Raw genomic sequence first — 72089 nt, 5'->3', positions numbered from 1 at the left:
AAACAAAAACCACCCAGGCAACTTAGGAAGGATCACTCTAAGCCTCAAAGACCAGGCACAAAATAGCAGCAGTTGGGCATAAAAATTAAAATGAGTGAAAGACAGTCCCAGGGAGGATTTTTTTTTTTAAAAGCTACAAAATATCCATTGCACATAATTATTGTAGCAACACCCCCCCGCCACCCCCCACATCTGTTTCTCACACTCACCCACCCCCGTTGGTGGGTTGCTCTTTTTCAGTTCTTCGAAGGTACAAGCCCTTCCCCCCACCCCCACTTTCCCAGCCCCCCTCCCTTGTCACAGGGGCACACGAGCGAGCCCCCCCCCCAGCCCCACGCGCCCCCGCCGGCTGCCCACAACCCCCCCCCTCCCCCAGCCCGCCTGCCGCACAAAGCTTCACCCCCGCCCCCAACCCCCACAGCGAAGGGCCGCCTGAGGGGGCGGTTGGGGGCGCGGGGAGCAGCAACAGGGCAGCCCCTTCGCCCAGCCCCACGCGCCCCCGCCGCCAGCGCCCCGGGACGCCCGTGCGCGGGGTATTTACCTCCTCGGGGCCCCTCAGAGGCGGGGGCCAGCCCCCCGGCCCCCCGCCAGCCGCTCCATTGTGGGCTTCCTCCCGCGGCTGTTGTCTCTTTAAGCCTCTTCTCTCCCTTCCCCCCCCCCTTACACTCCACGGGCAGCGGGCACACCGCGACGCCTCTACTCCAGCGGCGTACGGCTCAGCGGCGGCCTATGCAGCGCGCGCCACGCCGGCGGCGCAAAAGCCCTCCATGAATAGGAAGGCTCGGAGTTACAGGGGCTCGGCGCACGCGCGGTGGAAGGGAGGGTGGCGGCGGAGCGCCGCTGGCGTAAAGCGCGTTTGAGAATACAGTAGGTTGCTGAGAAGGGCGGGGGAGAGGGGAAGGAAGGGCTTTGCGACAATGGCGGCGCGCTTTGCGGCTTGTCCTGGTCCCCGCCCCGTAAGCCCGCCCCCTTTTAACTCTTCTTCGCGCGCGGGGCGCGCGCCAGGAGAGCGGTGTGTGTGCTGAGCGTTGTCCCGTCAGCACCCGGGTGGGGCACGGGACCCCCACAGGGCAGCCCCCTCTTCTGCCCCCCAGCGCAGGCAGGCCCCTAGCCCGCCCCCAGGGCACAGTCATCCTAGCACCCGTCTACAGGGCAGCCCCCCCACATGGCTCCCCCCATATCCTCCCCACAGTGCATGCACCCCCACAGTCCCTATTCAGGCCACCGCCACCTTAATACCCATCTACAGGGCAGCCCCCCTCACATGGCTCCCCCCCCCATGCACTTGCCCCTATAATCCTCCCCACAGTGCATGCACCGCCACAGTCCCCATTCAGGCCACTGTCACCTTAGCACCCACATACAGGGCAGTCACCCTCTCATGGCACCCCCCATATCCTCCCCACAGTGCACTCACTGCTGCAGAGTCGTCCCCCACCCAGCACCTCCAGGCCCGCTCAGGCTAACACCTAATAGCCCTGGCGTGAGTGGTGCTGGTTTCAGTGGGGCTGCCCCGGCTGAGCCTGAGCCTTCACCCCACCAGTTTGCCTCCGCCCCCATAATCCCAGTCTGTTTATCCACCCTGCCATCCATTATTTTAGCCATCTATCACCATATGTACCCTGCCGCTAGCCATTTCTCTCTCTTAGGAAGTTGTAAAGCACTTGCCAAAGTGTCTAGGTGTCTGTGTACGCCGGCAGTGAAATACAAGAACCCACAAAAACAACAAGGAGTCTGGTGGCACCTTAAAGACTAACAGATTTATTTGGGCATAAGCTTTCGTGGGTAAAAACCTCACTTCTTCAAATGAAGAAGTGAGGTTTTTACCCACGAAAGCTTATGCCCAAATAAATCTGTTAGTCTTTAAGGTGCCACCAGACTCCTTGTTGTTTTTGTAGATACAGACTAACACGGCTACCCCCTGATACTTAAGAACCCACAAAACCTCTGGGCTCAAACAATCATTGTTTCCCAACCTGCTGTCCCTTTCCCCTGCTGTTATAATAACCAACCCCACAGATTAAATTATCACTAGTCATGTTTATGTAGGGTGACCATTTTTATAGTATTGCCAACCCCAAGTATTCAAAAATCATGATTTAGGCTCCCAAAAGTCATGAGATTGGCTTAAAAATCAGGAGATATTAACAAACAATAAATGGTGGTTTCTTTTTATTTGCCTTTGGGTTTTTGAGCCATTAGGATTTACATTTTCAAGCTTTCTTAGGAACCATGAGGGCTAGAAGCTTACTTTATTTTAAAAATGGAAGCTGGGATGCTCACATAATAACATGACTTTGGGATCCGGGTCTTTAAGAAAAATACCAGGTATCACAACATTGTGAGATTCTGTAGAGCAGTGTTTCCTAAACTTGGGACGCCGCTTGTGTAGGGAAAGCCCCTGGTGGGCCGGGCCGTTTTTTTTACCTGCCGCGTCCGCAGGTTCGGCAGATCGTGGCTCCCAGTGGCCGTGGTCAGGGTCGGCGCAACTCATTAGGTGACCTACGCGGTCGCCTAGGGCACTACAATTTGGGGGGCGGCGACCGTGGCAGTATTTTGGCGGCGGGAACTTCCGCCGCCTCTGTGGGGGGCGGCATTTCGGGGCGGGACCTTCCGCCGCCTAGGACAGCAGAAAAGCTGGCGGCGCTCCTGGCTGTGGTTCGCTACTCCAGGCCAATGGGGGCTGCAGGAAGCGGCGCGGACTGAGGGACGTACTGTCCGCCGCTTCCAGCAGCTCCCATTGGCCTGGAGCAGCGAACCGCGGCCGCCAGTCACTGGGAGCCGCGATCGGCCGGACCTGCGGACGCGGCAGGTAAACAAACCAGCCCGGCCCGCCAGAAGCTTTCCCTGCACAAGCGGCGTCCCAAGTTTGGGAAACACTGCTGTAGAGTGCTATAAGTGCACCAGGCATTTCTCAGGAGAAGCACAAAAGACAGATCTTTAAAAATTTTACCATCAAAGGCCTGATCCTAACTTCAGTAGGGCTCCATGCAGGTGCATTGGTAAACCTGTGTGGATCAGTCTGCAGGATGATGGATTTGGGAGAGGCAGCGTGGTCTAGGATTCTAGTGGATACTGGGTACTGGAGTGGAACTGCAGTGGAGTGAAACCTGAGTTTTGCCACTGAATTGCTGGTACTCCTTCTGGTCTCTGTGCCTGTGTTTTCCTTCCTTCCCTAATCTAGTTTTTTCAAGATTATAAACTTTTCAGGGAAAGGATTGTCTCTCACTATGTGTTTGTACAGCTCCAAGCACAATGGGGCTGCAATCTTGATTAGGGTCTCCAAGCATCAGTGCAACAAATATTTATAATAGCATACACCGAAAGTATGGAATAAGGGGAGGAGATGGATTCCAGAAAGAAGAGTGAGGAGTACTTGTGGCACCTTAGAGACTAACAAATTTATTTGGGCATAAGCTTTCAGCGGAGTGTGCAGTTACTCTTTATAGTGTTTTGATGGTTTCAAATACTCTAGGTTTCATTTCTGTTGCCTAGTGGTTTGTCCTGTGACCCTTCTACAATAAAGTGCTTTTTAAAAGCATTAGATCAAATAAAAAACAAGTTGGCAAGCGGTCCTCATCCAGAGGATCACAAGCTGTGCTACAAATGCAGATTTCATAGTGTGACTTCAAACAAAGTGGGGAAAAATATAAACAAGAAAACACAGTGGGGGGGGGAAAATTGTCCTGGTTGTTTTCATGCAGTTATCTTTTATATTTGTAAGCTTTTGGGGTCAGATTCTGTATATATTATTTGTTTTACAATGTGCCGTATATATGTTTATGGCACCATATTAATAACAACAATTAATAATAAATTGTTTGGTGCTTAGTAAAAATGAAAAAAGCAGAATAAAAGCTGTTGTCTTCTCTGAGCAAACCATTTGCTGACTGTTTTAACCCTCATGGAAGAGTCCTATGGAATTTAATGGAGATTACATTGATAGGATTCTACAGACATTAATCTAAAACCCTACAGAACTTAATAGAGAACAGTATCCTTGCTCTAGCTTTGCAGAACCACCCTATAGAATTCTATAGCAGGGATGGGATTTCCTATCATATTCTATAGGATGATCCAAAAAATCTATAGGAAAGTGATAATTTCCTATGAAATGCCATTGGATTTTTCCAAAAGGAAGTGAGATGGTTGTGCTGTGAGCTGCGAGTGGCTTAAAAGTGGCCTTTTCCAAAGCACTTGGCTTAACTCTGCGTTGGCTTAACTCTGCCCTCACTGTAGTCAATGACCGCTTTACCAGAGACTTCAAAGGGAGCAGAGCGAGGCCACTGCAGAGCGCTTTTGAAAAGGCCACCTTAAATTAAAATGTACTACCTTTATGGCCTGATCCTGCATTCCACGTTCTCCCGTCTGAGTCCATGGGGCAAAGCATCTCTGATGCCTAAATACCTTTGAGTATCTGGGCCAGAGGAACTACTAAACTGTATCAGACCAGTGGTCCATCTACGCCAGCATCCCAGACACTGAGAGTGGCCAGCACCAGCTGCTTCAGAGGAAAGAGGCAGAAGCCTACAGCAATGGGGTCATCTGCCGCATGGGAAGTTCCTTCCTGACCACCATAGTTAGAGGTCATTTTATGCCCTAAAGCTGGAGGGTTTATCTCCATCCCAGACTCCTATTTTATAGTCCTTGCAGTTGTCACTTTGAAAGTTCTCACAATCTATATAAATGTCTAATCTGTTTTTGAATTCTGTTATGCTCTTGTGGCAATGAGTTCCAAAGACTAACTGCTTTTGTATTTCCTTTTGGCAGTTTTAAGTAGAGTGTTTCATGGTGGATGGAGTGGGCAGTCAGAGCAAGACCCTTGTAAATGTTTAGTAATTAACCTAATAGGCAATTGAGGTTAATCTGGAAAGGACAGTTTAAAACTGAGTTAAAAAACAACTAGAGGGCATCCGTACACATTTATTTACATACCCAGTGACACAGCTCAGAAATACATTCTGGATCTATTAACTAGGCTGAGTTATGTTCAATGACCTTAGCCCTCCTGAATCAATGGAAACCTGAGCAGGTTGCAGCAAAATAGGCTATACGAATAAGAATTAGACCGGGGTTTTTTGAGCTGGCGGGTTCATGACTTTGTTGTGTTTTTGTTTAACAAAGCCCTTGTGCCTGTCGGTTACATGGTAGCAACGAAACCTCAGATGAAACCCAACAAAAGCTTCAGAGAAATCAAATGAACCTTCAAACAGGGAACAAAATCAAATGGACCCTTGAGCTATTTTCATCACACCATGAATATGCAACACACTTAACAGACCAGAGGCAGAGAGAAGGATGCTGCCGCCTAGCTCTGGCCCCAGTATGATGGTGTATGAGTGATGCAAACGGCTCACAAAGGGCCAGGAGAGACTACCCTCAGTGCACGTGTTCCAGGAAGCTGCTCCTCATCTGCAAGTCTCAGGGCAGGTCTACACTTAAAATGTTGCAGCTGCACCGATTTTTCACACCCCCGAGCGACGTAGTTATATACCAATGTACGTTTCTAGTGTAGATCTGGCCTGCATAGAGGCTGTGTTCTGGGTAGGGCCAGGGATGGGAGAGGTGGAGCCAGGGATGGAGGAATGGGGCCATAGTGCATCTGCTACCACCAGACTGGCTTGCACCACGAGCCGTAGGAGCATCCGAAGAAGTGGGTTGTAGCCCACGAAAGCTTATGCTCTAATAAATTTGTTAGTCTCTAAGGTGCCACAAGTACTCCTGTTCTTTCCACAGGGTGATGTAACTTGGAGCAACCCCATCTCAGTCTGCCTAAGTTAAAGGAGGGGTCAGGAAGGAGTGATTCGAGATATGGAAAACATGCCATACAGTGAGAGACTTAAGCAGCTCAGGCTGTTGAATTTAGCCAAGACACGGTTGGGAGACGACTTGATCACAGTGTACAAGCACCCACATGGGGAGGAGATTTCTGATAGAAGATGGCTCTTTGGTCTAGCTGAAAAAGGCAAGACACGATTCAGCAGCTGGACGCTAAAGCAAGATGAATTGTGACTAGAAGGAAGGTGCAGCACGTGTTTAACCCGGAGGGAAATTAACCACTGGAATGACTTACCCAAGATCGGGATGGATTCTCCATTCCTTGCAGTCTTTCCATCAAGACTGGGTGTCTTTCTAAGCGATCTGTGGTAGCTCAAACAGAGTGATGGGCTTGAGGCAGGAATCACTGGGTGAGGGTCTCAGGCCTGTGCTATGCAGGAGACCCAACTAGATGATCACAGTGGTCTCTTCTGGCTTTCAGGTCTCTGACTTTAGAAATGTCAGCGTCTGAAGCAGACCAGAATCAGGAGGGCAGAACGGTGGTGTAGAGCCGTCCTTTGCCTCCTTCCTGGACTGCACCTTCTGGAGATTTAACACAGAATCTCAGCCACAGTCTCTGCCCCAAAGAACTTACAATTGAAGGGTATGTCAGCGTTGGAGCTGGAACTGTAATTCCCAGCTCGGGCAGACATACCTGTGCTAGTTTTGATTGAGCCGGTGTGCTAAAAATGGCCCTGTAGCTGCAGCGGTGCAAGCAGTGGGAGAGGCTACTCGCACGCCTAGGGTCTTGGAGGGGACTGTACTCAGGGCAGGTAGCCTGTGCCACCACCCATGCTGCCGTGGTGACACTTCTATTTTTAGTGGCTAGCTTGATCAAACCTGGCACGTGTCAGTCTACCTGAGCTGGAATTGACACCTCAGATCAGGTATAAACATACCCTTAAAGTTTGATACAATGGCCATTGAAGCTAATAGGAGACTTTCCACGGGACCTGGATCAGGCTCTGAAGACCCTATTCTGCAGACATTTGAGTGTATATGTCACATGACTCCCACAAGGAATCCCATTGATTTTGATGGGGCTAATCCTGGCCGGGCCATTGTGTGTCTGCAGGGTCTGGGCCTATGTTAGGGTTAGAGCTGAGCAAATTGACCACAAATCATTGAAGTGACAATTTTTTCCTGTTTGCAGGTTGTTCCTGTTTGCAGCTCCCAATTTTCTGGAATGTATTCATCGGTCCAAGTTACTCACCAGGTCATTTACATGAATAATACTGGGTCTGGGCATTGTTGCCAAGCTGCTTGTGCCAAACATCTGACATCTGGAATTCAGACTTTGGGAGGTGTCAGTTAGTTTTGCTGGGACACTGATGACCCACTTTGTGTCCTGTTTCCTGACTGGTTGAGCAAGACTCTTAGACTCAGGTTTCCTGGGTGAATTTTCACATTATAAGTTAAAAACTCATTTTCTGTGATGACTGGCTCAAACTTAGACTTCCATTTCTACGAGCGAATGCCTTCATTCGAATATTTGTGGGCAGAATAAAAGGCTGGATTGGTGACTGAAACACTGGATTAGGGTTTGTGAGATCCACTCTCAGTTCCCAGCTCTGCCGTGGACTCCTCATCTGAGTCTGGACAAACTGCTAAACCTCCCTGTCCCTCAGCTCCCCATCTACAATATGGGGGTGATAGTATTTCCTTGTCTCTATGGATTATAAATCACTAAACAGGCGGTTTGGAGCAGTGGCTTTCTGAAAGGAGATGTACAATGCCCAGGATAATGAGGCCCTCATCTCAGCTGGAGTGTCTAGGCACTGCTGTAAAACAAATTATCATCATTATAACGACTATTGTATTACTTATGACCCTGAGAGAAGTCACTATGAAAGGTGCTGTGGCAAAATTCAGGCATATGCAACTGACATTGAAAGTCACATGGGTTCGAAGCAGGCACAGCATTGACATGTTGTAGGTAACAGAATACAGGGAAAAGGGGTCAGATCTTCACAATCAGTTGAAGCCTGTCCCCTCGCACGGAGAATAGCACTTTCCCGATCAGCTTGGGCTGCGTTCACTTGAGCTGACACCTGCACAGAGCTATGAGTAGAAGCTTCAGAAAGCAGCCAGGGAGTTTCACTCCCATCTGTGTTCTGTTTATTGAGCAGAGAAATCCAGAAGATACGTTCTGTGCTTAAAGCTCATCTGTCTTTCCCTCCCAACCACGCTGCAGCCCTAGCTGGCACGCGTGCATGCTGCCTTCCTGGGGACAGCCCCAGCTTTAAGGCAGCTGTTGTTCAATGAAATGAGGACGGGGGGTTCCCTTGCAGCCCCAGATCTGGATGTGCAGCTGTCCCACATACTGGAGCAGCAGACGCCGTGGGCGTTGCCTTGTCCAGCATTGTCTAGATTGCAACAGGGCAATTTAAATGCCGGAGGCTAGAGGCACATCCGCTGTATTACTTTCAGTATTCTAACAGGCTTAGCTGCTACGTGCTGATTTTAAAGTTCAGTGGCCCTTTAAGAATGCTAACTCCTTAGGGTTGCAATTTTAGGGGTCCTTTCTTCCCCTAACCCACACACATCACTCCCTTAATGTTAGGAGTTCCACAGTTAAATAGATGCTACATTCCACTCCAGAGGTGGCTGCATTCTGTGGTAGCTGAAGTGATTTTTGTGCATGCAAGACCCGCTGCTTTTTGCCATAGAAGGGTTGACTTGAGTGGCCAACTCATGAGAGAAAGGACGAACTTGTGGTTAAGGCACTGGCTGAGAATTCAGGATTTTGCAGTCAGTTCCTGGCTCTGCCACAGACTCCATGTGTGACCTTGGGCAAGTCCCTTTGCTTGTTCTGTGCCTCAGTTTCCCTGGCTGTAACTTGGGAATCATGATCCTTCTTTCCCACATCCTTTGTCTATATAGGCTGTAAGCTCTTTGGGGCAGGGACTGTCGCTTACTCTGTGTTTGTACAGCGCCTAGCGTAGTGGGGGCCCCAGTCTTGATGCTATTGTAGTTTATCAATAAACAATCATTACAGCGCCCAGAAGGGCAGAATGATCGTGATCACCCCCATTTTACAGATGGGGACGCTGAGGGCCAGAGAAATGAAGTGATTTGACTAGGATTACATCAGCAGGGCTGGGAGGAGTGGCCAATAGCCTACGCTTCCTTGCTGGAACCACTAGACCACAGTGTTAGACTGTGGATCCTCCAATAACAGCCTACAGGCACAAGGCTCCCAACTCCCAGTGAACACCAATGGATGTTGGCACCTAACTCCCTTTGGCCCCTTTGAAAAGGCAAGCCTTCATGGGCAGTGTTTCCAACTTTCATGAGTCTCATGATATTTGGTGTTTTTATTTAAGCACCAGTTCCTGGAGTCATGTGATTATGTCAGACTCTCACCTTTCATTTTCAAATAATAAGAAAGTTTCTGTCCCTTGTGGCTGAGGAGCAAAGCCTGAAAAGGTGACCCCTGAAAGGCTTAGAAACCAGACAGCGAATAAAAAAAGAGCCAAACATTTATTATTTGTTAAAATCTCGTGATTTTTTAAGCCAATCTCATGATTTTGAAGGGGCGACCTCCTGATTTTTGAACACCTGGAGTTGGCAATATTGGTGCGTGCGCGCATTACCTTATAAGATTAAACAGTTCTACGTCTGCTGCAGAGTCAGGGAACTCTTTAAGCACTGTGGGTTGGGAAAAAGGCAGCTTATTTTCACCACCTCAGCAAAAATAACCAACCAACCAAAACAACCCTATTTGTTGACACGGTCTCTCCCCCTGCCCTTTGTCTGATGGGGGTGAAGTCAAAGGCAAAATGGCTTTGCAGAACAACAGGATCTTCCATCCTATTTAGGAAACCACAAAAGCCCTTACTCCTGAGACTTGTCAGTTCTCACGGTTCTTTACCATGGGCCGGAATGACAAGGTTTTAAGCTGGGAGAGGATTTCTGCTGATGCTGCAAAATTCTTTACTGCTCGGGTGTGTGTGTGTGGGGGAGGCGTTGGATTTTTTTGTCTAGTTTGTATGTGTGATAATCTTATCACACAATCCCCAGACGTCAGGCTGCTCCCTGCAACCAACGCAGCGTCAGTAGCACCAAAACGGGAGCTTGGAAAGAATGAATTAATCTGAGTTGTATGAGCCTTCGGTCTCGCAAGGGACACTGGCCCGGATGGACTTTGCAGCTGAGATGTAAAGCCCACAAGTTTCTAGTCATTAAAGATGCCACAGGGTCCTGATGCCAAGCTGGGGGCCCCAACGCCCTCTCCTGCAGAGTGAGACGGATGCTGTGCCAGGACCCTCTTAAGGATCCATCTTTGGGCATGGGTGACAGTTCTGCCCCCAACCCTCACTGATCTTCCACAAAGCCACAGGAGACCAAAGTCATCCCCACCCCCCACCCCAAACCTCCATCCCAGCCCGACCCTTCCCCAGCTATGGAGCAGTGGACCCGGAGGCTCTCCACAGGGTCTGGACTGGTGCTGTGGAGGCAGGTGATCCATCCCTCCTCAGACAGGGTGGTCAATACCGAGGGGATCAGTGTGCTGATGCCCATCTCGGTTTTGACCAGGCATTGAACAGAGGATCTATCTTGTGGCAATGGGTAGAGGCGCAGTCATACCACTGTAGAGTTGGGTGGGAATTCTTTGATGAAAGTGTTTTTTTTTTAGCAAATGCCAAATTTGTGGGGCTGTGTCAGTTTCAACAAAACTTTCATTGGGAAGGTCCAGGAAGGAATTTCTGGTCAAAACCAGTTTTTGGTATCAGCCTCGTCACAGGGAGAAAATACTGGTACAAAGTGGTCTGTAATTTCGTGGAGAAAGGCAGAACCACCCAGTCATGCGTGTACACACACACACACACACACAGAGCACCCAGTCATGCACACAAACACGCTCACACACACACACAGCACCCAGTCACACGTATACACACACACACACACACAGAGCACTCAGTCTCATGCTCATACACAGCACCCAGTCGTGCATACACAAACACACCACCCAGTCATGCGTGTACACACACACCACCCACTCTCTCTCTCACACACACACAGGGCACTCAGTCAAACCCACACACAGCATCCAGATGCACGCGCACACACACACACCATACCCAGTCACGCGCGTGCACACACACACAGAGCCCCAATCTCTCTGACTCTTTCTCTCTCTCACACATACACACACACACACACACGCCTTGTGTTTCCAGCAGCAGACCCTAGCACACACCCCAGCTTAGCCCTACAGAAGCAGAACCAGCCCCTCGCTTTGCAAACTAGTCCCACGATTTACAGCCTCTGAACAAATGTTGCTTTCAATGACCTTTCCGGGTGCCTTGCTTCAGCGCCGGGGCCTGGGGGTTTGTACCGCGGCCGCTCCACAGCCCCCTGCAGTAACGCAGCACCGCGCTGGAGGAAAGCTAGAATGTCAGCTGAGCTGCGCACAGGAAGCCAGTAGGATAGAGTGGCTTTGGGACCAGAAATAGCTGGGAGGGCTGTGCCGACCCCTTTGGACAGCGGGGAATCACCATCACAACTGTACAACTTGAATGGGCTGGTGGGATATTTTTGGTGGGGAAAGGGAAGTGTCAAGGGGCTCAGTGCTCCACCCTCCCCTTCCTACTGTCTTTTATTTATAAAGCTCTTTGCGCTGGGAGGCAGTATGGCCTAGTGGATAGCGCTCTGGCCTGGGACTCTAGAGACCTTGTGCCCTAAGTCCCAGCTCTGATAGGTGACCTTGGGCAACTCCCCTCCCCTCTCTGAGCCTCTTTCCTCTCCCGCCCTTCAGTCGGCCTTGTTTGTTCCAACTGTAAGTTCTGTGCCTCTCACTATGTGTCTGGACAGCATCTACTGTCACAGAGGAGCCTGCCTCCCCAGCCTCCCCACGGTGCATCACTCCTTTAGTAATGAACAACACCTGTGTATATAGTGGTTTTCACCTGTAGAGTCAAAGCACTGTATCACTGTCCTCATTTTACAGTTGGGGAAACTGAGGCACAGAGCAGGGAAAGCAATTTGCCCAAGGGGATACAGTGAGTCAACGGCAGAGGGGAGAAACAGAACCCAGGTCTTGAGTCCCTGTCCCGTGCTTTAATCACTAGGCCATGCTGGCCCTCACGCCCAGGCCAGGCCCAGCGCATACAGAGGTGGCAAAAGTCCCTTAGCTGCCAGGGAAGGATTTCCCTTGGAGTAGGCCCAGTGTAGGACTGCCCTAGGCTGCCTGGCACAGTGCCCCTTACAAACACCAGCACAATGGGAGGGCCGGGGGTGGACGTCCCAGAGGTGAAGCATGGAGTCTTAACCGAAGTCTGCCTCAAAGGTGCTGAGCGCCTGCAGCTCCCACCAACCTTGGTAGGACCCAGGTCTGGAAACACTGTCCTCAGTCGTCCCCTGCTGCCCACGGGCTTTGGAGCAGATTGGTGCGGGCTTTGATCCGTGCTGCGGAGGGCGTTGTGGTGGAAACAAACCACCCAACACCTCTTTCGAGTGCCTGTGAAAGCGGGATTAATCCCATGGTGCAGTCCTCACTATGGCCAGCAGATGAGCTGCAGCCGACAAGAGACGGAGGCTGGGGGAGCGTTTCCTGGGAGGATGGCCAAGGTCCCGACTGGTGTTGTCAGCAACAATCATCATCCATGTTAATAAGCAATCCCAAGGAGAAGTGAGAGGAATGTCTCATTCCCAGGCATGGTGCATAAAGGACTCTGATCCGGCGTAGCCAGTAGAAGAACCTGGGAAGGCAGTGGGTGTACGGATGTCCTGCTCCAAGGAGAGTCAGCACTCCACCTCCCTCTGGGGATGGCTCATTGCGATCCCGGGGGGTAGACACACCTGTTAGCTTTGATCGAGCTAGCTCGGGTACTGGAGCAGTGAAGCGGCAGCAGCGGGGGCTGGACAAGCTTTCCCAGAACTAGCAATTACTCCTAGAGTTGGACTTTGCTGCCACGGCTTCACTGATCCGATACTCCAGCGAGCTCTAAAAAGCTAGCTCGGGTACGCCTACACTAGCTGCAATCACACCCCGAAACTGCAATGTAGAGTCACTCTTTGCGACTGACCCAACGTCACAAAGCAGCCTGGAGACAAGAGCTAGGGCCAGGATACAGGCGCCCCGACTATCTGGGCCCCACTCGGAACGCTCCCACCTGACAGACAGTGGGGACATCCGCGGTGCCCTTGATGCCATAGGGAGCTGCGTGAGGAGGGCAAAGGGAGGGGAACTCTCAGGTGCCAGCTGCCCTGATCTGGCACGCAGGGCCTGATCCCGCTGGCCTTCTACACCTAAAATTCCCCCTGCAGCTAGTGGGAGCTGGAGGCAGAATCAGGCCCCAGATGTAGTGTGACCTGGGGCATTTATTGAAACTGTAAGTTCAGGCTTGTCAAAAATTAAAGGGACTGTGCATCTGTCCCCAATAAATATCCCAGTAAAGCAATCTAGCTAACCCTCTAGACACCCTTCTGTCTGTCTATCTATCCAGCCATCTCCATATACACCAATCTATCTATCTGGTGCCACTCACGGTAGTATCTTGGCATATTTATGCAACATCCAGAAACAACCAGAAATAATCTCAGAACCAGGTGCTTTTCATGCATCTTTTTCTCTTCTTGGATCAGTTGCCTTTAGATCCCAAGGGCCCAAGCCCTGAGGTCCATCCTGAACAAGCCAAGTGTCCCAAGAGAGTCGGGATCTATTCTAGGCCGTGACTTTTCCATTTGCACTAGGCCTGGTTCGATGGGATGGAGTGGTGTCACTTTGCATTACAGACGCTGGTTTCACAGCCTTCCCCGGAGTTTCCTTGTCTGGGCTCCTTTAAGCGGAAAATCCCCCTAGACCCGAGTTCTCTGAAAAAGCCTCCCTGCCTTATTCATTATGAAGTGAATTTGTTAGAGCCCAGCGTTGTGATTGGCTGCCAGCATTGTCACACCAGGGTCAGCGCAGGTAAGGAGTAAGAGGGAGCCCTGCTCTCAGAGCTGCATTGCGGAGATAGGGTTTATAGAGTGCTAGGGGCAGGGGGGATAATCAAGAGTCCACAATGCAGACGGATCATCGGGAATGTAGACGGCCCCTGGCCTAGGGCTGGGGTTTGCCCCGCCATGTGGGAATACAAGCCTCCCCTTACAAGCCCTTCTTTTTATTTTATTTAGAAGTTCCATTTCCCAATCACACTAAATCACTCCATGCTGTGAACATGCCCGGCACTTTAGGAAAGATGTGCATAGACTGGAGAGAGCCCAGAGGAGAGCAAGAAAAAACGATAAAAGGTTTAGAAAAGCTGAACTCCGAGGAACAGTTAAAAAAACTGGGCCTATTTAGTCTTGAGAAAAGCAGACGGGGGGGGGGGGGGGGACACAACACCTGATAGTCTTCCAATATGTTAAGGGCAGTTATAAAGAGGACGGGGGTCAATGCTTCTCCATGTCCATGGAAGGTAGGATAAGAAGTAAAGGGCTTAATCTGTAGCAAGGGGGATTTAGGTTAGATATTAGAAAAAAAATTCTAACACTAGGGGTTTCATAGAATCATAGAATATCAGGGTTGGAAGGGACCTCAGGAGGTCATCTAGTCCAACCCCCTGCTCAAAGCAGGACCAATTCCCAACTAAATCATCCCAGCCAGGGCTTTGTCAAGCCTGACCTTAAAAACCTCTAAGGAAGGAGATTCCACCACCACCCTAGGTAACCCTAGGTAGTTAAGCTCTGGAACAGACTTCCAAGGGAGGTTGTGGAATCCCGGTCGTTGAAGGTTTTTAAGAACAGGTGGAACAACACCTGTCAGGGATGGTCTAGGTGTACTTGGTCCTGCCTCAACGCAGTGGGATTGATGACCTCTTCGAGTCTCTTCCAACTATACATTTCTACGATTCTATAAGTAGGGCACTTCCCATGTGGTAGAAGCTTCACAAAGCCTTCAGCCTCACGTCTCATCACCGCTCCCCTCAAGGCATGCAGCGGTCACCCAGGAATGCACCGACCTGCAGCCGATTGCCAGTCTCGGTGTCCCCAATTTCCACATGGCACAGGCTCCCCAGCCACCCTGGATTCCCAGGCTGAAGAGCTGAGACAGGATGTCATATGCATTATGGGGGAAGGGGGGGGGGGGGTTGTCCAAGAGGATTGCAGTCGGGTACTGGAGCAGTGACGCGGCTCATGGAAATCTGAAGTGGCCAGAGGACGCTTTCCTTTTGGACTCAGACCTACAGCTATCCATGTTACCGTGAAGAAACAGCACGGGCTAGTGGATCAGGCATCGGAGAGCAAATCAGGAGACCTTGGTTTGATTCCTGGTTCTGCTGTGCGACCGTGGACAAGCTGTTTCCAGGCCCACTTTTTGTCTGTCTTGTCCATTTAGACTGTAAGCTCCTAGGAGCTTACTAGGCTCAGCAGTGTGGAGCCTGCATGTGCTACTGTAAAATGACTCTCCCCACACATGGGAGATGAAGCGACTGGCTAGAGCTGGCCAAGAAGTGGTTTTCCTGCCCCATAAAAATTGCTCGGGGTATGTGTTCTGCACTCGTATAGGATGGAGGCTCTCTAAGTCCCACCCCCTGTCTGGTCATCATTCCTGTGGGAATCACGTTGATGGACTCTATCCTAGAGTATTGACAGCAAGGATGCAACAGCAGTGATGGTCGGGAGGAGAATAAAAATGGTCCAGGGGTTAGGGCTCTAGCCTGGTTCAGTTCCCTGCTCTGCTACAGACTTCCTGTGGGACCTTGGGCCAGTCACATAGTCTCTCTGTGACTCAGTTCCCGAGCTGTCCGGTGGGGATAATCGCACTGCCCTGCCACATGGGGAGATTGGGGGAATAAATACATTAAAGATGGCATGGAGCTCACATAATAGAGTAATGGGGGCTAGATAAGCACCAAAGATGGATACAAGACTCCCTCAGATCTATGGGCAGAAATTGATATTGGTTCAGGTACAGATCCCCGAGAGGAAGGAGGGTCTAGTGACTGAGGTGCCGGCTTGGGCTCCATTGCCAGCTTAGCCACAGGCTCCCTGTGTGACCTTAACCAAGTCACTTCACTTCTCCGAGCCTCAGTTTCCCCATCTGTAAAATGGGAATAATAAACCTTTGTCTCTCTTCTTTATTTAGATTGCAAACTCTCTGGGGCAGGGAGTGTCTCTTGCTGTGTGCACAGACAGTACCAGGCTCTGGGCTCTCTAGCTGCTACTGTGATGCCATTAATAGCAAGAGAAACCACAGAGATTGACAGCAGAGCCAGCCCCACGGGCTTGAATCACATCGACATTGTGGCTGGAGCAGAGAGGAGATCCCTTCACTAGCCAGCACTCTTGGTTGAGCATCCAATACTCCTCTGCCATTGGGTGAGGCAAAACCTTGTCCAATAGCAGCACAGATCAGAATAGCCCCACCGTCCCTCAAAGCCTGACCCACAATGGAAAATTGCTGCTAGCGCATGATATATTTTAGTGTCCTGGTATTAAGAGAGGATGCAGAACAGTTGGCCAGTTTTCAAATCCACAATCCAATAATTTACTGTACACAAGCAGCTAAAGGGGGCCAGCTTTTGGGACAAAATACTGCCAAAAGGTCCGTGTGGCCGAGTGAGCTCCAGTCAGATAGATATGTAATCTATAACTGCCAGCACCCATAGGGAAGGTGCTAATGGCAAAGCTGTCTATCCCCTTCGCAGGCTGACGGATCTGTGCAAGCTCACTGATTATGTAGGTTAGCGTGATCAAATGCCGTGCTGAGTCCTAAACAGACTAAAGGATTCCTTCAGTAGAAGCTCCTGTCACCATAAACCTCTTTAGGAGCAATTCAAAGGATTGGGTTTACAGCTGGGGTTTACCTTTGCCTCTGCTATGCTTTCCTTTATATTCGAGTATGTAAATCTGCATTAGGGAGAGGTCCCTGTATTCAGATATTCTGGGAGGGGGAAAGGATTTGAAAACAAGTTCCTTACGTGTGCGAGAGAGTGCAACAGACAGTGTGTGGGTGTATGACCGGCACAGAGCTTAGAAGCATTTTGTGTAAGTCAAACATAAATATTGCATTGGCTCTTCCTCAGATGAGTAAACAGAGACGATCCCCCCCCCCCCCCCCCCCCAAGACCTGTGTTATAAAAGCAAGTTGGAGCATGAAAGCAGAGAGGGGGAGAGGAGGAAACACTAAATGCCAGTCGCAGAGCTAGGACAGGGGACAGCAGGAGGCTTTCATGTCTGGCTTCACGCTCAATAGAACTGTAACCCTAGAAGCTTCCATTTGCAGTTAGCCTGTGTGTGTTAGGCTCAGCTTTGTGGGAGCTCAGCTGCGCAGGGATAGCGTTTTAAAAGAACCAACAAACAACAAAGCTTTTACATTCCAGACACAGTTCGGAAAGGCCCCTCAGTCTAAAACATGCATTAGCTTCCTATCGTTTGACAGGACGTACGCTGTCAAGATGAAAATCCAGTGCGGCCACCACTCAGCCGCTTTATCAATAATCTCACAATATTTGGTGTTTTGCTCCAGCACCTGGAGGCACAGTCAGAGAGTTTAAGATCATAAACAACCACCAGATTGTCTAATCTGACCCCCTGTATATCCCAGGCCACCCCCCGCCCCAGTCATCTGATTGAGATTTTTTTTTTTTTTTTTTTTTTTAATGAAAGCGAAATCATTATTAGGGCTGCTGATTAATTGCAGTTAAGTCAAGTGATTAACTCAAAAAAATTATTTGTGATTGAAAAAAATTCATCGTGCTGTTAAACAATGGAATACCAAGTGAAATTTATTAAATATTTGTGGATGTTTTTCTACATTTTCAAATATATTGATTTCTATTACACAGAAGTGTACAGTGCTCACTTTATATTATTTTTTATTACAAATATTTGCACTGTAAAAATGATAAACAAAAGAAATAGTAATTTTTCAATTCACCTCATACAAGTACTGTAGTGCAATCTCTTTATCATGAAAGTGTAACTTACAAATGTAGATTTTTTTTGTTCATAACTCAAAACAAAACAATGTAAAACTTTAGAGCCTGCAAGTCCACTCAGTCCTACTTCTTGTTCAGCCAATCACTAAGACAAACAAGTTTGTTTACATTTACGGGAGATAATTCTGCCTGTTTCTTATTTACAATGTCACCAGAAAGTGAGAATAGGCGTTCTCATGGCACTTTAGTAACTGGCATTGCAAGGTATTTACATGCCAGATATGCTAAACATTCGTATGCCCCTTTATGCTTCGGCCACCATTCCAGAGGACATGCTTCCATGCTGGTGATGCTTGTTTAAAAAAAAAAAAAGTGTTAATTCAATTTGAGACTGAACTCCTTGGGGGAGAATTGGATGCCCCCTGCTTGGTTTTATCCACATTCTGCCATATATATCATGTTATAGCAGTCTCGGATGATGACCCAGCACATGCTGTTCGTTTTAAGAACCCTCTCACAGCAGATTTGACAAAACACAAAGAAGGTATCAGTGTGAGATTTCTAAAAATAGCTACAGCACTCGACCCAAGGTTTACGAATCAGAAGTGCCATCCAAAATCTGAGCGGGACGAGGTGTGGAGCATGCTTTCAGAAGTCTTAAAAGAGCAACACCCCAATGCGGAAACTACAGAAACCGAGCCATCAAAAAAGAAAATCAACCTTCCGCTGGTGGCATCAGATGATTAAATGAACATGCGTCAGTCCGCACTGCTTTGGATCATTATCAAGCAGAACCCGTCATCAGCATGGACGCTTGTCCTCTGGAATGGTGGTTGAAGCATGAAGGGACATATGAATCTTTAGCGTATCTGGCATGTAAATATCTTCCGACGCCGGCTACAACAGCGCCATGTGAACGCCTGTTCTCACTTTTAGGTGACAAGCAAACAAGTAGCGGGCAGCATTATCTCCTGCAAATTGTAACCAAACTTGTTTGAGCGATTAGCTGAAGTAGGACTGAGTGGACTTGTAGACTCTAAAGTTTTACTTTTTTTTTTTTTTTTAAACGCAGTTATTTTTTTGTACATAATTCTACATTTGTAAGTTCAACTTTCATGATAAAGAGATTGCACTACAGTACTTGTATTAGCTGAATTGAAAAATACTATTTCTTTTGTTTTTTATTGTGCAAATATTTGTAATCAAAATAAATATCAAGTGAGCACTGTACACTTTGTATTCTGTGTTGTAATTGAAATCAATATATTTGAAAATGTAGAAAACACCCCAAAATATTTAAATAAATGGTATTCTATTATTAACAGCACAATTAATTTTTTTAATCGCTTGACAGCCCTAATTATTATCTGTCTTGTGGTTGGGGCTAGAGATCCCAACAAAGTCAGGACTCCACTGTGCTAGGCGCTGTCTAGACATGTAGTAAATGACAGTCACAGCCCCAAAGGGCTTCCAGAACACAGCATGAATAGCTGGGTGTAATAAGCTCCATCAGAAACATTTTAGACACCCTCATGGCAATTCACTACTGGTCAATTTCGCGGTTTGTTTCTAGTGAGTTTCAAGAATGGTTTCTCATGCACAAACCTTCTTTTATCTGGGTTTTCAACACTGCAGGCGTCATTTAACCTCCCACAACACTGCTGTCACTGTCTATTTTACATTTAGTAGAGAAGATTTCTGTTCATATTTGGGTCAGCAAAACATTTGGCTTTTCAAAATCTAAGTTTATGACCTAAACCACTTGACATTGTCCCTGCAAGCTTGAATATTTATACTACTGCTATTTTGCACATGTAGATTTCAAGGCAGCTTCCCCAGGTGGGTCAGCACTATTACCTCTGTTGTGTAGATGGGGGGGGGAGGGGGAAGATACTGAGAGCTTAAATGACCTGCTCATTATTATATATTATTTGTACCACAGTTGCATCTAGAAGCCTCAACCAAGATCAGAGCCCCACTCTGCTAGGTGGTGTACAGAGACATAGTATGAGACAGTCCCTACCCCAAAGAACGAACAATATAAATCGGCAAAGCATGCAAAGGTTAGAGGGGAAACAGGCAGGAAGTGACTTGCCCAAGGTCAAACAGAGGGTCAATGATGGAGTTGTGGGAAAGAAAATGTCACCCCGATCAGATTATTATACACCCCACCACCCTGACTGTATTTGGCCCCATCACACGGGCTAAAGGTCAGGAAGGCCTGAAAAATATTAGAGCCACAACCTATGAAACAGATGCAGGACTTCCTGGCAGTAAAAGCCAGTGAAGAACAGCTCTGCCCTTACCACTGATATGGTCAATACCCCCTTCAGAGAAACACACCTACCAAGCTCCTTGGAAGAGGCGATAGTTCGTCCAATCCTCGAGAAGCCAACACTCCACCCTAAGGATCTCTCCAATTACTGTCCCGTCTCCAACCTCCTGTTCCCGAGCAAAATAACTGAGAAAATAGTAACCACCAAGCTCCAGCAACTTGAGAGATCAGCCAACATCCTGGAGGCCTCATGATCAGGTTTCAGACCAGAGCCGGCTCTAGGGCCAGTAAACACGACTTCCTCATGGCCGTGGACACAGTTAAGACCTCCATGCTCACACAGCTGGACCTCTCTGCAGCCTTTGACAGTGCACCGAAGGTACTGCTTAACCACCTACATGACGTAGCAGGAGCAGACGGCCCAGCACTGCCGACTCCATTCGTCCCTCTCCAGCATAACTGATGTGGTGACGGGTGACCACTCCTCCTCTCCAAAGGTATCCTGCAGGGATCCAAACGATCCCTGCTTCTCTTTGATATCTGTATGAGATCACTGGGAGAAACAGTGAGACATGGACAACAGGTTTCTGATGACACTCCACTATCTCATTCTTACCTGATGCAACCACCGCCACTGGTAAAATGTCGGAAAGACCAGAGGAGATCAGCTCTTGGATGAAGAGCAGCTAGCTTAAGCTGAACCAGGCAAAACCAAAGCAGTGCTGGTTAGAAAGAGGGAACACTTCAATGAACTGGTGACAACGTTGTCTCCACCTTCCATTGAAGGTGTACAGCCCCCATTTGTCAAAGTGGGGTGAAGTCTCAGGGTCCTGTAGGACTCCTTGCTAAGCCTGGATGACCAGGCAGCATCAAATACCTTCTTCCAAGTCCAGCATGTTAGGAAAGCTCATCCCTTTCTCCCAGCTGAGGGCTTGCCCACGCTGATCCATGCATTCATTACCCCCAGGCTCCAGCCAGTACAGAATGTGGCTGCCTGCCTTCTCCATGACTCCGGCCGCCACGAGACATCAGGCCTCTGCTCGGGTCCCTCCATTGGCTCTCAGTCCGTTTCTGATGCCAATTTAAGACCTCGGTCCTAATCTTCAAAGCAATTAATGGATCAAGCCCCAGCCACATCAGAGACAGAATTTAGTTCTATTAACCACCGTGACAGCTGCGCTCTTCTGGGACAATGCGGATCTCAAAGCCCAGAGGAAGCATGTGAGAGTTAGGGACAAAGCATTCTCTGTTGAGGGGACCTGGATTCCAGAGTCTGATCAGCTTTAGGAAACAAGGCCATCCTCTGAGAGAGTCTTTCCACCATCAGTGATGCTCACAATTTGGACACCCCTTTTATTCCTAAAACCCTCCCGACTCTTCCCTGGGGAAAAAACACCCTATCTCAAGCAGAGTTTTAACCTTGAAAAATTGCCAGGGCCTACGACTCCATGAAGTCTTCTAGAGACTTCTCTATTGCTATTGATTTTACATGGAAGGCGCTCAGACACTATGGGGACACGTGGCAGTAGAAAACCCTAAATGAATAGACAGAACTAGAACCCACATCTCCTAAATCCCAGGCCACTGCTCTGTCCACGAGGCAACCCTACCTCGGGCGCATACACTGGGTCAGTGGCAGAGCTGGGAAATAGAAAGCAAGACTGGAGTCGCGAGTTCTGTGTATAGTCCAATAGATCACAAATGCTCCTGTTTTATTGTGTAATCAAGACATGTGTGCCTGTTTTATTATGTAACTCCCACACTCTGTCTCTCGCTCATACACGCATAGATCAGTTTCAGAGTTTACTCTTGATTGAGGTCATCAACTATTATGCAAAATATCCAGTTTATGGAACGAATACTTTAGGGACATAAACATGGCTACTAAGAAATATCCTACTGAAGACTCACCCTAGGCCATGCCATGCTGTTAGAGAATTGTGTGCGCGCTCTGGGTGCTTCTGTAGCTCATTAACTGTAAACATGTTGCAAGCGGGATCAGTAATTTATTTGTGAAATTCCTACAGGGGGTGGAAGCCACACAGAGGACTGAGGTCAATCGTGTAATATATTTAGCAAATGGAAAAATAGAGAAGAGGAGAAGGAAGAAAATCCATTCCCTGGCCAGGAAGTTTATAGATGCTTTAGAGCCAGGGAACAGACACCAGAGTGGGTGTGGGGTTGAAAGGAGTTTTTAATGGTTATTTTCCATTTGGTGCCGATACCATGCTCAGTGAACACCCACTAAAAGTCTGCCATGAACTCGGATGGTAGGTGTGAAGGACTGGCGCAGTAGGCAGAGGAAAGAAGATAAAAGGATCTGGTCCATATGTCACTGACAAGCCAGAGCCAGCTTCCAGCCCATACAGTCGTAGTGCTGTCCCCTTGAACACTGATTTTAAAAAATGCTGATTCACAAGAGCGAGGATCAAAAACAACAATTAAAAGATGCCAATTCCTGAAAGTGAGGCTCCAGAATGCAAAAGGCTGATTCAGGAGAGTGAGGGTATAAACAGCTGATCCATTACAATGAGAATCCAGAACAAAAACCACCACAAATCACTCAAAATTAGGTTCTGGAACAAACAACACTGATTCATTAAAGGAGGGTCCTGAATACAAAATGATGACTCACTTGGAATTGCCTTTGGTTCACTTGGAAGGCCAGGAGCCCCGAATAACGTCAGTTCCCCCCCTGCCCTTCCCTGCGGGGTATCTTGTCTCCTGTTTTGGCCTTTTCAGTCCCCTTGCTGCTGCCCCCCAACAAATGGATTTGATACATAGACGTGGAACGGATGAGCGCTCTAAGCATCAGGTTCAAAATACCCCGACTGCCTGGAACCACAGCTCTGAATGCTGGCAGGACTGACTTAGCACTTCGTCCGTCGAGGGAAATAAGCGGAGTTCCAGGCAGTTTACTGTGTCTGTTGCTTTTGGATGACCGGGTGTGGCCATTAAAGATCCATGGCACCTTTTGCCTAGGACCCCTAGAACCTAGGAACCCAGCCATGGACTTGGACCTCACTGTGCCAGGGGCTGTACAAACACAGAAAACAGGAGTCTTTCCACTGACTTCAGGGAGAGCTAGTTCAGGCCCTATGGTGCTATATATTAAAGGCGGAATTTCTACATACCTCAGAGTCTTTGATTACTTTCAATGGGACGTATGTTCCTAAATTCTTTAGGGGCTTTTGAAAGTCCCACCCTGAAATCCCAGCTGTTAATGAGATGGTCTCCTGGAGAAGAGGTATATATTGTACACAGCCCCACAAGGCTGCTGCAGTGGCGAGAGATGCCCAGATTAGGCAGGATGGCACTTTCCTGTTTGAAAGGGCTTGCTCAGAAGGATGAGATGTTTTCGTATCCTTTGTCTCTATAAATAATTCCATGTGTGGCCAGCATTACAGCAAAGCCTGCTTGCACTGCAATAAGGCACGGACAAAATAGTTCCATTATTTCCCCGGCCTTGCAAGGGGATTATAACAGGACGGAAGGAGAGGCTTGTGGATAATGCCCAGGACACTTAGATGAGGAGTCTACCCCTGATGTTCCCGCAGACTGTCTGTGTGACTTGGCGAGTCTTTTCACCTCACTGACTCTCACAGTCAGAGCAGGGCAGGAAATTATTTTTGTTCCCACGAAAGAAATTGAAAAAGTTCTCTTAAGTTTTTGATTTAATCAGAAACGTTCACTGAAAAACCTAAAACCTGACAATGGAAATTTTACTTTCAGCAACTGGGAAAAAGATGCTGAAATCCGGTATTTCCATTTGGCCACAAAAGGCTTTATTTTTTGTCACAAAGTTCCAAATTAAGTCTTTCAACCAGCTCTCCCCTTCCAATCTGGACAATGGGCCTGGCAGCACCCATCTCTGGGAACTTCTGAGGCTTCACTCAGGTCTGCTAGAGATGAACACTGTGGAAATGACAACACCCAAATAAATAATTCAGCCATAAAAACTCCTTCCTTGTGTTAACTTCGTAAATGAGGTCACAGACTAGAGGAATGTTTCCTGTTTATCAATGATGCAAGAATCACTGCAGGCCTGTCATTTTAAAGCTGTATTTAGTACATTAATAGATTTTCAAGGCCAGAAGGGACCATTATGATCATCTAGTCTGCTCAAGGACAGAATCATCAAGGAAAATTTTCAGTCAGTCCCACATTTAAAACATAACAACTGGATTCACTTGCTTTGATTTAAAAAAAACCAGAACCAGCTTCTCCCCCAAAAGTGATCTTTCCAAATGTCACTCTACTCATTATTGATTAATTTTAATAAATTAAATCTCCCTGCTGTAGGACTGGTCAAAAATTTTCCATCTGAACTGTTCTTCAAAGGAAAATTGGGTTTTCCATTAACTGAATTTTTTCCATGAGAAGTGTCTGCTTTTGAAAGAAAATTTCAATTTTTTGTTGAAAAATCAAAACATCCAGGTTTGGCTAGTCTGCTGCAGTGCCTCATGGGATTTGTAGTTCAGCCACCTCATGTTCCCATTCTCCTCTATGGTTCCGGATCCCCAGTCGTACTACATCTCTCATGAGACACCATGACCAGGAACTCCCAGGATGCAATGGTGTCCCTCCCCATGAGGGCAGACAGTGGTGCATCCTGGAAGGTGTAGTCTGACTAGTCAGATGTACTCAGGCGCACATGAGGCACCATAGCCACAGTCCCAAATAGAAATACTTCTGTTTTTTTGCCAGAAAGTTGCAATTTTTCATGGGGGAATAAAACCCCATTTTCCAACCAGCTCTACTCAGCTCATTTGTTTAAGGTTTAGCACACATATTAAGCACTTACTTTTCCAAAGATTCTTTTTGTAACAACAATAATCAACTCACATCTAGGGTCTTTTATCCCGTGATCTCAAACCATTTTACAAAGGGGGGTAAATCTCCGCATTGTACGGATGGCGGAACTGAGGCCTAGAGGGGAAGGGACTTGCACGAGGGCACTTAGCAGGTCAGTAGCAGAGCCAGAAATAGAACCCAGAGATCCTGTGCCCCAGCCCAGTGATATGCCTGCTTGGGTCATGTCGTCTCCTTTACTACAAATTTGCCCAAACATGTAGTCTCAGAAAGGAGCTTTAAGGGTCCAAATGACAGTTACAAGTATATATAAACCTTCTTAAACTGGTGTAAGTTTACTGTCCCTGAAACAGAAGGGTTAATAGCAGTGGTGAGTGTCAGGCCTATGACAGATGCAGTGGAACTGGCCAACCGCTCAGCCATGGCACTTCCCTTGCCACTTGCAATGGTGCCTGTTTCTCTGCTCCCTGGACTCGTATTGAGCAGAATTTGCCACAAGCCTTAAATCACATCAGACCTGGTTATGGTTTCCAGCTGGGGACAAACGTCCAGCACTGCCTCAATTAAACAGCCCCTGAGCTCAAGTCAGCTGATACAGCCCAGCTGTGGGGTTTTAATTGCAGTGTAGACATACCCCTAATCATCACCTGCTCCAGAGATCAACAGGGGAAAGGCCACACAGTGTTTCAGGCTGAACTCACCCACCGACTGGGGGAGGCCCATTGGGGTTGCATGGGGGGGTGGGAGCATCTACCTGATTTTTATCTGAACCCCGGACAGCAGTTTGGATCTGACTGCGGGACCTAATGCCCCGGCTCAGGCCTCCACCAAGCCTGCCTCACTTTTAGCAGGCGCCCACCCCTGGCCCTTCACCCAGGGGCTTCAGCTGATGGATTCCTCCCCCTGCCTCCACCAAAGCACCTGCCAGAGAAGGCCACCACTCTCTCCTGCTGTGGAGTCTCTTGAATGTGGGTGGTAGCCTGACCCACTCCACCACACGTGATCCAAGGGTGACCAGTCCCAGTTGTTCAGGTAGCCTAGGGTGCAGGGCACAGATCCAGGGCAGATTTTTTTCATAGAGGTAGGGGCACATGGCTGACTCTGCTCCCTTCCCTGGCTCTAGGGTCTTGGGAGGAGGGTGATGGGTCTATCCTCATATTGAATCTCCTCTGCTCTTCAACAACCTCTCTCCAAAGGGGGACAGATGCTGCTCCTTCTGTTCTCCTCCCCAGTTCTTGGAAGCATATGCAACAAGTGCCTGGGATCAGGGGGGGGGGCTAAGCAGAAGCCAGCAAGTTAGGTCTGCAGTGGAGACTGCACTCTGATGTCTCAGCCTGGCCTGCTTGAATAGGCCTGTGGTCCTTACTCAAGGTACTAGGCTGAGCGGGGACTCCTGTTTTCCATGGGGCTTTGTTCATTCTGCAGCCATTTCTGTAGCCAAGCAAGCCCAGTCCCTGTTTAATGTTTTATTATAGATATGCATGCTGAGTACTCAAATCTCATCCCGCAGGGCATTAGCAGTTTGCTGCAGGGGGTGGAAATGGTGTCCCTCCCTCTCTGTAAAGTACTGCACAACCAGCCTTAGGGGTTTTCTCCCCCCTCCCAGTTCCTTTGAGTATCAGGACATCACAGAATACTACTGCAAGCACCTCCCATCCCAGCCAAAATGTCCATGGTCTTGAGCAGGAGTTCCTGCAGGCTCCTCCTGTGCAGGACAGGCCCCCACCCAGAGCACTGGAGGAGATGGGCCAGTGCTCTGATCTGATACCACAAAACACCCATCATGATCAGACACTTGGCTGGAGAGCTTAGACCGTTCTTTGGAGTTGAAGACAGGAAAAGCACCACAGTTTGACTTTTATTTAACTAGAATGCTCCAGCATGCTGTAATTCAGCATCAAATACAGTGGTGTGACAGGGTAGCACAGACACGTAGTGTAGAGATCAATACAACTCATGCTCTACATCCAGCATAGCATTAGTAAGCTAGTTATAAAAGCCACTGTATTACTGTTGGAAAACATACATCTGCAAACCCTCCACGCATCCCAGGGGGCATAAGCTAATTAGGGGTAATTCATAAGCAGAGAATACAAAATCCACCAATTTAAAAGGAGAGGGAAAAGCAAACTGCTCAACCAAGTTTAATCTTTCTGTTAGACAGCATTCATGTTCTGGGCTCAAGGAAAATGCACACAGGCATTGGGAATGTGGCAGAAGTCAGGCAAACAAGCAGTTACACATTGTCACAGGGGCCAGGCACACACAGACAGGGCTTGATCTTCCCCAGCTGTAGGGGCATGATTTAACCACTGCTGAGAGGGAGTTAGTTGGGAACCCTGATCCCACAGGCAAGCTCCTTGGGGCAGAGACTTTTTGTTCTCGGTTTGTACACCACCTAGCACAATGGGGTCCTGGCCCACGACTAGAGCTCCTAGGCACTACTGCAATACAAACAACAGGAGCACGACTGGGTGGGTGCCAAGTCACACCTGCCCCTAACTGGAGGGAGGCCTGAAAGGGGAGCATCTGAGTTCCTCAGTAGCACGATGAAGGCCATGGTCATGCCTGCATCTCAAGACACTGCCAACTTCTGCCCACACGCCACCCTCTGCTCTTGTGTACTAGGGAGTGAGTGCACAGCAGCTCCTGCTGCAATACCACTCATTGCAAGAGACTATGCCAATCTACACTTGGCTTGGCGAGCGGCACGCTTGTGACACTTGTGTTCCACGCAAGGATTTGCAAGATCGATGCCTGAGAGCAGAGTCTATCCCTGTGCACTGAACAGAGACCTGGGGATGAAAGACCACCTCTCAGCAGCAAACCATCATCTGAAGCAGTTGCCATTTACTACCATTAACGAATCGCCAACAGTGCAAAGAGGTGCACTAGCAGCGATATTCCCTACACCCCCATGCAGGTAGTCAGCACAAGCTATTTACACCCTGCTTAAATGGTGCCTAGGGCCTTGTGAGAGTCCTCCAGACTACAGTGAATTTCACCCTGGGGCCAAATCCTGCTTCCACTAAGTCAACTGGAATTGCAAAGCTGCCACTGACCTCCTGAGGCCAGAATGTAGGCCTAGGTGAACACACCAAATGGGTCTGCACTGTTGACAGAAGACTGTCACTGTCCTCTGCTCTGCTAAGTGCATTTCTGGCTCTGAATAAAATGGCTAAAGTTAAGCAACCTTGAGGAGGTGGCTTAACTTCAGGATAACATTAGGGGGTGGTGTGTGTGTGTGTGTGTGTGGGGGGGTGTACGTACTTGACTGAATTCAGCATAAGCCTGTTTAACCCAAGGCTGATCAACACCCCCTCAGGTTGAAATTCATCTCCGTGCAGAGGACCAACTTGAATCCTAGCACTACCTTTCCTAAGTAGCACCTATCCAGTGGATAGAGCACTGGACTGGGACTCAGGAGATCTTGGTTCTATTCCCAGCCGTGCCACTGGCCTTCTGGGTGATCCAGGCACAGAGAGAAGTGACTTGCCCACAGTTTCCCCATCTGCACAATGGGGATAACAATACCTCCTTTGTAAAGGACTTTGCAAAGTTCTATAGTTGAAAAGCGCGAAAAGAGGATAAATTAAATAGTGCATATGCCTTGCACTGGCTCCCAGCAAAGGGGTGAATTTCACCCACAATGCATTGTTCCTTTACTTGTCCAAACCCCCTATTTCCCAGAAGGCTATGGCGTTTTCTACGAGAGGGAAATACTGAACGGGGATAACTAGACCTCACTATTTTCTTCCAACCATCATGAATACATACACACCTCCAAGGTAGCCAGGCTCTTCTCACGGAGTATAGAATGAGGATTTATTTGACGCCTGCAAGGAAAACAACAAAGAACCCCACAGACGACACAAAGCATCCCACATAACATGATGCAGAACAAAAATTAAAGTTGGCTAAGTCCAGGTTAACAATTCTCCAAAACGTTGGTAGTTCCTTGGAAATCTAATGTAAACATTACATTTATAAAAATATAGCTATGATTCCAAAAATAAGCCACAACAGTTCTGGCAGCACATTGATTGAGTCAACTTTCTGGAATTACGACTCACCCTCAGTCACCCCATATTGAAAAGAATGGCCAAGAGGGGCGGAGGATATTCCGCACCTCCAAGGATGAGATTAGGCAGGCACGCCATATTCAGGCTTCCCAATGTGGCAAATTACAGGCAGGACTCCCGTTTTCGTTAACAGGATCCAAGCACTGGGAATTTTGACCCATCCCCTGGGCAGCATGTTCGTATTTCCAGGGAGTTAAATGACAGGCAGTTCTCTTTCACCACCCTTTCGATGGCAAGCACGCAAAGAAAAGCCACACAACACTCTATGCAAGATGAAGGCAACTAAAAGTTCGGCAACATGATTGGACTGTATTCTGTTAGCAAAGCTCCAAGCATCTGTCCTTGTGTTTATGAGCAAATCACATACACAAGTCATTGCGTTAGGAATGGGTTAGAAAGATATTTTGAGAGGCCCAGCAAAGGGCTGGCTTTGCAGCAATGGGAAATGTTGCTTTTAAACTGAAGTTCAAGGAGGCTTTGGCCTCCAGTGTTAATCAGTTGCTTTTCCTTTGGCCCATCTGATAACAAAGATGTCACACAAATCCCATGGTAATGCATTTCACTTACCTAATATTTACAATATATGCATATAGGGGGAAAAATTAAGACTAAACAAAATGGGGAATGGGGCACTGAGGGAAGAAGAACTCTCCCCTAAGAGCTAATATATTATTGAATAAGGCACTTGTATATTGAGACCATTTTCAAAGGATCATTTGCAAATGGATTCCATCCAGCTCGGAGACCTTTTCTAAGCCTTTCAGGAGCAGATTCTGTTTCCAGTTACCCAGTGTAAATTTGGCATAACTCCACGGATAGCTATGGAGTTACTCTGGAGTCACATCAACACGACAGAGCAGAATCCAGCACTAGTCTGCAGCTCTGAACAAATACAAAACCTCCCTCACGTCTCCTTCGGAAGTTGAAGGCTTTTAGCACCTCACGGGATCCTTAGCAGAGGCTTTCAAAGCAGCTGCAGGGTTTTGGAGGCTCAGTTCCCATAAAACTTAACGGAAATTGGGCATCCAAGTCTCACAGGCTGATTGGAAAAATCTCAACATAGAGTAGCAGATTTTTAAGGAGAAACGGGAAACTGTAGCTTGTACTGCTTGGGCTGATCTAGTACGAAATGGAAAGGAATTCGACTGCTCTGCCTACCGATTCCAGTACTTGTGACATGAGAAATAGATAAAAGGATGGAAGTCAGCACTATGACACACACTATGGCCAGGTCTGCACTACAAAGTTTTGCCAGCATAGCTATGTTGATGGGGGTGTGAAACAAAAAACAAATCAACATCCCCCCAGCCAACATAGATATGTCCGCAACCCCCCCCCAGTACAGACACAGCTAAGCAGGCATTAGAGCGCTTCCGTAGCTAATGTCATTCAGCGAGGTGGTGTTACTGTGCCAACAGAAAAACTTCTGTCGCCATACGCTATGTCTACACTAGGGTGCTCTGGTCAGTACGGCTAGGCCAGCAAAGCATTTGTAGTGTAGACAAAGCCTCGTTCTCAGCAAGAAAAGACCCTCTCAACAGAACCTTTATCTTCCCCTCAACCAACTTCTTAGGGAAAGATAATTCCACCTCTCTCTGCCTGCATGCTGAAGTAGAGAGAAGAGCTGTACACTTGGCTGTATACATGGGGAGTGGTCCTGCATGACTAAATAAAGGATAGACTACAAAATGCTTAATAGTCTTGTAAACTAACAGGTGACATGTTGCAGGAGAACAATTCACAAGCATGAGAAACTTGATCAGATTCGGATGTCAGAATAAATCAGGATTGATCCATCAATTTTAACGGAGTTACTCCCAAATCACACAAGTCAGTCTTAGTATTCAGATTTATATAGTTATCCACCACCTGGCTACAGAACTGTAGCCGGAAGATTATTTACATTATAAGGGTTTGTCAATGGGGTGAGATTCAATCAGGAGGAAGAGGGGCCTGCACATGTGGGGCCAGAACAAAACCTAGACACTGCATAAGTGGGACTTAAGTGGTGCCTGTGTTTTGTGTTGGCTGTCTACATAAGAGTGACTATAACCGATGCAGTCTGAGCCAAAGCCCATTGAAGTCAGTGATTCCACTGGGCTTTCAATCAGGCCATTAGCAAGCAAGGATTATAGACAAGTGAGATGAACCGGTACTTTCAAACATGTAGACCCTATCATAAGAAAAACCTTTGGGGGTGGAGAAAATGAATTCTAATAGAATGATACCTCACCAGCTGAGTGGAGGTTCTGCTAATCAGATGCAACGTCCAGCAATCACTCACTGTGGGCGGAGTTATCTAAAGCATTCTCTCACTACAGAGAACTCAAGAGATGGTTTAGACCTTCAAGGGTTTTATGAACAAAAAGGGAGCCCTGGCTGCCAATTTCAATCTTACGAGGCACAAAATAAAATAGATGAGACATTTCCCTTTGAGAAATAGAAATTCCAGACAACTCATCAGGAGATGCCAGTTGATGCCCATTTCCAATTATGTCCCCTGCTCAGTAACAGGAAGATGGTGGTGGTGGTGTACTGTGCATCTGATAAGAATGAAGAGGGCAGGGGAAAGAGCATCTTAAAGTGTTCTTCGCAGAGGGGAAAATCAGCCTTTTCCAGGTACTGATCATTGGAGGATTCCCCCAAGCAAGGGCAGCAAATAGTTCTGCGGTTTGCAGCAAGGCAAATACTGGCAACTGTGCACAAAATAAAACGTTCCAATAGAGATGGGCAAAGCCCTGGAGGCAGTACAGGCTGAGTGCACAGATTTTCTGCAGTCATGGGGAGGAGGGAACTAAAAAAACCAAAGATGATGGGGGAAAAAAAAAAAAAGATCTTTTCAAATATTAATAAAAATAATGAGGAGACCAAAAAAGATAATCCAGGCAGTTTGACAGCTGTTGCTGCTTAAGGCCATTGATTTCCCGTGGGATAGTTGGGCACCGTGGGATACTGTGGCAGACTGTTTCCAGAAAAGTTATTGTACTGAGCTTCCCTGCTCGGGGGGTCCCTCCATGAGCCGCTGTTCCATTCATCCTGGGCTTTCTGAAAGCTTCCGCCAGCCCCTCGGTAAATTTTATGTACCTAGTAGGTAAGAGAGCAAGGGAAGAATCAGCAACAAGCATCTAGTTTCCTTTCCAATAGGAGCTACGGTCACTTTGTTAATGCCTAATATACTAGACACTTCCTAGTGCTGTCCCATGTATCTGGTAACATCTCTGTTCAAGTGTCCACATTCCAAAGGAACAAGGGCGCTATAAACAGAACAGTGCAGCAGATGGCAACAGAGAAGCAGCTAGATAAGCTCTACATACAGTCTTTTAACCCACTGCAGCATTATGACCCTAACTCAGGTTGGGGAATTGCATAGTAATGATGTTAGAAGCAATTCACCCAAACTAGGTCAGTTTACCTAGAATTCAGCATTACTGAAATTGCTACATCCCAGACTGGCAAAGCTCGGGTGCACGATAGGAGAATTATATAGCTGGGTGTATAGAGGTGCAGGAGAAGGAGTGACTTTTTTTCAGCCACCCTACCACACAGATGCCAACCAACGCGTGACTGGAGTGGCGCTATCCGTGATCTCAAAGGCGGCAGTATGCTCCCACATTCCAGAGGTAAACTGTCCTGATGGCAGCTGCTTTGGGGTAGAGAACATATTTTGCTGGACTTGTCAGCTTTGGCATCTTCTTGTGTGACAGATCTTACCCCTCTGGCTTTTCTCCTCCCATGAAGTGCAACACTGGTGAAGTCTCTCCTGTTGTATTGCCCATGACAGTGGCTCTTCAGCTTTTTCCTTCTGCAGATCACTTTAAGGAGAAAGATCCTTCCATGAATCTCCCTCCCACCACCCCCGCCTGTCATTGTGTGGGTCTCAGCAGGTTTAATTCTCAGAATCAATGGTTGTCCATGGATTCATGCTGGGAGGGACACGGTTCCATTGCATGGAGAGAACCCTCAATCGCACTCTCAACCTTTCATCTAGATTTGTCCTGGAGGGGGGGGGGATCTGGCTTGGCAGGGGGACAGCCCCCGCACGGTCTATACTCTCGACTTTCTAGGATGTGAGTGGTTTCAGTGACCACTAAGCTGATGATTCACTTTGCTTTGATGCACAGAATTGACAGCTACTCCACGTCAGAAAGGCAATTGAAGCACTTACCCTTAGGAGATAGAAGGACATCGCAACCGCTGACATCGTAAACATTATGGCTGGAAACAGCATGAACACAGCAGCTGCAACACTGGTACTAAAAAAAGTAGTGGCTGCCAACCATCCACTGGAAGAAAGTGAAATACAGAAGTATCACTGTAGTTTGTTTTCACCGCCAACCTGAAAATATTTGCAAGTGAGTTGTAAAGTTCCAGGATATGAATGGAAAAGTAAGAACTAGGGCAAGAACCAGCTGCAGCACAGGTAGATATTTCCCCTGCACATCTCTGTTAATGCACCTCAAGTCCTGACCTGCAACATCCCCTGCTATTTGAATTCCAGGCCACTAGAGAAAGCCAGTTGAATGGTGAGGTTTTAGGAGGTAAACAAACGTCCATAAGGGAACCAAATTTATTTTCACTTGTGCAGAGGTAGTGTGGGGGCTAGTGGAATAAAGCTGGGGTTAAGAACCAGGAACCGGAGAGTCCTTGACCTAGCTCGGAGTCTCCATTTCCACAGGTCGTCATACTGTGCCTCATGGGGCACTCTGAGGATTAGTGTTTAAACCCAGCACCCTGTGTAGCACCTTCTTTTCTGTTATTCTAGCTTCCGCAGGATTTGCATCCAGGCTCTAAAAATGGCAGGTTAAATTACCAACCTTCTGTGACCTAAACCGGGAAGGTCAAGAACATAACCTCCAATTATTATTTAAGGATGAACCTTGGGACTCTAGCTCTGTAGACTGGAGATGAAGTGAAACTTATGTGCATGGGGAAGATGGTAAGAAAGGATAAGATGTCTTGACCGCCTCACTCACCCCCCCAAGCAGCTAGGTTAGAACCTTGCTGCAAACTCCCAGGTGGCTTCTCTGTTGCAATGGTGTGGTCATATGGAGGGGAAAATGGTTATTTATTGATAGGGACCTACCAAATTCATGATCCATTTTGGTCAATTTCACGGTCATAGGACTTTAAAAATAATAAATTTAATGATTTCAGCTACTGAAATCTGAAATTTCACGATATTGTAATTGTTGGGATCCTGACCCAAAAAGGAGTTGTGGGGGTCACAAAGTTACTGTAAGGGGGGCAGGGGGATTGCGGTACTGCTACCCTTACTTCTGCACTGCTACTGGCGGCGGCAATTCCCTCAGAGCTGGGCACCCAGCCAGCAACTGCCGCTCTCCAGCTGCCCAGCTCTGAAGGCAGGGCTGCTGCCAGCAGCAGCTTAGAAGTAAGGGTGGTATGGTATAGTATTGCCACCCTTACTTCTGTGCCGCTGCTGGCAGGGCGCCGCCTTGAGAGCTGGGTAAGGATGGCAATATTTTGACCCCCCTAAAATAACCTTGCAACTCCCATGCAACTCCCTTTTGGGTCAGGACCCCCATTTGAGAAATGCTGGTCTCCCCTGTGAAATCTGTATAGTATAGGATAAAAGCACACAGAAGACCAGATTTCATGGTCCATGATGCGTTTTTCATGGCCGTGAATTTGGTAGGGCCCTATTTATTGGGGTGGGGGAACATGTAGCCCTGAAAGAACAGAACGATGAAAATCCTATGCAGGCTCAAATCATGTAACATTCAGTCATTACCTTAGCGAGGCGAGAGGAGCGGAGAACTCCCGGCCGACTGGATCGGGCCCCTGGAAGTCTGGAAAAAGTTTAACCCGACGCCTCCGAGGAGGGGGCGCCCAGGGAAGGAGGGAGATCCGGGTTGACCTGGTGACCGGACGGCAAAGCGGCCACCAGGTATACCCATTAAAACCTATGGGTTGACCTGGTGGCCGGAAAGCATACCGGCCAGCAGGTGAACCCGTTCGATTCCATGGGTTGACCTGGTGCCCGGGAGGGGACTCTTGACGGTTCCCCCCCGGGGTACGCCTGCCTCGGCCCAAAGGAACAGGGTCCGAACCAGGCGCGGGGGCGGGGCGGGGAACCGCTGGAACCGTTGGGAGGGGAGGGGGGGAATGGATCGGGCCCGCCGGGACCCGGCCGCACTCCAACCAGGACCCTTTCTTTGTCCAACCTCTTTCCTTATCTCCCCCAACTCTCCCTCCCCACCCCGCCCCAAACATCAGCATTTAATGCATGGAAATGTGGAACACAAGCTGAATCTTTGAGACAAAAATCTCTGCAGCTAGACGGAGAGAAGACATGGACTGAGTGCTCCACTCAAAGACCATGGGAGCATCCTGCTTACCATGTTCCCCAGCCGGAGATACCAATTGCTTGTATGACAGTCAGAATAAACTGGGCACCAAAGATGAAGAAAAAGGCCATGAAATTAAAAGAGCTGTCAGACCTGTGAAATGAGAGAGGATGTTAGGGAGAATGCATGGGGTTTATCACCTTGTACTGTACCATGTTACTATGTCCCCACTCTCTCCATACACACTTTATCATGAAGCAATGGATCCCCACTCAGTCTCGTACCTTGAAGATTAATATCCACCCCCTTTTCTCTAGGGCTGGAAGCATACAGGTCTCTGCATCATCAGGACTTTATCTCCCTCAATAAACCTAGGTCCTGAAATTGATCTAACAAACTAATTACACGTATGACCACCTTCAGAGAGGCATGTGGTTTTCCACCAATACCTCAGCAGCCTCTTGCAGAGGAGAAGACACTTGCAGCATTATCCTGATTGCATGTTTAAACTCAATGCAGTTTGACACCTGTGCTTTTCATAATGCAACCCATCCATTTGTGAGCAGGCACAAGGCCACGGGAACACATGGGTACGAGTGCTGGCAGCCAGACAGATCCTGTATGTGCATGACATGCAATTATTGTGAACAAGAATCCTAGCTGGGAATGTCTCAGTGGCTGTTTGTCATCAGTTTACACACCTGTGGTTAAGGGAGGTGAGCCATTGATAACCCAGCTCTGGGATGGATTAGGAAGAAAAACAACTCTGGCAGCAACGTACAGAGCGTATTTGAGCCTAACGAATGGGATGGAATGCTGCCTGGGGAAATAAGTGTTCAGAGGCAACGCTGCTTTTTGTAACTCCACGGCATCTATGCCTTTTGGATGGATAGGTCAGGCAGGTGCCAAACTACTGAACGAGAGCGGTAGAGTTTATGTTTGTGGTCCAGGTATGCATGGTGGCTACCAAAACTAGGTGTGCTCAATGGCCTCTCCATCACTGGGGTTCAGCATAGCTCTACCTATACCGTACAGCAATAGTAGCACAGATGGTGCCATCAGATGCAGTGTCTTCATCTAGCAACACCACCCATATTAGTCAGCCATTCTTTGGCAAGGAATACTGTCATTTTAAACTGAAGTTTAGCTCTGGACCCACTCATACCTGATGACATATTTAATAGTGCAAATTATTTACATCAAATCCATTGAATCACAGAAACAGGGAGGGTCTGTGTTCTAGGCCAGATGTACAAAGGTATTTAGGCACCTAAAGAGGCAGAGAGGAGCTTTTTTAAATCCCCTAGGTGCCTAAGCAGGATAGGTACCTAACTCGCATTGAAAGTCAACTAAATGAGTTAGGTTCCTAACTCCCCTTGAGTATGTAATTCCTCTTAGGGGCCTATCTGCATGTTTAAGCATCTAAATACTGTTGTAAATCTGGTACTTAATGGCGAGAGAAAAGAATGGGACTGACCTTGGGCAAGTTGGAAACCCTCAGGACTTGATTCTCTCTTGCCCTGCACCTTATGCAGTCATTTACACCAGTGCAAAGTGCGTGGCAAGTTGCATGAATAGCTACACAAAGGGCAGGTCAATGGAAGATGTGGCCTGCTGTCTCCAATAGTATTATTACTTCCCAGGGGTGTTGTGAAAGAGACTAGATAGCCTGGGTTGAACAATGCTACAGAAGAGCAAAATGCTACCATCATGGCATTCTCCTTTCGAATACTGGATCTGAGTATAACACGTTTACTGTGATAAATAGTCCACGGTTAAGGTAATTCTGTCTCAATACTGAAACCAAAATCACAGTGAAAGGACAACGTTCCAGGCTGGACCTTTAAATGGACTCTCATGACAATCACCTGGCAATAGTGAAGAAATCTCAATTTGAAGGGGTGTATGGGAATCTGCTAGAGGAGTGGTTTTCAATCTCTGGTCTGTGGACCCCTGGGGATCTGCAGACTATGTCTACGATTTCCAAAGGGGTACACACCTCCATTTGAAATTGTTTTAGGGATCCACAAATGAAAAAATGTGGAACACCACTGAGCTATAACGTGTAGAAAAGGTGAATTCTCATCCACCTTTCCACTGGAAATTTGCCACCATTCTGCTCTCATGCCAAGGCTCTGCACCTAATTTAACTTTGGATGTGGACATGTGGTGAATGTTTCACAAAAGCATCCATAGACTACGCTATCCCAATATCTACCATGGCTGTAACAGCCAGGAATAAGCATAGCAAGTGGGTCTAATGAATCTGGCTACAGTATTCCTTTCCCATAAAAAGATTTCCCTGATTACACCACTATTTTCTTTAAAGTCTCCTCCAAACTAATGTCAAACTAACTGCTCTGTGGCTTGCTGGTCTGTCCCTAGGGTATTGATTTTATATACAGGTATTTACACAGGGTAATCTCAAGGGCCTTTCAGCATTCGGTTGCACAAACACATACAAACAGCATTAAAGAAATAATTAGAATCTGACTCCACAAAGCCCAGAGGAAAGCATTGTGGAGGAGTAATTTTTCCCAGACTTTGGAATGGAAAGTGCTCTTTGAACAGAGTTCTACTAGTGACTTGGAAACCCCAGGGACTTTTGAATTAAGAAAGGGGAAGGGGAAAAAAACAAAACACAGCCCAGTAGAGTAACACTTCAGATTTCATTTTTCACTTCCTTTAAGAGTTTCAGATGATTCAATTCCTTTGCTTTTCATATCCTTTTAGAAGTTATCCTCCTTTGAATTCTATAACATAATTAAACTTAGTTGCTATGGTTTTAATAATATCCACTACATTAGCACACATAGTTGGTAGTATTTGAGGTGAGCATTTAGATGCAGATTCAGTAAAGCACTTAAGCATATGCTTAGAGTTAAGTACTTGCTTAAGTCCCACCGGCACATGCTTAAAATTTAGCATATGCTTGAGTGCTTTCTAGAATCAGGGCCTTAGTCTGTCTGCTTCTATTCCTGTCAGCTGCTTCCGCTTTCTTCTAAATTAACTTCTCTTACCATAGAATTTGATGGTTAACCAATTTAAAAAAATTCATTGGTAGTGAAGGAGGGGAGAGAGGGTTGTCTAGGAAGCTGGAATGGCAGATTCCTGTCAGCTCTGCTAGTGACCTGCTGCATGACCTTGGGAAAATAGCTTCCCCTTTCCACGCCTCAGTTTCCCTATGCAAAATAGAGATTAAACTTAAGTCCCTCAAAGAGATGTTGTGAAGCTCAATGCACTAATGTTTGCAAAGTGCTTTGCAATTCCAGCAGGCACTAGAGACATGCAAATGATTATTAATAAAAAAAATAAATGTAGGATGATTTTAAATATATTTGTGCCATTTGAGAAGAGCCCTGGTCTTTGTGGGTTACTTTTATTTAAATACCCCCTCCCAATATGAGTAACTAGATGCTGTGCCTAGAGACAAAAAGCAGAACAGTTCTTGGCAAGCTATTTCTGTACAGTTTTCCCATAAAGAACCGAGAAACCAAAAATCTTAAACAAGCTTTTAGAAGAATGTCTCCCATACCGTTAGCGATGTGAATGCTTAAGTAACCCTAGGGATATTTAATAATCACAATACATTAACAATTTTTAAAATATGGATTTCATGCTTGTGAAAGTGCAAAACCAATCAGTGTTGCGATGACCACGGAATAGGTCAAACTGCATGGACATCAGCAATGCAAGATCTTGTTGAAGCCCCTCTTCACCAACATGAATTAGCCCTGTTCTGAAGGAACCCTTCATGGGGACAAGACAGAAGTGAAGTTTCTGTGGCCTGGACCTCTCTGCCAACAAGGGGTCAGTTTGTGTCCAGGGTGGTGTTTTGTGGGCATGGATACTTCTCACTAATCATCGTATTCTTCACTGTGCTCATACGTAGCTTGTAGACTGTATCCTTCCCCACTACCTCCACCCATTGTCCGTCTTGTCTATTTCAACTGTAAGCTCTTTGGGGCAGAGACTAGCTCTTAGTCCATATCCGTACAGCATTAGAACAATGGGATCCCTTTAGGCATTATCATAATACAAACAACAACAGGCCACCAAACAACAAACAGACAGCAGCAACTTTCAGTCGCTCTCCACCTTGGCTGGATTCAAACCAGCCACCCAGAGATGAGAAGCCCTATAGCTTCATCTATAAGCTCCTGCGCTGGCCAAAAACTTTCTTAACCAAATATTGTTGTAACTGAAAATTCCATTTACTTTCTCCTTAATCTTTGCCCTGACAGATAGAACAGCTTGCGGGCATTGTCTTCTTGATCAACGTTTACTGAACGAACCTCCCAGAGGAAACCCTTTGATCAAAGGAAGAAGGTGAGTGTCTACTTACCGAAAGCCTTTGTATGCAGGCCGGAACCAGCATATGTAACTGCAGGGGCTGAAGAGAAAAAGCCAAAGGATGGCCAAGCCAAAATTAACGCCGTAACCACCACCAATCCACCAGGCCAGGCAGCCAATTAGATTCACCACTAGTGTGATGCAGTAAACTATAAAGAGAGAACAGGAGAGGGCATAAGTAGTGCTGTTTGCTGGCTTCAGAAAAAGAGGAAGCAAATGGGTTGTATTATAATACAAGGAGAACTTGTTATGGGAGGAATTGTTAGCACAATGAAATGACTGGGGTGGATGTTATCAACATGCGGACCATGAGACATGGCTGCTGCTGTAATTTGGCAGAACTGCTGCTAGGGATTGTCAGCTTTGGAATGGGGCAGATATCAGTAGAGGAAACAAGGGACTCATTTGGGAGCATATGTTAGTGGAAGGAAAACTGGGTGGATAATTCTGCAAGTGAAGGGATCAGTGGAAGATCAGGACTTGGACCTCTATTGTTACAAAGTAAAACTGAGTGGACAGATTTTTAATTACACCAAGGTCCCTTTATGCCCCAAGAATGCTATAGAAGGGTCTTTAAAGGAGTGGAATCATCCCATTGAAAAAACACCCCCGGCACAAGTAGCTTCCCTGGCTAGCACATCGAGTCCAAGTAAGGGCTCTATGGTGGGTTTCCCGCACACCACACCGTTTCCCCATCATGCCAGGGGCTCTGGGCACCCTATTCTCCTATACCAAGATCTCCCAATCGCCCTCCATGGCAGGGACTCTGTGTCCCCCTATTTCCCCCAACTCCCATAACAGGATTCCACATCCCTCAATGCCAGGGTCTGCACATGTCCTCCCTCCCCCACAACATTATTATTTTACTTCTTCCTGTCTGGGAGAAGCATCATTCAAGGTTTCAACTTGTTTAACTCTATTGGGAGGACGAGCAGAGATGTGATAGGGTGTTATGCTGGAATGTTTTAATAGCTTCCATCAAGTGGTTCTTCAATCTAAAGACAATTACAGAGGGGCTTGAAGCTGTGGCTATGCTAAACTGATGCCAGGAGCTCAGTGTGATGCCATTTCCCACCTTCTGGCATTCTGATTCCCTCCTGCAATATTAATTGAGTTCTGCCTATTGATACGTAGAAAATTCCCAGAAATTTTAGAACGGATAGGATGGAGCATTAAAAAGTTATATAGAATCGTAGGACTGGAAGGGACCTAGAGAGGTCATCTCTAGTCCAGTCCCCTACACTCATGGCAGGACTAAGTATTATTTAGACCATCCCTGGGCAATTCCATAACCTCCCTGGGCAATTAATTCCAATGCTTAACCACCCAGACAGAGATCCCTTATACCATCGAGTTGAGTGTCTCGCAAGTTCAGCCAATTATATGCCCCCTCCCAACCCACTCTGGGGACACTGAGCAATTAATAAATGATTGTGTACCAACACATCATACGGGGAAGATAAATAGCTGAATCTTTAATACGAGAGGTTTCTTTCTAACTGATTATTCAGGCATTTAAGTTAAATGGGGGTTAACAACATCCAAAAAAACAATTTTAATTAAAAAAAACCCTTCTCAGTTATGCAGGTTTCACTTCCATGATAGAAGTTAACTGTAAGAGGTTAACAAAAGACTTGCTTTAAATGCCCTGGTTTGCATATGTCTTAAGATTTAGCAAAGGGAAAACTCACTTTTAAGTTAAAAATTAAATCCTATTTCCAGTGACTAACTGGAGAGTCTAGAATTTTTAGTTTGATAACTTGCGGGCTATAAAAACAAGCAAATAATACAAACCCTTTAAACCAATGGTGCTTATAAAGCTGTGATGCAAAAGAGGTTTGTTATGTGATTTACAAAGGCATTTGTTCTCCAGTAGTGGGAGCTCTGGTACAGGATTCCCCAAATCTCAATACAAAAGGTGTTATTAAATGTTCAAATCCAATTAAAATAATGACCCCTCAGCCTTCTAGTATGTATTTATTTTAAATATTGGTCTTCTCTTTTTCACTGTCTCCTCTATGGATCTGTTTCTCTCCCCCACCCATCCCAGAAACCCAGCATGACCCAAACAGAAAATGTGCAGCAGATGGAAATCTAAACTGCAGAGTGGAAAGCCCAGGTCTGCTCAGACATACATGTGGCCCAGTTGCCTAACTGGCTGGCACCTTTCCATTTTCCCACTAAATTGAATGAGGGACGCTTTGTTTAAAAATTAAAAATCACACACAAAGGCAGCTTTACAGCATGCAACATTTAACTAGTCAGTCTGGAGGAGACAAGCAGTTTCTTCAGGCAAGAAAATTAGAGCTTTTTTCAGCATCTCTGAATAACGAAAGAACAATGAAGTGACAGATCATCCTATTGTTTATACACACAGAAATCTCTCTCGCACACACACTGTACATTTGGAATAAAACCCATAGCATCAAGTGTGTATTGTGTCCCTCAGTGAGAAAGTTATTTCTGTAACTGGAAGGGAAGCTGGGATGACAGGTATTTTGGGAGGAAAGGGTTGGTAGGGCAAAGGGATTTTTTCATCTTCAAGAGCAGGGTTTCTCAAACTGGGGGTTCTGACCCAAAAGGGGAGGTTTGCAAGACTATTGTAGGGGGTTGTGAGAGTGGCAGCTGCTGACCTGGCACCCAGCTCTGAAGGCAGCACTGCCGCCAGCAGCAGCACAGAAGTAAGGATGGCATGGTGGGGGGTTGTCACTTTTATAGGGGAATCATCATAGCCTGAAATATTTTCAAAGGGGGTGCCAGCAAAAAAAAGTTTGAGAACCCCTGTTCAAGAGCATTTCCCTGGCCCAGCCTTCCCTTTCTACAGGTCTGCCCATTGAGGTCTAATCTAATTTCATTCCACAGAGAGGAAAGCTTAGTTTCCACTCCTGGTTTCAGAACTGTTCAGCTAGAGAGTACAAGCTCAGTGGACAGTGAGAGCCAACTGTACCTTCTGTTCAAAATAGGATTCCCTATCAATTGTTGTCACCTACCACCCCACACTGGAACCCATATAGGTTATCATCAAAGAGTTACAACCCATACTTGATGGGGATCACATCCTGAAAAAAAAAAAAAACAAAAAAAAAAAACCTTTCCTGAACCCCCTCTTCTGGCCTTCAAACAACCCCCAACCTCACCAAGCTCATCATTACAAACAAGCTCTCCACAAACCAGGACACACCGATGCAAAACAGCACCAACCCAACCATAACAGATGCAAAACTTGCAGACATATCTCCACTGCCAAAATAATCAATGATGATGTTGTTCATCCTTCCAGTTCGAAGAGGACCATGACATCACTGACTGGTTTGGTTTCTGTGAACCCGAGTGGTTGATCAGGCCAATTTGAGCTTTGAACTGTCTGTGGCGCACTGAACAAGAGATGTCCCTATGGGTTAGTTGATTAACAGTGGACAAGCTGCTGTTGCAAGATTTACGCTGCTGGCGCTTCTGCTCGGCCTCAGCAGCTCTCCTCTGCTCATAGACAGTAGCTCCAGTATGGATGACTTCTCGCTCATGATCGTTCTACCCAGCGATCTTCCCAACACTCTGGGTCAACGTTGAAATGCCTCAAGGAGAACTTGAGGGAGTTCTTGAAACGTTTCTTATGGCCTCCCTGAGAGCTCTCTCCTTCAGTTCATCATAAAAGATCTTCTTTGGCAGTTGCTCATCTTACATTCTGGTGACATGGCCCACCCATCTCATCTGTGATTTCATCAACAGAGTATGAATGCTCGGAATACCTGCCAATATGAGAACCTCAGTATCTGGAGCCTTGTCTTGCATCTTAGCCTCAGTTTCCTCAGACAGCCCATGGGAAAGTGATTCAGCTTCAGAACGTGGCATCTGTACACCATCCAGATTTCGCATGCATACAAAGTTGACAACACGATGCTTTGTATACCTTCAGTTTTGTTTGTTGACTAAAGCCTCTGAACTCCCACACATTTGCACAATGATCAATACCCTCCCCAACACACCTTTCCAGATCCCTATCACAACATTTAGGCTATGTCTACACTGCATGTCTTACAGCAGCACAGCTGTGCGCTGTAAGGTTTGCAGTGTAGCTGCTCTTTATCAGCAGGAGAGAGCTCTCCTGCCGACAAAATAAAACCATACTTCTTTAACTAGCTGGCAAAGAATACTGTGGGAGACCATATCAAACTTCAAAATCTTTGCTAAAGTCAAGGAATAACACGTCCACTGCTTTCCTCTCATCCACAGAGCCAGTTATCTCATCATAGAAGGCAATTAGGTTAGTTAGGCATGACCTGCCCTTGGTGAATCCATGCTGACTATTCCTGATCACTTTCCTCTCCTTTAAGTGCTTCAAAATTGATTCCTTGAGGACCTGCTCCATGATTTTTCCAGGGACTGAGGTGAGGCTGACCAGCCTGTAGTTCCCCAGATCCTCCTCCTTCCCTTTTTTAAAGATGGGCACTACATTAGCCTTTTTCCAGTCATCGGGGACCTCCCCCGATCGCCATGAGTTTTCAAAGATAATGGCCAATGGTTCTGCAATCACATCCGCCAACTCCTTTAGCACCCTCGGATGCAGCGCATCCGGCCCCATGGACTTGTGCTCGTCCAGCTTTTCTAAATAGTCCTGAACCGCTTCTTTCTCCACAGAGGGCTGGTCACCTCCTGCCCATACTGTGCTGCCCAGTGCAGTAGTCTGGAAGCTGACCTTGTTTGTGAAGACAGAGGCAAAAAAGCATTGAGTACATTAGTTTTTTCCACATCCTCTGTCACTAGGTTGCCTCCCTCATTCAGTAAGGGGCCCACACTTTCCCTAACCTTCTTGTTGCTAACATACCTGTAGAAACCCTTCTTGTTACCCTTCACATCCCTTGCTAGCTGCAACTCCAAGTGTGATTTGGCCTTCCTGATTTCTTGTTCAGCCAATCGCTACGTCTCAGATGATGACCCAGCATGTTCATTTTAAGAACACTTTCACTGCAGATTTGACAAAACGAGGTGTGGAGCATGCTTTCAGAAGTCTTAAAAGAGCAACACTCCAATGCAGAAACTACAGAACCCGAGCCACCAAAAAAAAGAAAATCAACCTTCTGCTGGTGACATCTCACTCTGATAATGAAAATGAACATGCGTCAGTCCACACTGCTTTGGATTGTTATCGAGCAGAACCCATCATCAGCATGGACGCATGTCCCCTGGAATGGTGGTTGAAGCACGAAGGGACATATGAATCTTTAGCGCATCTGGCACATAAATATCTTGCGATGTCGGCTACAACGGTGCCATGAGAACGCTTGTTCTCATTTTCAGGTTACACTGTTGTCAGGAAGTGTGGGGGAGACAAGGCCCTCCACCCCCCGCTTCCTGCGATTCACCATGACTCTCAGCCAGCCAGTAAAACAGAAGGTTTATTAGACGACAGGAACACAGTCCAAAACACATCTTGCAGGTACAGACAACAGGACCCCCTCAGTCAGGTCCATATTGGGGGGCAGGGAGCTTGGACCCCAGCCCCGGGTCTCCCTCCGTTTCTCCAGCCAGCTCCAAACAAACCCCCTCCAGCAGTCTCCTCCAGCCACACACCCCGGTTCCTCCTCCTGCCCGGGAAACTGGACAAAGGCTGAAGGTGTCACCTGGCCCCAACCCCCTCCTGGCTCAGGTTACGTACTCCGGTATCATCCCTCAAGTGAAGTCACACCCTGATATCCCATCACCAATGCAGACAGTACCTGCAAAACTCCCCCGCAACATCCCCAGGTCAATCCCTCACAATTGTAAACAAGTAGCGGGCAGCATTATGTCCCGCAAATGTAAACAAACTTGTTTGTCTGAGCGATCGGCTTGAACAAGAAATAGGACTGAGTGGACTTGCAGGCTCTAAAATTTTACATTGTTTTATTTTTGAATGAAGTTTTTTTTGTACATAATTCTACATTTGTAAGTTCAACAAGAGATTGCACTACAGTACTTGTAATGGGGAGTTGAAAAATACTATTTCTTGTTTTTTAACAGTGCAAATACTTGTAATAAATAAATATAACGTGAGCACTGTACACTTCGTATTCTGTGTTGTAATTGAAATCAATATATTTGAAAATGTAGAAAACATCTAAAAATATTTAAATAAATAGTCTTCTATTATTGTTTAACAGTGTGATTAATCACTTGACAGCCCTAGTTAATTTTGAAGTAAGTTTCAAGGGACAACAGGTTAAAATTCAGGCACAATCTACACCACAGCATCATAGAAGGAAGATTTTGTTCTTGATAAGTGAACAGAAGTGAAACTCTAAAACGTGTAATACATGGGAATCTACCTTTTTTATAGCTGTTGAGCCCAATATATACAATTTCTCAAAAAATGTCAATTTCACTTACAGATCCATAAATGGTAAATTCTCTTCACCAGACTCTGATAGTCTATGGGAATTTCATCGGCAAAGTTCTGGTAGAAGCACGGTTTCAGAGGAATAAACTTGGGGAGCGGAGGGAAGTTATTCACTTTCTCTACAAAACAAACACCACACACAGTTTAGCTAACTCAGACATTCTCTTAAATTAATGAATCATCATCATGACATGACCCCTCAGCTGCACTTTCCCAGCAAGGAAATACCCAGAGGAAGCACAGAAAAGAGTGTGGAAGCTTGGAACTATCCTGAAAAACATGCCCACCATTAGGAGAGAAGAGGATCCCTAATTCCTAGTATCCAGTTTATTTACTCAAATGGGCCAACATCAGCACTTCTCTTCACCCTGGATATTTAGGGCTCATTCTCTGTTGCTTTGTAGCCTGTGTAATCATTTACACCAGTGCAAACCAGGGGAAAAGCACCACCATTCTGATTCAATTGCATTTCACTGGCATAAATGACCACAAAAGGTGCAGCGCAACATAGACTCCAGACTCAGCTCAAGAGCGTAGTAGCTTAGATAGGGTGAGAGAGGCCAGCTAAGCAGGTCTCTAGCTGCATCTAGTGGTGGCAGCCCTTGTAGGAGGGTTTTATCTAATCCATTAGGGCACAAAAGCAGGGGTGGATATTGGTTTCCCAGACCAAACAAATCAGATGAAAAGCAGGGATTCTCCCCTCCCACAGGACAGAGACAGATGGAGGTTTGCTTGCAGAAGAGCCTACATTCCCAGTGGAGATCTTGCTGGGTACAGCGATCAGGCCTTGTGGCCTGCAGCTGATATGGTCTGATGACAATGAAAGGGGTGACATTAGGAGAACAATCCTCTAGAAATAGGTTATACTAAAAGGATGCCATCCAGTCAAAGGGGAAAATGAGTCACACTAACTCTTCATGGACTATCTGCCCTGCAGATATCAGGGATGTTTTTATTGTTATGAATTTCATAACTCATGGCCTTCTTGCCTTCCAAATCCAACATTTCTATTCTCATTCAGCCCTGCCCTTAGCAAACCAAGCCATAAATTCAGACACCGTTATACAGATATTAGGGACAGCCACACAACAAGGAGCAGAGAGATACATACCTTCTTATATGCATTTTATTTTTTAAGCCTCTGATTTTTAAAAAATTTTTAAATAAGTAATAGGACTCTTTAAATTGTGTAATCCAAACTGCTATTCGCTGCTGGGAAGATATGCACGTGTGAATATCTAATATAAACATGTGTGCATTTCTACATGTTTGGGAATATTTGTTCTTGCCTTTGAGTGCAGATTAAAGTTTGATTCCAGGGCATTGTGACTAATTGTTTCAAGTCTTCAGCTTCAGTAAACAGAATTTAAAACAATCAGAGGAAGAGAAGAAAAATGTCCTGGGAAAACTTCCAAATGGCACGGAAGACAAGACAAGTGTCTGAACATGACCTTTCAGGCCCAGAGAGTTCCCCCTCTCTTGCCATCATCTCTGTGTGAGAAGATAAAAAGCTGCTCTGGCAAAATTAACTGCTCTCTATAGAAAATTAGTGCTCTCTATAGAAACACCAGCAATAGGAGCAGCCTCTATGTGATGCTAAATGAACAGTCTGGCCAGAGCCTCTTTATCAGGGTACTGCTAGCCCCTTCTTTGTCCCCCCTCCCAAAATGTAGCTGCAACCACTGTATGTTACTGCAGATCCCTCTCTCCTTCCCTCCCTGCAAGGTGGTCTCATTCACCAACATTTCCCGTGACTGCAAGCCACCAGTGCATCTGGCCCATAGATTTTTCTCGAAGCACAGGTTCAAAACCTGGCAGATTCAGATAAGCCTTCCAGCTTTCTCAGGCAGATACATTTAGTACCATAATGTTTACTTTGCATTTTGCACTGCCTGGAAAGTAATGACCCCATGGTAGTTGGCTAAAGGTGTTTGTCAGTGGCCAACATTTCCTCTTCTATTATTCTCCTCTATTGTTGTGTACCATGCTGTGTGCCAGTTGGCTGCTACCCGCCCACCCCAGAGTTGGCTGCATTTTAGGGTTGCTGTGCATATGTAATTTTAAACTGCTTGGGGTTTCTTCAGAGGAAAGACAATAGAAATGTAAGAGAATATTCTCTCAGATCTGATCACATGCCCCAGAGATTTCTACAATACTCGCTTTTGCTCTAGGACAAGACTGTTAGACTACAGCAAGTGCAATGTCTGCTAAAAAAACACTGTCAATTTTAGAGGCTGTATAAGCTCAGGACTTGTTCCAGCTCGCAGTGAAGTCAATGGGAGTTTTGCTATTGTTTTCAATGGGAGCAGAATTAAGCCCTTGATTTAAGTTCATAATGCAGCTAGGAGTGCTGTGGAAGCAGATGTTTACTCTCTGTAGGGACTGCAGTGACCAATTTCCTCCACACAAGCATTTAAGTCACACCCAGCCTTCTATGGCCAGGATGGGGACCTCAGCTAATGATCCTAAGGACACACACAGTGTAAAACAGGAGTATGTGGAAGGGAGGAAAAGAGGAGCAGACAGAAGGCTCTACAAGGGATGCAAAGGGCCCATGGAGAGAAGAAGAAAAGCTTGTCATGCCTAATCCACTATGCTGATCGCTGTACACTGTTGAAACGTTATCTGCAATCGTTTTTGTTTCTCTGTATTTAGTACTGCTCTTTACCTGCCATTTCTGCTAGAAATGTTCCTTGGAGAAATTTGAAATCAGACAGCAATGGATCTATTAAGGAAAGAAAGAAATCAGATCAATAGCATATAACTGTAACCCATATCCACAGAAACCCCAATTTTAAAGGCATTTTTGCAATATCCAACAAAGTCCACATGTTTTCAAAAATTCATTATTCTAGCTCGACTGGCAGCGTAGCCTTTCCAGTGCAAAGTGTTTGTTTCTAACTCTACAGAGTAGGCAGGCTCAAACAGTATCACTAAGACAAATATGAATTACCCCTATTTGTATTAATGGGATGCTACCTTTGAAGGCTTAATTACAACCTCATTGTCAACAACTTTAGCAGCTTTACTGCTCAGCAATGTATAAATGTGCTGCTAAATGTACCTGACACATTCAGAGGTTGCCCAGGAAACTGCTGCCAGAACACATGCACATTCCAGCTGAAGGCAGACAACAAGTTGAGACAAATGAGCCTGGTTTGGACTCAGGTCAGAGGGAAAAAAAAAGACAGTAATGATCTGACTGTTCCCCAGCTCACCATGGCACTCTCATAACGGTTAGGGTATGAGTACACTTAAAACGTTACAGCAGCAGCTTCACTGCTGTAATGCTTCGGTGTAGACACATGCTGAGAGAGGTAGTAGTTATACTGATATAATTTCCCACTGTAGACCAGGCCTTAATTATTAACCCATTGTTTGCTAGGAAACACACACACACACACACACACACACACAAATCACAGATGCAACACAGAAACTGACAACATAGTTCATCTTCACAGATAATTCTTTTTACACAAAAGTTTGGCAGGGAATCAGACTGCAGTACAGAACTCCCACAGAATTCACACATCCATCATTAATTTAAAAAAAAAAAAATCATGCAAAAACATTCAGAGACTTTACCAATAAAGATTATTTAATGAGGGGTGGAGAACCACTCTTATTACTGCAATTCTTGGAAGACAATCATGCAATCCTTATTCTCCTCAGCAATTCCACTGACTTCAGTGGAATTAACCACGTGAGTAAAAGCTGCAGGTTTGGGTCCTGAACCACAGATAGCTGATTCTATCTACTTGATATTTAAAGACAGAAAATGTGTGCCAATGCTTTCATTAAAACCCAAGTTGAAAACAAAGAATACTTTAAAAAACAAAAACAAAACAAAAAACACCTTTGTTTTGGCCACAATTCTAAACCAGAATTTTAAGTACCAACAAAAATAACCGGTAAAATGAAAGAAAAAAGTCAGCCCTTACTTTAATATGACAGACATGTACAAAGTTCCACCTCACACTGCAGTGTGATCTCCAGACTAGGGCACTGAACTTGTGAGTCAGGAGAACCACCACTAAATTGTTGTGACTTGAGGCAACTCACTTTACATCTCTGACCCTCTGTTTCTTCTCCCACCCTTTATCAGTCTTGTCTATCGCTTGGTCTGCACACCAAGTAACAGTAGGGGCAAATTTGGTTTTGTAATGACCCATCCACTCCCAGTCATTACAAAACCTAATTTCCCCATACTGTTACTCACACCTTCTTGTCAACTATTTGAAATGGGCCACCCTCATTACCACTACAAAAGGGATATTTCCTCCCTTGGTACTGTTAATTGAATTGTCTCGTTAGATTGACCCCCCACTTGGTAAGGCAACTCCCATCTTTTCATGTACTATGTATATATATCTGCTACTGTATTTTCCACTCCATGCATCTGATGAAGTGGGTTCTAGCCAGGACCGGTGGAAGGATGTTTCGCACCCTAGGCGAAACTTCCACCTTGCACCCCCCTCCCCGTGGCAGCTCCCCCCCTCCGCCCTGAGGCACCCCCCCTGCAGCAGCTCCCCCCCCGCGGCACCCCCCCTGCCCCAGCACACCCCTGCCCCACATCCTCCCCGAGCACGCTGTCGCTGCTTCACTTCTCCTGCCTCCCAGGCTTGCGGCGCCTAAGCTGATTGGCGCCGCAAGCCTGGGAGGCAGGAGAAGTGAAGCAGCGACAGCGTGCTCGGGGAGGACGTGGGGCAGGGGTGAGCTGGGGCAGGGGTGAGCTGGGGCAGGGGTGAGCTGGGGCAGGGAGTTCCCCTGCGTGCTGCCCCCGCCCCTTGCTGCAGGTGGCCCTCCCCGCGCTCCACTGCCCCAGCTCCCTCCGCCTAAATGCCGGAAGATCCGGCCGCTGCGGTCGCTGCCGACAAAAATGGCACCCCCCAAATCCTAGGTCGCCTAAATGGTTGCACCGGCCCTGGTTCTAGCCCACGAAAGCTTATGCCCAAATAAATTTTTTAGTCTCTAAGGTGCCACAAGGATTCCTCGTTTTTGCTGATACAGACTAACACGGCTGCTACTCTGAAACTTGTCATTTTGCTCCAGTATATCTATTTTGCTTAGTGATATGATTTTTTTTTTTTGGGACACTGATCTAGTTATACTGGTAAAATCTTTAGGCTGTGTCTACACTAGACACCTTGCAGCTGCACTGCAGTAAGCTCTCCCATGGATCTGCTCTGTGCTGACGGGAGAGAGCTCTCCCATCGACATAATTAAACCATCCCAACCCCCATCTCCTGCCAACAGAGCGCTGTCCACACCAGCGCTTCCGTCAGTGTAATTTAGGTCAGTCGGGGTCACACCCCTGAGCGACGTAAGTTTTAACGACAAAAGTGCTAGTGCTGACATAGCTTTGTACCAGTATAACTGTCCACATTAAAGCTGACTCATACCGGTATAGCTTATTCCCCTTCCCATCCAGGAAGAGAGATACGGGGTATAAGGCACCTTTATAGTGGTGTAACTGCATCCTCACTAGGGAGGTTGCATCACTTTAACTCTACTGGTACAGTTTAGTGTTGACGATACCTATGTAAATTGTAAGTTTTTCGGAGCCAGACCTGTCCCTTACTACATGTTTGCACAGTGCCTGGCACAATGGGACCCCAATCTGAGTTGGTGCCCTAAGGACTATCACAATACAAACAACCAGCCACCACCACCTCTTCACACTCTGTCTGACAGGCATTTTAAACTTAAAACATGATTCATAAATTGAGGCTTATTTTTTTGCTTTGCCTTGTTCCTTTTGTATTGTGTAAACAGGAAATAAAGCATGAAGACAGAAGTTCAAATTAAATTTGGCCCTACCACATGCAGCTGCTTTTAACAAAGAACAAATTTTTTTGGAAAGAACAAGTCACATAATTCAACCAATTACATTAAAATGTCAATAGAAAGAAAAATCTATTACTGAAAGAAAGATCAGTAAACAAATGGGGTTATTTTTTTCAGGCCGGAGGAATGCAGATAGCGTGCTCCCACACTAATCAGTCCTTAAAGTCCTAACGGGAGGGGGAACAGTACAGTGCTTAGAGCATGCAACCGAGGAGAATTCCTGGATTATATCTCTGGCATTGCAGAGAGCCATGTCACAACATCCCAGAGTTTCAGTTTCCCCATATATTGTTTTCACTAAAAAGTGTTATAATTAATTAAAAGCATCGAAGATAACGTTTCTTAACTCTTTATCCTCATTAAACCTTCCTAGGGTATATCTGCACTATGGGGACTATACCAGCATAGCTATGTCATTATAGCTATGCCAGCATAACCCCCTAGTGTACACACACTGTACACTGATGGATGGGATTTTACCATTAGTACAGACCACCACCTCCCTGAGTAACGATAGCAAGGTCAACAGAAGCATTCTTCTGTCAATACAGCAGCATCTACACTAGGCGTTGGGTTGGCATGGCTATGGCGCTCAAGGGATGAGGATTTTTCATACTCCTGATTGAGGTAGCTAGGTCAACCTAAATTTTAAGTGTAGACCGCGCTCAAACTCTTACTAAATCTCACATATGATTTTATACTACAGCACATGAATGAATACAACAGCCTGCCCTGTTCTGCAACCCTTACTTACATGAATAATCTCACTGAAGTCCATGTTTTCACTCCAAAAAGGGTGGTTTTTTGAAACAGCAATTTCAATGTAAAAAAAAACAAAACAAAACCAATCCTTCGCGCCCCCCCCCCCCCCAACCTTTTTGCAACGAAGACAGAGCCAATGAACAAGTTAAGTGTTGCAGGATCAGGTTCCACGATTTATTTAGATTCCTCTAGTTTTGTTGGCTTTGGGCCCCAATCCTGCTCCCACTGAAGTCCATGGAAATTTTGCCATGGACTTCAGTAGGAGCAAGCTCAAACTCTTTGTATGAGGATATGCACTTACATTGTTGGCTGGGACCTTGAAGTACTTTTCTTTAGTGCTCTGAAATGGCTTGGTAATTGAGTCGTTATTACACACTGCCAACTTGTCATTTATTTTGGCAGGGACTCCTGCAAATACTTGATTGTATCTTAGAGGAGAAGACACCTTAGATTTATGATAAAACAGAAGAAAGATCCTGCTCCTGCAAGGTGACAACGTTGCTCAGTTCCCATTGACTTGAGCATATATAGCCCGTACAATGCTATATTTCTATTTGAAGAAGTCTTAGCCATCAGTGAACTCCAGCTGCAAGATACAAGTGTTGTGAAACAGCTGCACTGCAAATACTGATCAGTTAAGCAAGAAGAGATACGGATGAGCAGTTACATCTGCACATAGAGACCGTAACTGACTTATGTCTTGTGATGCAGTCGTACGAAAGTTATTAACAGAAACATAAGTTCTATTGTACATTCATGTAGAAGCTTTTTTAAGTTAACTGAAAAGAACAGATTAAAAATGCATCACCCCACCACTCTCTGCAGCCAAGACTTTTCAATTAAAATCCATCTTGCTGGGGGGAAACTAAAGGAAACCTGGATGTAAAATGCACTTCCCTTTTCCACTATGCTCCTAAGCAAACATGAATAACTCAAAGTTTACAGTCCAATTCACATGACTCACAAAACCAAGATGGGGTTCAATGAAAGCTGCTACTGTCTCCATTTCAAAAATACAAAATGCCCTTGTGTCCTGTTGAGGGTAACATTTTCTGTTTTAAAAATGTAAGAAACAGGACACTGTTGTCTGCACAGGAAGCAGGCAAAAAACTACATTAAAGGGATACATCATGTTTAAAGTCGTAGGTCATAAATAAATGTACTTCTTTACCTAGTTTACTAATATCTTAGGTTGTCAGAAGGGAAAATTTTAAATCAGATTTATTTCTCGCTGTTTTCGTTGATTTTTTGAATTTCTCTCAGCTTGGAGAAAGGACAGTCCAGCTGTTAGGATGCTAACCTGAGACTTTTAGCAACAAAGAATCCTGTGGCACCTTATAGACTGTTGCGGAAAATTGGTGCTTCTCTGGCACCACCTTTGGCCTAAACTTCCACATTCATGAGCCCATTGATTTCCTTCCTTTTCCTTTCCCTTTTCTCATCCCAACTTTTATCAAAAAATTTATTAACAATCATGAATGCCACTTGTTCCCTTGCCTAGCAGAAAAATTATATGCACAGCAATGTTTTTTGCAACAGCAATAACAAAGGCACAATCCCAAACCAAGCAACATCACCACAACGGTTAGCCCACTCAATGTAACAATATGATGGGATTTGCTGTGTGTGATAACCAAAATTATACACGAACCCCAACTAATACACAAAGAAGACAGTCTATAGGCGGTCTGAAAGGCACCTTTTTCTACCTGATATACATTTTCAAGTATATGAATTTGCCCTTATAAATCAGAAATCCTTTGGACCTCTGGTAATACTGAAAGCAGATTTTGGAAACGGTCAGGCACCAGGGTCGTCCAGCTAAAGGGCATTTGATACCTGAGAGTGGATTACAAATTTTTATCCGCAGGCCAGTAGACAATATGGCTGCCCACGGTCATAATAAGGTTAAAATGGGCGTTGTGTACAACATGGGCCTTAACAAATACACAGCTGTTATTAGCCGGGAAGATCATGACTCCTGTCAGGAGGGTTCCCAGTCCCTTATCTTCCCAACAAACATTGTTATGGACAGTGACAACTTTCCCTGGCTTGAGTTTACGTATGCATTGGAGCTGTGGGGGTTCTAATGGCCAGAGTGTCCATTGGTTTCCTGTCCCAATCCAATGTGGGTGTTATTTCAAGAGCACTGACTATGAATCGGCTAGGCTTACCAGGTGGCTTGATTTCCCAAATGTGTCTGTGAATCACCCAATCCCACATGCATCCTCCCCATAGACCCGGCAGGATTCGGTATGTGGGAGCCCACGTCCCTCCAACCGGTCCGTATGCTTGTAAGGAGCATTGTGAATATCCACATCTCCATCCGGAGAACCTCCAAGTACGCCTCCATGGCCATAGATCAGACGGTACTCCTGAAGCGTCTGTAAGGGCAGTGGGCCAGGCCTGGTGCTCAAGATCACTCCGAATGGCCGTTAGCTGGTCATTCAGGAAATCCTGAACTTCTGAGCATGTCAAGTCCCACTGCAATGCCTTCCCAGCACCAGTGATATTTAAGACCATCTTCGTCAGCAACTCCTGGGTTATAGAACTAAGGGCGGAAAGAACATACAATTCGCCCACCCCGGCCTGCACCTGCGTTAGCTGTGTTTCAATAATAAGACCAGTGGCTTTTTTCTAATTGACCTAATTTTTCCTTATGGTGTTGGCTTTTGTGAATATTCCAAATTGCAGCTGCGCCATTAGCCCCATCCCACAAGTATCCAGTCACATCTCTTTTCTTTTTGGGAGAAGCCCAGGTCTTTTGCTGTGCTAGCCAAATGGCAGCTCCTTTAGAGCAATTGGGATATATAAAGAGAATTTGAAAACTGGATAAGAACAGCGTGAACTTAATGGTCCCTAATGTGGCATTAATTACAGTCCACCGATGTCCTAATACATCTCTTCTTTGTGAAGTATTATACCACATCTGTTGGTTAAACACCTTTATAAAGGGAGGAAAGGCATTAATATCAATAATATAAATAGGGGTATATTACAATATGGTACAGGCTAAATCAGAAGCTACTGATTGGCTAAGATTTAAAAAAATATTTCCCCATCCCCACCCTACGTTCGTTAAGAAGGAGAGGCTAAGGAATATTAAAAGTTTCATTTTCAGCTAGTTTTGGCTAGCTTTTGCAAGCTATTCTTCGAGATTTCGTAGTCTTAGTTCACTTAGCTGTCCGGCAGTGAGGCAGCAAGGGAGGGGTTACTAGCACAATCACCTTGCTTGGTTGGAGGCTTTATTATGTCCTCAGGTGGAGAGGTTGTTTTCTTAGCAAAATCCAAAGGCACAGTGGGTCTGTCAGCGGACAAAGGAGAGGTTACCAGCTTTTTATCTTGTCCTTTTCTCCTGCTGTCCAGAAGAAACAGCAGCACCAGAAGGAGAAACAGCCGATCATCAGTCGGAGAATCTTCTCACGGTGGAGGGGCCTTTTTGCAGTGCGAAGCGAGGGTCCAGTCAGTTCTTGGCACTTCACAGCGTTGATAGTTGACAGGACTTGGTATGGGCCTTTCCAGCGTGGGGCCAGGGTGGTTCCTCACTGATGGACCTCTATGTAGATCCAGTCTCCTGGTTTTAGCGAGTGGCAGGGCTGCTATATATAAAAAGACCTAAAACATTTCATTAGGGCCTGGCGATAATCAAGCATTGTGTCATCCATTAAGTGAATGTTCATCTGAGCCAGGGCCAGTAGGGCACTGCCGGTAGTCGCATCGAGAGCCCTGATAGAAATTTTATGAGGGCTGAGTCCGGTCTTTTGATTCGGAGTGGCCTTCAAAGGGCATTTGGCCATACCGGATCTGTGAAGCTGCACATAACTCTTTTATAATCTGTCCAGCTATGCCAAATTATGATACAGAATTCTTAAGCAAAAGTTTTACAACAGTTTTGGCATCTGCCTTTTTACAAGAAAATACATTACTAAAACTAACACATATTTACAATTATAACATTTAAACATTTGAATTAAATCAATTTGAGTATTTATAAAAGATCCCCAGAGAGGGGAAGTGCTGCCTGCCTAACATTATGTTGCTGGCAGTAGTGCTGGGCCACAGAGGAAAAGTCTTATTCAACTGCAGCAATCAACCCCCCCTTTGCTCACACGGTGATGCACGCGAGCAAATAGGGCCAGAGCACCTGAGGCACAACCGTCCGGGGAGCGCCAAAGGTGATCAGGTATAAGGTGTACCCAGCAACACTTCAAGAACAATTTTGCGGCTTTTTAGTTGATATCAGCTTTTATTTGCTATTTGTTACCAAAATAGATTTAAAAATCTTCCATTCTCCTGGCTTTGACTACCCTGCTGCAGCCACAACTTTGGTCTTTATTTAAAACAATTTAAATCTTAGAAAGCATTAAGTCACCTTAAGGATTAAATGCTAAATACCAAAATTAAACAATACTAATTTCTTTTGTTTGGCAAAAGTATTTTTTGGTTTTATAACCCCAAAACAACATCAATGTATTTTAAACTTATAAAACAAAGATTGTACACACCAGGAGTGTTCTTTAGCAAATTCGACTAACTTTTTCATAGTCAAATGATTTCACTTATATAACCTCTTGCCTGGATTATTTACAGACATTCCCAAAGGAATGGCTGCAAAGAAACCAAGAATTTTTCTTTTAACATTTGTACATAGTTTCACTGCTTAATTCCCTCTAATAACTACAGAGTTAACTTCTCACTTTCTTTCAACTTCCTCAAACTGCGGTTGCCTGATTGTTTGGGCCCGATTCTTTTTTTTTTCTTTGCTGCATTATTTCTTTCCATGGGCACAGGCATTGTTTCACTACCAATTTAGCAAGGAGGGTGGGCCTTTTGACTAACCCCCCTTTTATCTATTTACATACACACATTACATCTAGATGCATCTTATTTAATAACCTTTTCTCTATGTCCAAACCTAATACAATTTTTTCTTGAGGCAGTAACAACCCCTCAGCATCGGTACATTATAGGAAAGGATAATAGCAGGGTTAGGGACAACGGGAAAAATAGGGAGAACAGCCGCATTAACAGCACTATAAAATGGGGGAGTTACACTCCCTGACCATAGGAATAATGACTCCTTGCTGAATGCAGGAGGTAATTGCAAGTTAAATCCCTTTCTCGGTCTAGTTTGAGAGAGGGTTCTATTGCACTTTGGGAAGGGGTTTTGCTGGGTTTAGGTGAATTTCAGCTGGTTGGGCAGACCCAATGTGCCCAATCAGGTTGGTATGATCAGCCCACAATAAGGGGGGGGGGGGAGGGACCTTAGCCAGCAGTTCCTGTTGCAACGAGGAAGGGCTGGGGTCAGTCTCCTCCTTCAGAGTGTCCTTCTGCAAAACTGCCAGGATCTCATTGTGAGCGGGATCAGGCACATCCAGATACACACCATTTGGGGTACAACAGATTATACAATTCCGGGAGAGACCAAGGTGCATGCACAGACACCAAGGTCTCCTGACCTGAAGCGCCAATGCCCAGGAATTGGCGGAAGGGGAACATTTCTTCAGTACGGGGAGACACTGTCTGAGGGGTACATGTAAGGGCTTTTGATACTTAAGGCGCTTGATATTTTTTGCCCTGGGGGTCTGTGGGGGCTGAACAGCAGCTCCCTGCCCAGTTTCGTCTGGGGGGAATTGCAGGCTAGGGTTATTCCTAGTGTACCAGTTCCACTTGTTTAAAAATTTACAGGTTGAGGGACCATAATTGGAGTATTATATACACGGCAAGAGTGTCCTTTTCTGGCATGGGAATCTGCTCAGATTCCCCCGCCCCCATTATGGATACCTGACAGACAACCACAACCAAGTGGACAGGCATCCACAAAGGGCTAATTTAACAGATAGGCTAGCACAGTGGACAAAACATACAACACCCAAACATATAACATTTAACATTTAACATTCACTGTGTGCCCCCTCTTTATACCGGCAAGGCATGACCCAAACCCCAACATTCAGACATCCATACCAGAAAGGGTCTGGAAAGGCACGGTCCTCGCACACACCTCCCGCAGCAAAGGGCACCGTTCCGTCTTCGAGAGAGCGGAGACAGTCACCTTACTGACTAGGAGTTTGTGGATGGTTTCCCAGGGCTTCCTCGCTCTCCGAGTGGTGAAGGGAGCCTAGGGCTCCAGGAGGGAAACAAGGGTAGGGGACCCTGCGACCCTCACTCATTCACAAACATACGGCACACCCTCTAAACTGGCTTTTAGCCCCAATTACTGGCGGCTAGTTTTACGGCATTCACCACCAACCTACTGCTGGCGTGAACTTTCGCTGGCCAACCTTAGGGCCACTCCGAGGGCACCAGAGTAATTGACCTTACTCACTTCCCCGGGGTCCATAGTGGCCCCTACCTTGGGGGGTTCCAGCCCCGAACCTATGACAGACACAAAACCACCAGAACAAGACAAAACAAAAGGGCGTCAGGCGTGTCTGTCAGCAAAAGGTTCAGATCCAGCGTGCAACTCACCCAACCCCGAGCCTACGGGCAAATCCTCCACCAGAAACCCACGATAGAGATTTCAAAAGGTCTCTTACCTTTCAGATGAGCCCTGGGTTTGGTGGGAGATTACCCGCGGTCCTCCGGTCTGGGGGAGTCTTCTGTGGATCCCGGACGAGCCCCCAAATTGTTGTGGAAAATTGACCACACGGTTGATTTTGGATCAGACAGCCTGAGGCTCCTTTATTGATCAATCAAACATGCATGCATGGGGGAAGTCAGCCAAGGCAGCCGAACCCCCCCGACAGATAAAATGCGAGAGATTATATAGGATAAAACCACAAAAATTACATATACTTCCTTAAAGTTTTACATCCATATAAGGGATGAAGCAAAACAAGTTTTCCTGTTTTTTCTTAGCTTTGTCTTTCACGGTTTCTTGCTCTGCCACCTGACATCTATTAATCATAGTCTGTTACAAAGGTTAATTCTACTTTTATAATTTCTACAGTTAGTTCTGCTTTTATGATTTCTGTCTGCCCTTCTCTTTTTACCCCCCCCCTCCCTTTCTCCTTCCTCCAGGACACACATACAGTTCACCTAACCATACATACAGTTCACTTGACCAAAGTTTAGGCTTTAGACCATTTTTCCTCCACAAGACTAACAGACGTATTGGAGCATAAGCTTTCGTGGGTGAATACCCACTTCATCAGATGCATGATTATATTATCTATAATCATAGATAATAAGGCCAGAAGGGACCATTGCGATCATCTAGTCTGACCTCCTGGATAACATGACATAGCACTTCGATCCATTAATTCCTGTTTGAACTAGAGCAGATCTTTTAGAAAAATAGTTAATCTTACTTTAAAAATTGTCTGTGATGTAGAATCTACCACAATCCTTGGTAAATTGTTCCATGGCTAATTACCCTCACTGTTAAAAATGTGTGCCTTATTTCCAGTCTGAATTTGTCTAGCTTCAACTTCCAGCCATTGGTTCCTGTTCTAACTTTGTCTGCTAGATTGAGGAACCAGTTATCAATGTTTTGTTCCCCATGTAGCTATTGCTTGCCCCAAGATAGACTTCCCTGACAACCTGCAAGTATGGCCTACACTCTTTGTTCCTAGATTATAGAGTTACTTGGGAGAGCCAGGTTCAATTCCTTGCTCTATCAGAAACTGCCTGTGTGACCTTCAGCAAGCCACTTAGGGCCAGATTTTTAAAAAGTATCTAGGCACCACCTAAATCACATTGAAGTCAATGGGAGTTAGGCACCTAACTACTTCTAGATATCTGCCCCTTAGTCTCCTTATGCCTCAGCTCCACATCTGTACAATGGGGATAAAAGCACTCCCCTACTTCACAAGGGTTTTGTGTGGATAAATACATTAAAGATTGTGAGGCACTCAGATAATGGGGGCCATATGAGTACCTAAAAGAGAAATAGGAAAATGGATGATCAAAATAAATGAATTTAATTTCACTTTTGTTTATAGCCAGTTTCACTGTCAGGCTAGAGAGGGAGCATAGTCATAACTGACAGGCTTTTACTTTTGCACCCTCCTAATCCTGAGTTGCTGGGAAGATGGGACAAAAACACCCTCTCTCTTCTGTCAATTAGACAGCCTAGGGGCTGCTCTATGTTAATTAGATTTCCAAGGATGTCTATAGCTTACAATCAGGCTCAGAAGGATGCGATTTTTACTGATAAATGTCAATTCACCACACACAGCCAAACAGACAAAGAAATATTTCCATCAAGAATAAAGCAAAATTTACAGATGGGCAAAGAAAGAAAAATGGTGCTTGAGAACTTAGAGTTTGATTGAAGGATATTTATTTTGTATATTTTGATATGTGATGTTGACAATTTGTGTTTTAACAGTCATAAAACTTCAACTTTTTGAATCTTGATGTTTACAGTCATTAATTATTGCCTGCCCCCCATAGTTTCCTGCAACTGTAAAAATTTAAATTGATACAAACATTTAAAATGCTTAAAATAGACATTAATATGATCTGTCAAAATTATTTAAAAAAAATAAAAGCCAAGTTTTGCCAAGCCTACTAACAATATATGCTACTGCCATGCTCCCTCTCAACACCTATACTGGTACTTGCAGAAGGCAGTTTATGGAAGCCCAATACAATGCTTGTTCTGGAGGAATTTCCCCCATACCTCTGGTGGACTATTTACAGCCCCATATCCTACCTACCTTATGTAAGATCCCACACGACAAAAACATGATAGACAGACATTGGCTTCAACGGGATTACTCCTGTGAATAAGCCTTACTCACATGAGTAAAAGATTGCAGGAGTGGGCCTCAGAGGAGGAGAGAAAGACTTGCTTTTCCAACATGTGTTTCTCTGTGCTTTCGCACTGCATTACAACTACTACTCCTGGGGGAATTCTGCGCTAAAAATATTAAAAATTCTGCACCAAAAATTAAAAATTCTGCATACAATATTTTAAAATTCTGCATATTTTATTTGTTAAAATAACAATATAATCATGCTGGTTTCAATTATTTAGGGAATTTATTTAAAGTACAATACAATGGATGGAGAATGGGAGTGGGGAGCATTGGAGGAAATCCCCAAACCCCCTTGCCTAACAGTAATGTAGCAAGGTTTGACCCTTTATTTCTAGTTATTAGTCAACAAATATATGCAGCCATATGCTCAATGTTACATCATAGGCACATGAAGAGCAAGTGAGGGCTGGGGAATCAAACTCACAATTTGTATTGGCTACTGACCATCTCCAGAAAAGTCAGTAGCAAACAGTTCATAGAGCACATTTTGATAAGAATTTTTTTCAGTCCAAAAATTTAGACCAGTTGTAATCAGTAAAGCACCATGCGCATTTATAAGGCCATACTGTCCTTTACACCACTCTGACTATGTAAAGGAGCCTTAAAACTTACACACCGGTTTTATACTCCTGGGGGAATTCACCAAGACAATAGGAACAATTCACTAAGCGGGCAGGCTGCTATGTTCTGCTCTTTCTGAGGGGACAGCCTGCGCCATGCCTACCTCCTCAGACACACTCTGAAGCACTGCCCCTCCATGCCAAGCATGCCGCAATAGTGAGCAAGAACAGTGTCTCTCTCTCTCACAACTGCCCACCCCTTCACACACACCTGGTGGTGATTTATGTCTCTATTGGCAGCTCCAGGTGCCTGAACTGACTTGCCTGTGCTGCCGGGGAGGGGTGCATGACTGCTCTTGTAGCTTCCCTTTGCTCCCCTGTCAGAAGTCATTTTTCTGCAGGGAAGAAAAGAAATATGTGGGGGGACATGAATTCTGCACACACGCAGTGATGCAGAATTCCCCCAGGAGTGAACTACTCAGATTGGCCTAGCAAATGGGACCTCTGCAGCAGACAACAGTAACACACAAAGTAAAATTAAAAACACACACAAAAATAAATAATCATCAATTATTTACACGTCAAATGTCTACAAACAGAGATAAATACCACAAAGGTCTCATCACTACAGTGTGAGAGAAATACAGTTTCAGAATATATTTAGCAAAAGGTATCGCAGTAAAAAGCAAAAAGGGGAGGGGGGGGAAGGAAAACCATCCCTCTTGGAACTACTAGTGCCCAAGACACACTTTGAAAAAACTTCCACCCTTCTTGCAATCACCACATGTGCAAAACCCCCATGCATTACAGATGTAACTTTCCTTGCATTCACTGTACAAGCAGCCTCTCCTTCCACCTGCACGCATACAAGACAACACCCCACCCTTCTTACTTGCTGTACACTCATAATACAGAATTACCTCAATTGCCACACATACAAAATGGTCATTTGCATCCACAAACCAGGCAGTTACACACCCAACTCGCCACAAATCACAAGGCAACAAGGTGCAAAACTTGGTAGAGGAAATATGGGCGGGAACCAGCCACTGACAGCTTGTTGCTGAATAGTCACACTTGGGGGACAGAGCATTGTTTAGGGCAGAGGAGTTGGAGGGAGAAGTGTTTCCAATCCAATCAGTCCCCAGTGCCGGGGGGGGGGAGGGGGGGAGGAGGTCTGCCTGGTTACACGAAAGCTTATGCTCTAATAAATTTGTTAGTCTCTAAGGTGCCACAAGTACTCCTGTTATTTTTACCCCCACCCCCAGTAATTACTCGGCTGGGCTAAGGGGGGGTGGCCTGGCTACACCCCCCTCCCCCATTAATTGCTCACCTGGGCTGAGGAGGGGGGGTGGCCTGGCTACACCCCCCTCCCCCATTAATTGCTCGCCTGGGCTGAGGGGGGGGGTGGCCTGGCTACACCCCCCTCCCCCATTAATTGCTCGCCTGGGCTGAGGGGGGGGTGGCCTGGCTACACCCCCCTCCCCCATTAATTGCTCGCCTGGGCTGAGGGGGGGGTGGCCTGGCTACACCCCCCTCCCCCATTAATTGCTCGCCTGGGCTGAGGGGGGGGGACTGGCCTGGCTACACCCCCCTCCCCCATTAATTGCTCGCCTGGGCTGAGGGGGGGGCTGGCCTGGCTACACCCCCCTCCCCCATTAATTGCTCGCCTGGGCTAAGGGGGGCCTGGCTACACGCCCCTCCCCCATTAATTACTCGCCTGGGCTAAGGGGGGCTGGCCTGGCTACACCCCCCTCCCCCATTAATTACTCGCCTGGGCTAAGGGGGGCTGGCCTGGCTACACCCCCCTCCCCCATTAATTACTCGCCTGGGCTGAGGGGGACTGGCCTGGCTACACCCCCCTCCCCCATTAATTACTCGCCTGGGCTAAGGGGGGCTGGCCTGGCTACACCCCCCTCCCCCATTAATTACTCGCCTGGGCTGAGGGGGGCTGGCCTGGCTACACCCCCTCCCCCATTAATTACTCGCCTGGGCTAAGGGGGGCTGGCCTGGCTACACCCCCCTCCCCCATTAATTACTCGCCAGCGCTAGGGACCCGGTTACCCCCCATTACTAACCGGGGCGAGGGGCCGCTCCCGGGCCGCCAAGCCATTCCCCCCAGGGGGTAGCTACCGACTCGGCTGTTTATCGCCCTTACCTCAGTATCAGCTGCCGAAGCCCTCCGCTCCCTCCAGCCCTTAGCAACAGCCGCGGGGCACACCGGGAGTTGTAGTTCCAGGACGGCTTATCTCCACGGCCGCGAGCCGGGACGATGACTACCTCTCCCAACATGCCCCTCGGCGGCAACGGGGGGGGCCGTCCCTCCATCATGTGACCAAGGAGCCGTCCAAGGGGGGGGGTTGTCTGAAGCCGGGCGGGAGTGGGCAGGCGGAGCTTGGCCTACGGCGGCCTGCGGGGGACAATTTTATAAGGGCGGGAAGGCGCGGGGGTGTGAAAGGCGAAGCCAGGGCTTGCCTGAGCCTGCCAGGGGAGTGTGGAGGCTGCTGGCCACCGCCTGGGGTCACTGATGGGGCTGGCCTCTGCCCCTTAGCACCCCCACCTGGCCTTTGCAGCCTGCAGCTCCGGGGCCACGAGACGCCCTTCGCCGCAAGGCACGTCCCTGCCCCTCGGTTTTGTGCCCTGGGGGCTGATCAACGCCGGTTCGGTTGGACCCCGCCACGGCGCGCAGGGGTGTGAACAGTCCAGCCCCTGAGAGGCGTCACCGAGCCGGCCTAAGCCCCCCTAGACAGCACCCGGTCGAGGGGAGAATTCTTCCGGCTGCCCCGTCTCAGGGAGGTGGATTTCCTACAGCGACGGATGTTCCCCTCCCGGCGCCGCAGTGAGCGGCTACACAACAGCGCTGCAGCCGTGCTGCTGAAGCGCCTCTAGTGAAGACTTAGCCAAGTTACCTATTTTCCTCACCGATTGGGCATCCCCTTTAGTGTCAGGCCTGGTTAGGGTGGCACTGGCCAGGTGCCCAGTTTTTGACCAGAAAATGAGGTCGAAAAGGGGACCTGACAGTGTCCAGTCAGCTCTAGTCCGATTGCCGTGGGGAGGGGCTGAGTCGTCAACCCCTCCTGCCCCTACTCAGCAAGGGCTGCCTCCTACCTGCATCAGGCAGCTGCAGCTCCCAGCCCCGGCGAAGTAGGTGAGTCCCTCCTGACCCGGGTGGGGGGCAGGAGAGGAAAAGCAGCTAATGATGGGGGGAGGAGGAATAGATTGGGGACGGGGCAAGGGTGAGGGAAGAGGTGAGGGGCAGGGCCTCAGGGGGGAAGACAAGAGGCAGGGCAGAGGAAGTTCTGGCACTCCTGCTGGAGTATCTGGTTTTTAAATATTACCAAGTTGGCAACCCTAGGCCTGGTCTGCACCAAAAAGTTACGTCGTCCTTGAGAAAAGTTGTTAAGCCAATATAAGGCCTGGTATAGACACTGCTAGGTCAACGGAAGAATTCTTCCACCTCTTGAGGGGATGGTTTTACTACCATGATGGAAAAACCCCTTCCATGGCTGTAGCAGGTGTCCACACTACAACAATGTAGCTAGCTGTGCTGCTGTTGCATTTGTAGTGTACACAAAGTTTGTCTCAGAGTTTGTCTACACCTGGAGTTATTCCAGTATAACTGCATGTGTGGACACTCTTATTCTCAAGTAAATTTGCCTTGTTGCAGTTTAGCTTAATCCCCTTTTGAAAGCAGATTACCAAACAGGAACGAGGCGTTCTTATTCCAGAATAAGGGTGGCTACACATGGAGTTATTCCAGAATAGCTATCGTCCTGTAAATTCAGACCCTACCTTAATCCGAATTAACTTTCTAAACAAGGCCTTCTTGTTGAGAATTATTTACATCAGAATTAAAGAAGTTTGACACTGAGTTTATGGAAAGAGCTGTTGACACTGAAGGAAATAACTTTGCAGTATTTCAGGTTTCCAGTGTACCGTTAGTTGTGGGGCTCTGGCACATACTGTGTCTCACATTTGGGCCTTGGTAGACTGACAGGCTTGGTTTGGCCTGATCTCACTGCCCTTTGGCAGCAGTGGAACATAAGAACGGCCATACTGGGTCAGACCAAAGGTCCATCCAGCCCAGTATCCTGTCTGCCGACAGTGGCCAATGCCAGGTGCCCCAGAGGGAGGGAACCTAACAGGTAATGATCAAGTGATCTCCTCCTGCCATCCAGCTCCACCCTCAGACAAACAGAGGCTAGGGACACCATTCCTTACCCATCCTGGCTAATGCACCAACTCCCCTCTGGCAGCATAAAAGGAGGGTCTGGCCATTAGTGGCCACTTAAGATCCCTTTTCTTCTCCAGCAACGGCACCTGCCCAGGCTTGTTCTTAATTCGGGTTAGCTAACTCAGGTTAAAATAGCAGTGAAGACACTACAACTTGCCCTTTAACTTGGGTTAGCTGCTCATGCTGCCAACCCAAATTGCAGTGTCTTCACTGCTGTTTTATCGGAATTAACTAACACAGGTTTGCTAACCTGAGTTAAGAACACACCTTTTTTTGTAGTGTAGAAATACCCAGTGAAGCTACTCCAGGGTTAACAAGTATGCAAGGCAGAGGAGAATCAGGTCCAATGTCTCACGTCCCTCTGTGAGAATGGCTGAAGCGAAGTCAGGATTTCAGCTCTAAACCAGCAGAGATCATTCTGCCTCTAGTGCAGAGGTCCCCAAACTGTGGGGGGGTTCCCCCCTAGGGGGGCATGGAGGAACATCTAGGAGGCATGGCAGGGCCTGGGCCAGCCCCTATGGAGGGCGGGAAGGGAGCACCAGCCAGCCCCGCCCTCAGCTCTGCTCTGGTCCTGCCTCCAGCCACGTCCCTGGCTCTCGGCCCCACGCCTGGCCCCGTCCCCAGCCTCGGCGTGGCTCCACTTCTGGCCCTGCACCAGCCCCCAGCCCCAACCCCCAGCTGCGGCCCCAGCCTCGACCCCCTTAACCCTGTCCACTTTTCCCCTCTTCCCATGGAGCTGTGGCCCTGCTCCTGCCCTGGCTCCAGGGGGGTGCGACCCTCAAAAGTTTGGGGACTGCTGTTCTAGTGAAGCAGCCGAATACCCAGCCTTGTCTGGGCTGCAGCTGGGGAAGAAGGGGAGTTTCATTGCACAAGACCTATCGCCACCTTTTAAATGTGTCCTTGTTTATTGAGGAGCACTTCCAATATAATGGAATTCTTAGCCAGTTTACACTCATCTGTGGATATTAAACATTCATCTAATGGATTTCCAGCTTGTTATATGTAGAGCTGGCTGGCAAGAACATTTTTCAACACTTTCTTTTTGATGAAAAAGGTTATTTCAAATGGAATGAAGATTTTCTGATTTTGAATTTATTGAAATTTCCTGACAGTGTCCATGAAAAATCAGAAACTGAGCATTTTCTATATAAAGTTTCAGTTTTGTAAAACTGAACATTTTTTATCAAAAGCATTTTTTACAGAAACCCCCCAAACAAACAAACCCCAAACAAACAAAAAAGAATGAGAGTTGCTTACTGTTTAGAAGATGGCTTAGTCTAAGTGCTCTAACATCTATGTGCCAACTCAGAGTGTCTCAAAACTTGCTGGGCTTCATGTGGGTATGGGATGGAGCTAGTGGTCCAAATTTGGGGTTATTTGAGCCAGGTGTTTGTGAGATACAGCCCCCTAAAAATCACATGTACAAAAATCGCCTGGTGTGAGTGAGGGTGACCCTCAAAGAGGGTCCAGTTAAGGCTGTGTTGCAGGGGTGAAAAGATGTGCTAGGAATTTTGTGCTGACCCAAGATAGACAAATAGCAGCTCAGACCCTGTCCCTGGGCGGCCCCTGCTTGAGCACCCTCCAGCCCCACAACAGACATGCCTGCCTTAGCGCCCCTTTGTTTCACCTCTCTAAGGAATATTGTCTCTCAGTAGGAAATTCAACCCCTTTTTATTCACGTAAAGTGCCACAGACTGCAGATCCCTCATAGGAAAACAGTTCCTCCCCAAAGTAAAACAAAGTGACAAGGCAGCAGCTCCTCAATCCCATTCAAAAGTCACTTTTCCCAGGTCACTCACCTTACAGTCATTAAGCAGTCTGTCCCCATTCCTTTAGCCCCTGTTCCAGGGCCCCACTCTCCAGGGCATCCACCGTAGAGTTCCCAGTCTCGCTTCTCTCCCACAAGTCTTCTCCTGTAGTCCTGACTCAGGTCTCCCATGAGAGGGCTCCCTGCAGTATTTCACTCTCCCAGGCCTCCTCACCTGTGATTCCTACCCCCTGCTCAGGGGAACCTCCCTTCAGAGCAACCCTTATTCCTGGGCTCCTCCCACAACCCTCCACTCAGGTCTTCTGCCAGAGGGCTCCTTGCAGTGTTTATACTCCCCAGACCTCCAAACCTGGGAAGCCTCTTACCCCTACTCCTGGGCCTCTCCCTCTGGAGTCAGCCCCTTACTTCTGGGCCTGCCTTACACTGACCACACAGATTCTTCCCCTCATTCCTAGGGGCACTGCACAAGCCTCCCTACCATTTGGCAGGGTTCCCCAGGCCTCCTAGCAGTTTTCCTCAGAACTCAGCAGCAGCTCACCGTTTTTCCTAGATTCGTAGGTTCTAAGGGATGATTGTGATCATCTAAGTCTGACTTCCTGTATAGCACAGGCCAGAGCACTGGCCCCAAATCATGCCTAGAGCAGATCTGTTAGAAAAACAGCCAAACTTGATTTTCAGCGATGGAGGCCATGACCCTTGGTAAATTGCTAATTAAAAATGTACACCTTATTTCCTGTCTGAATTTGTCTGGCTTTCAACTTCCAGCCATTGGATTGTATTGGACCTGTCTCTGAAAGACTGAAAAGCCCGTTATTAAATATTTATTCTTCAGGCTGGTACTTAGGACTGTAATCAAGTCACTCCTTAGCCTTCTCTTTGTTAAGCTAAACCCGTTGAGCTCCTTGAGTGTGTCACTCTAAGGCAGGTTTTCTAGTCCTTTAATCTTTCTCGTGGCTCTTCTCTGAACCCTCTGCAATTTATCAACGTCCTTCTTGAATTGTGGGCACCAGAACTGGACAGCGATTCACCATTCACAATTTCCCTTCAGCGCTTTCCCTCAGGCAACTAGCCAGTTCAACCAGGCATGTAAGCATATGCCTAACTGTAAGCATGTGAATAGTACCATAGGTCTTAAACTCTGGCATTGAGTACCTTGTGAATGGGGTTTCAATGACAGCCTGTCCCAGAAAGCCCCTTGAAATCCATGAAGAGACTCTCCCTGGATTCAAGTGGGCTTTGGGCTTTCTGCTAAGAAACAGGAGTCAAATTCAATACTTCCAACACATTTTCCTCCTGTAAAACAGACTTTATTTTTCTTTCCATAAATCTTGTGCAATATACATCTATATCTCTATAGAATCCACCTCATTAAAAGGTCGCCCCATACATTATAGTACTTTTATGAAAAATCCAAACAAAGCCCCCCCGCTCCTTAAATTAACATTTCCGCTTCCCCCCCCCCCCCTAGCTGGGAAGTTTCATTATTTTGTTAGGGGTTTTTTTTTTCTTTAAAAAAATAGAAATTACAATCTTACAAGACAGGACATTCAATGAGAACAGAAGTGTTTTCCTAAGTCTAAAAAGTAAAACATTTCAATAAAACCTGTCTGTACCTACAGGTGGTGGGGGTGGTGTGTGTGTGTGTTGTGTTAGATGGAAAAATGCTTTGCATTTCTTCATTTCATTCATATAGATAAAAATAACATAAAACTGACTGCAATGTTATATATTTTCTCTTTTACACCAACATTCACAAGAATATATATTAGCCATTTCTTCTTCTTATACACAGTGCGAGGGGTCTAGAGGTGGAAAAACACACTCAGCTAAATGGTCGTATAACACAAAAAATATATATATGAGATCTTCATCTGGGAAAGAGTGAGTTCTCGCTTTTTGTTTGGTTCCGCAATTCAACTTTTGTTTTAAATAAAGAAGGAAAGCAAACGAATGAAACCCATCCAACTATCTAAAGCCTGCTCAGTATGGAGCTATGAGTCAGAGAGACAAGGTGTGAAATTTTCCAAAGCACCTAACGTAGGCTCTTAAGAGTCATTGTCAAAAATGACATAGGAGCCTAAGTCTCATTGAAAGTTAGAGGCTCCTAAGTGCCCAAGTTTCTTTTGAAAACAGCACTTAGGTTCCTAGGCCCCCATTCTCAAAGGGATGTAGACGTCTGACTCCCACCGAAATCTGTAGTATTCAGACCAAGAGCCTCAAAGGGGTTTAAGTGCCTAAGTCACATAGGCACTTTTGAAAATTTTACCTGTGATCTTATCTTTATATCGCTTGGTGTGTGTGTATGTGCGTGTATCCACCAGGCCTGATTCCCACTTACACCGAGCCTCATTTAATCCACTCTGGCAGCATAAAGGGGCCTTAAACTGTGTGTAATTGCACTTTAAGTCCACTTCATATTGGCAGAGTGGTGTAAAAAGGCCTTAATCTCATTCACACTAAGGCCCACCATGTATACTGGCATATAAACTGAGAAATGTATGTATACCCCAATGATGCAGCATATGTTACAGGCCTTGCCTCTAATCTCTTACCCACATAAGTGGGTAATTGCTACCAGCCCGTGGAGTTACTCCTTCAGCTCAAGCAATAGAGGTCCCTACTTTCAGCCCTGCAAGTCCCAGTTTCATTCCCATATGGGGGAAGGGGAGCATTCATTACATCTGTTAGAATGCCAAGACACTAATTTGTGAGGCAGGCGGGTGACACACTCCTACGGTGATTATGATAACCCAGTGACTGAATCTGGGGCCTGATCCCGCAAGGTGCAGAGCACCCTCAAGTGGCATATAAATCAGTGGGAGATGAGAATCATTGGGAATAAGATTGAACAGAAGGGGCAAAGGTGAGAGGAGAAGCAGAGGGAAAGGTGTACAAGGCTTGGAACGCTTCGGGGGGCTGGAGGGCAGGTCCCAAGCCCGGAGCTGGACAGTGCAGCCAGAACAAGAGTATATGGAAACTGGCCTACGTGGGACACTGAGCTTTGCAGTTCTAAATTAGGGGGTGATTTATACAAAGGGTTATCTTATATGCAAGTATATATGGTACACATGTAGGTGGAGATTTGCAACAGCGCCTAGAGGAGTTAGATGCCCAACTCCCATTAATTTCAACATGCCTAAATCCCCTAGGTGGCTTTGAAGATCTCAGCCGTAACAGGTTGTTTTAAATAATCACGCATGTCCTACTTTCGTTCAGCTGTTAGAGGTTGAGGTTACTTGTGAAAAGGGCCAAAACTCCATGAGTTTTGACAAACTGGTTTATAAAAAAAAAAAAATTAATTTCACCAACAATTCGGTGCCTTTAAACAGAAAAAAAAAGTGCTGCTTCCTGCAGTTTGGCAGGTTGGGTTACAATGTCTTATGTTTCCAGTCTCTTCCTTAAATTTCTCTGTGGGCTTTTATTGCTGAGAATCCAAAATTTCTCCCATTTGACATACGCTGTGACGCAAGCAGGGAAATTGCAATTTCAGTGGCGAGGGCTCAGTCTTTCCAGATGTAAGGTGCTCTCTTGACCTCTTCGCTGATGAAATGAAAATGGCGACTTTTAACCTTGTGCACGTTGTCTGGAGAACATCAAAGACACAAAAGGGGAGGGGGGAATTGTGCCTTTTTTTTTTTTTTCAAACGTTTTGGAACACCTGTGGCTATTGCCTTTAAGAAAGGGATTTCTGTCCTCTCGCAGAAACTGACAAAAACCTCTTTAACAAAGCACATTCCTTCCTCGCTGTGCTAGCCCCCTAAGGTCTGCCGTCCATCAAGGAAGATAGCCAATAAGCAATCGGTGCAATTGGAAATGGTTTTTAAAAAGGCACAACCCCGTGTATGAAAAAGGCAATACTGACTTTTCAAGTCCACAAAGTTCTGGGATCAGAGGGTGTAGCAAAAAAAGCAATATCATGTCCCCACCCCTGCTAACACTGCCCTGGAGAACAATATATGGCACTAGATACTGCAACGGGCTACTGGGAAAGCCAGCAGCCTTCTTCTGAAAGATGAGTGAATTTAGGAACATGCAATCAGTGGAGAAAAATGCCATGTTAATAAACTGAGGTGGAGAATTCTGATATTCCCCACTACAGACATCTAACAGTGGTTAACAAACAAGAAATAAGGTCCAGCTTTATTTTGTGTATGGTGGCTTTAAGGGAAAATGAAAGTCCCAAGTTCTTACTCCATTTGTACTCTGCCTTTAGTCAGGCAGAGTTCCCATAGCCTTCATGGGGAGGTTTGCCTGAAT

At 46.5% G+C, this 72089-nt stretch overlaps 1 protein-coding gene across 2 annotated transcripts; it reads right to left on the bottom strand.

The window, feature by feature from the left end:
- Positions 1-28584: 28584 nt before the first annotated feature.
- SCAMP4 (secretory carrier membrane protein 4) lies at positions 28585-64036 on the bottom strand. Of its 2 annotated transcripts, none has more exons than XM_065421998.1 (7): positions 63989-64036; positions 48559-48615; positions 45881-46009; positions 39510-39666; positions 35216-35317; positions 33025-33142; positions 28585-31943 (listed from the first exon to the last, which is right to left on the bottom strand). In XM_065421998.1, exons 2-7 carry the CDS (start codon positions 48563-48565, stop codon positions 31767-31769), a joined length of 690 nt encoding a protein of 229 aa, XP_065278070.1. In that variant the 5' UTR covers positions 48566-48615; positions 63989-64036; the 3' UTR covers positions 28585-31766. The 2 variants fall into 2 exon arrangements, with proteins under 2 accessions (XP_065278070.1, XP_065278069.1); XM_065421997.1 differs by lacking the exon at positions 63989-64036 and adding an exon at positions 63909-63985.
- Between the last annotated feature and the right edge of the window lie 8053 nt (positions 64037-72089).

This window comes from Emys orbicularis, chromosome 24 (genome assembly GCF_028017835.1).
Source record: "Emys orbicularis isolate rEmyOrb1 chromosome 24, rEmyOrb1.hap1, whole genome shotgun sequence".
In the NCBI taxonomy this organism is placed as follows: Eukaryota; Metazoa; Chordata; order Testudines; family Emydidae; genus Emys; species Emys orbicularis.
This window is presented reverse-complemented; position numbering and strand designations above follow the sequence as displayed.

Bases quoted from the DNA above. Each gene is read 5' to 3' on its own strand.
- SCAMP4 (XM_065421998.1), bottom strand. The intron at 33,143-35,215 runs GTAAGCAGGATG...ACTTTCTTCCAG, and splicing joins ATCTCCGGCTGGGGAACATG to TGGATGGTTGGCAGCCACTA. The intron at 31,944-33,024 runs GTAAGTGCTTCA...CTTACCTACTAG, and splicing joins TGTCCTTCTATCTCCTAAGG to GTACATAAAATTTACCGAGG.